This window comes from Rattus norvegicus (assembly GCF_036323735.1).
Source record: "Rattus norvegicus strain BN/NHsdMcwi chromosome Y unlocalized genomic scaffold, GRCr8 chrY_unlocalized_25, whole genome shotgun sequence".
NCBI lineage: Eukaryota > Metazoa > Chordata > Mammalia > Rodentia > Muridae > Rattus > Rattus norvegicus.
In genome coordinates this window covers 164,511-236,599 of record NW_026947384.1, presented here as the reverse complement: position 1 = coordinate 236,599, position 72,089 = coordinate 164,511, and the positions used below count along the sequence as shown (strand labels likewise).

At 38.3% G+C, this 72,089-nt stretch overlaps 1 long non-coding RNA gene across 3 annotated transcripts; it reads right to left on the bottom strand.

Annotated features, from left to right (window-relative positions):
* Window positions 1–42,800: 42,800 nt before the first annotated feature.
* On the bottom strand, window positions 42,801–62,140 carry LOC134484659 (uncharacterized). 3 transcript variants are annotated; one of them, XR_010062249.1, is made up of 5 exons: window positions 62,026–62,140; window positions 58,853–59,079; window positions 57,379–57,450; window positions 44,066–44,115; window positions 42,801–43,699 (listed from the first exon to the last, which is right to left on the bottom strand). It is a non-coding gene; the product is annotated as an uncharacterized LOC134484659 (long non-coding RNA). The 3 variants fall into 3 exon arrangements; XR_010062250.1 differs by lacking the exon at window positions 44,066–44,115; XR_010062251.1 differs by lacking the exons at window positions 42,801–43,699; window positions 44,066–44,115 and adding an exon at window positions 56,025–56,753.
* Between the last annotated feature and the right edge of the window lie 9,949 nt (window positions 62,141–72,089).

Here is a 72,089-nt window from a genome sequence, read left to right as displayed (position 1 = left end):
ACACTTTAAATGCTATTTAAATGTATATTCATTTCTTTTCAACTGAATACATGTGGTCCTATGATATTTCAGGTGGGAGAAATTAAAAACCTGATTCTTTGTAATTGTTTAGTATAGAGCTTTTTAAATTATGCAAAATGAGCTGATTTAATATTGGTATATAAATACATCTAGTATTTACTGTCACTTCCAACCCCGACCAGCAGGAAAGGAGAGACACCACACATTCTTCTCAAAGCAGTTTTTTCAGGAACCCTTTTGTCTGCAAGCATGAACAATGCCTCCATCCAGCCCCCGAGCCCACTCCCTTATATCCTCCCTCAACCACCTCAACCGTCCAGTCTGCGTGACCTCCATTCCTAGGTCCACGTCACATGGTCTGATATATCGTCATGGTGCGCCTGCGCAGCTCTCACGATGGGGAATGGCTTAATTTCAGGTGCTGTTAATGAGACGCGGCAGCAGTCCCGGGCTCCATTTTGGGATTGCCGCTATACCCGCTCCCCACAGTAAATCCGAATGCTTTAAAAAAATTCTAGATTTTGGACTGTAAATATAAATAATCTGTGTTTTCTCCATGTTTCCGATTTTCTCTTTCATTTTATTAATTCAAACCTTTCATTACCTAACATGGCCAGAGGTTATGACGATCCTGTTAATACTTTCCAAGAGTGACCCCTTCCTTTCATTCATTATATTGTCTACATTTGTCTACATTTTATTGATTTCAGCCATGACGAGTTGGATATACATGTTATACCCCTTCCCCAAGGCTAAAAAGCCATCCTGAAACAAGATGCAAAGAGACTATAGGTCCCCAAAATTGTGGATGGGATCAGACATAAAGCGTCTTCTTGATACAAGAGGTGCTGCCCTCATGTCACATAGCAGCTGTGGTTTCCTGCAAAGCTTCAAGCCAGTCAACAGTCACGAATGCAGTGAAAAGGCCTAAAAACTGCTGTACATAAAAAATTATTTGTAAGGGTTTATATAGAGTTATTAAACAGTACTTTAATGTAGAAGATATACAAATTTAGGATTCAAAGAAATAGAGTGAGTGGGTAAAATAAATTGAAAGATTATCATCAAAATTCATTGGCGGAAATTCTCAAAGAATAAAATATATGAACTCTATTCCTCAATGTTATGTACATAGAAAATATTTTATTATATAGGGATACTTCATGAAGCGACCTTATGATTTCGCTTGGTTAAAACAGATCTGCCAATTCTGTGAGTTGAATATGTGCATTATGTAATTTGATCTTAATAAGTTTAAAGTGGCTATTTTCAAAAATAGTAAGCATTATTTCCATGTACATGTTCAAAAACGGGCTTCTATAAATAATAATAATAGAAAAAACTAAAACACTATGTATCAAGAAAACATAATTAAATTTGGCTACATGTCTAAGCAAAATATTCAAAAGTGAAGAAACTCAAGTGACTAAGAATCGAAAGTGAAATATTTATCATCCTTATACAATACAGAAATGCAAATCAAAATTATTCTGATATTTTTTTTCCTCCCTTTCAGAAATTTTAGTTTTATAACACATGAGTCAACTTATGTTTGCTGTGTTATGGGGAGAGGGGAACAATGATATTCTTCTGGTGGGAATGCAAACTTCAACAGCAACTTTGGAAATCAGTATGATGTTTCTTCAGGAACATGGAAATGTATGCACCTAAAGATATAACGCGAGGAAAATATATCCAAATGTTGATTCATGCTAGTATAGAGACTCTTGAATATTTAGAAATATTCACGTTGTTTTTTAACAAATGAATGCATAAAGAAAATGTGGTGCTTTTACAGATTGGAAAATGTAATTTTCAGGATAATGAATGGATCATGTGAAAGTCATCATAGATGAGATAATCCGGACCTAAGAGAAAAATGGGATATATTTTCACTTTAATCTGAATATTAATTCTCCACACTGTATCAGTTTGATTAGTTTAGTGTAAAAGTCAAGGGATGTGGTCCAGACTATCCTCACTTTGTGATGTACAAATGTACTTATGGATTGCAGAGGAACACTGTCAGGAACAGGAATGTCAAATGTGAAGAGAGTGGGAAGAGTATGACAATGGAGGGAATGCAGAGATGTACAGTTAAATTGGGAGACGTTTGAGGCATTGAATGAAAACCATATGCAACAGAAATAAAAACTATTTTTTTATTTAATTATGTTTTTTGTCAAACTAAAGATTTAAAGCTATAAGGACAGAAGATAAAACATTGATTGGGTGTTTCTATGTGAAATTTCAATAATAAGAAACTCACAGTACTTATGGATTTCAACTTTCAATAAAGCTATAGTACAGATAATGAAATATACAGTCCTTAAGGAGACAGATGGGAATATCTCTGCTGTTTAAAAATATTAATTATATACATGATATATGTAAAATAATCTATTTATTTGCTTACATTTCAAATGTCATTTCCCAAACTGGTCTTTCTTTCTTGAATCCCCTAAGCTATTCTGTTCCTCATTTTTCTAATATGGTGCTCCCCCATCTACATGCGCACTTCCGCTTTAGTCCTCTAACATCCCCCTTCTCTGGGATATGAAGTCTCCACAGGACCAATTGCCTCCCTTCACACATATGGCAGATGAGGCAGTTGTCTTCACCATATACTCTGCTATTTGTGTAGCACAAGTCTTCGACTGAGCAAAGCATACTCTAGGATGTGGAAAATTTCCTGAGGCTCTGAAGGTTATATTTAGTTGATACTGTTATTCTTCAAATTGGGTTGCAATCCCCTCCAGATACTTAAGGCATTCCCCTAACTCTTCTTTTGTGGCTGTCAGGTGCTCTCAAATGCTTAGGTGTTTCTGCATCTGTCACAGTCAGGTGATGGCAGAGCCCCTCAGAGGGCAAACATATTAGGGTCTTATCTGTAAGCACATTTGAAATCAGGAATAGGGCCAGGATTTAGAGTCTGTGGAAGAAATGTTTCTTATGGTGGTGTGTTTCTGAAGGGCCTTTCCTTCAGTTTTTGCTCTGTTTTTGTATTTGTCTTTTTTTAGACCTCGGATGTATATAGGATAAAGATTTTGAATTGTGTGGGAAGCACCATTCCTTCACTGGTGGGCACGTCTAGCTACAGGAGGCAGTCTCTAATGGTTCTATCTCTTTGCTGCTTGGTATTTCAACTACCATCATCCCATTAGGTTTATCAGAACCTCTTGCATCCCTGGCACCTGGGACTTTCCTGGGGAAACCCAAGTTCACCACCAACCACTGATGTTTATTGTCATTTATTACACTTTTCCTCTGGAATCCTCTCTTGTCTCTTTTCATTGTTGCAACTCCCCCCACTTTGTCCATCATTCTCTACCTCTAAATATGTCCCTCCGTCCCTCTGCCTTCCATGATTATTTTGTTCTCCCTTCTAAGTTGTTTGCAAGGATTCGCAATCTGGCCTCCTAACATGTTACCTTTCATGTGATAAATGCTCTCAATAATGGGAGTTCTGAGCTTTATGGCTAACATCCATTTGTCACTATGTTCATCCCATGTTATGTCCTTTTTGATCTCTGTTACTTCACTAATTTCCAGCACCATCCCTTTGCCTACAAAGTTCTTGGTGTCCTCATTTTTAATACCTTAGTAGTGTTCCTTTGTTTAAATATAGCACACTTTCTCTATTTATTCCTCAGTGGAGTTGAGGTAAATCACGCTTGCGCCCAGCATTCGACTATTGTAAGTAAGGCTGTTGTGAACCTGTTCAACCTCATGTCCTTTTTGTATGTGGATTAAGGTTGAGTATATGTGTTGAAGTGAGTGGTAAAGCTGGGTCTTCAGGTAAAGCTATTTGCAATTTTCTCTGAACGTCCATATTGCTATCCAAAGTGGCTCTACAGGTACTAATAACACCAGCAGTGAGGGAGTGTTCCATTTGTCTACATCCTAGCTTACTCTGCTACTGCATCAGTTTTTTATCTTAGTCATTGAGATTGGTGTAATGTAGAATCTCTGGTTCATTTTGATTTGCCTTTTTCAGATAAGTATGGATGTTGAACATTTCTTGATGTTTTTCTCAGCTATTGAGGTACCTCAGTTGAGAATTCTTGGTTTAGCACTCTAACCAATTTTAAAAGTTAGGATATTTATTTGTCTGGGACATTAAGTAAGGGGATATCAATGTGGAGGGGACAATCACTATAAAAGGTGAGGGGTAGAGGTTAGCGGTGATGGACAGGAAAGTAGACAATATCATCTGTTATCTTTAATCAGTGTAAATATGCATGTATGTATGTATGTATGTATGTATGAATGTATGTATGTATGTATCTATCTATCTATCACTCTGATCTATCACATATTGCAGTACTTTGATATATTTTCTCCCTCACATAGGTCTAGTATTATCCTCTAATTATATCACATGCTGGAAAAGCTAATTAGTTATGTTTCATGCTAAAACGTATACAGTCACATAACTAAAGTAAATATTTGTGTTTTTATGAAATAGTTGAGAAATTTGATAGCATAAATATTAATTATCTTTATTGAATCTGTTTTCTGAACTGAAATTTAACCTGAATCAAAATTTATAAAGCAGCTTTTAAAATTCTTGAGTACTAATGTATACATCAGAATTGTTTCATAAAATTAGAAAATAGAGTGCACTTGTATGTTACATATATACACGTACAGACACATATATATATATATATGTACACACATATATAAACATATATATACACACACACACACACATATTTACATGTGGCCACATACACATATATACAAATATATACATATATAATATACAAATATAAATATATGTACAATATATAAACATATGTCCTTATGTACTCATACACATATAGACATACACATACATACATACATACATACATACATACATGCATACATACATACATACATGCTTTTAAAAAGCAAAATCCTTGCTTTAAAAGAATTTCCCTAGGCATGATATATATGGTTTAGCCAAATAAGAGAAAAATGATGTTATTGCTAAATGGCTCTGTCTTAGTACTCATTTCTGCTTGTTTAACATGATGATGGTTCTACCAATCCGACTTCTATGTACTTGGGGATTGAAATGATGTCCTTTACTTCTCTAACTCACTCATACACTTTCTCCAAAAATAAGTGATTCCTTATCCCTACAACTAGATGCCATGTGCCTTTAGCCAAACATAATAGTAATAATAAAATAGGAGCTTCACATCTTGCAAACATTAGTTTATAAACTTGCTTGAAATCATAGTTTTGATAATTATCATTTTGATCAAAGGCACCATCAGGCTTACACATTCAAAAACAACTTGTTTTCACCTTTTTTAACTAACTTTATTTTATTACATACAAGAGTAAGAATAAGTAACTGCTATTGAGGTGGTTTTAAGAGTTTGCAGTACCATTAAAGCTCACAGGTTTTTAAACTTCTTATTTTGGAAACATGGTCAAAGCATCTCCTCTGATCACATATTGGATTACCCATTTCACCATTAGCGGCAATAGCTATAAAGGATTGGAATAGTCTCTATCCCTCTGAGGAGAAAATGATGTACAGGATTACTCAGCAACAGTAATATATTTGTAGCAGCAAACGTTTCAAACACCTTATATATTTCCAAGGGAAATCTGGCAATACAGACTATGACAAACAAATAAAGCAGCAGGAACAATGTTTTTGCATCTTGAGTCTCTGTTGATCTTCAGTTCCCTGAGAGAACCACAACATAGAATGTCTCTCTGTCCAGGTGACTGACAGAAGCCTGGCTGTTATACTAGATTGTGCCACTGCTGCTGTTTCCTGTTTGTTATGACAAGTCTACAGACCAGAACTACTAGTGTATTCATGAAATGTTTGCTAATGGAACAAGCTGCCTATTCCAACTTGAGAACTGAAATTCTGGTTTCCAGAGAACACAGATGGGAGTTGCTCCAATGAACCTTTCTAAAGAGGGACACCACCCCCACTCCACAATGCCCCCATCCTTTCTTTTACCGCTGGTGCCTGGAGGGCTACAGGGAGGTTAAAGTTTTTAAGAGTCATCAACAAATAGTGATATTTGGAAAAAATAAAGTTTTAGTTTGTAGAGTTATCAGCTTTAGGCTCTCCTTGGGGTGTAATATCACTCAGGCATTTGACATATGCTGCATGGAAGGAGCCTGAGGATGCCAAGTTAATAGCAAAAAAGACAGGTATTTTCTGGTCCTGCATATATCAGTGTATATAAAGTATTTATCAACAGTGGTAAGAAGCAGGAGATTTGGGGTCTGGGAGGAGAGAGAAGGAAGATGGTTACTATGTGTAAAATGCATGGCATCTCAGCTCCATAAATTCAAAAAGATCTGGGTCAGAGAGGGTGTGACAGGCACACACCAGAGATGCTGAGTACTGTACAAAAATGATAGAGTGCTAAGTTTTGTGCTCTATATATATTGATATAAAACCAAACCAAAGAAAACAAAAAACAAATAAAGAACCATGTGTGTGTGTAAAGATCTGCTGGAAGAAATTTGTCTGAGGCTCTCAATATTCAACACTAAATAAATAATCTCAAATAAATGATGACCCACTCACTCATGGAGATGGCCACCAAGTAATACTGGCAATAGTATTTTGAAACAGCATTGAACCCCACGGCAAGTGTTCATTACACAACATTGGGAAAATATTTGCATGTTTTTTTTTAGTGGGAACCAAGCTCTGGTTACATGTGTTCATGCATTTGTCTGAACATTCAGCTTCCAGAGGTCCAGGATCACTGACCATTGTTTTCCCTACTGCAAGGACAGCACTGACAGCAGTGAATCATAATAAGCTTTTTTCCAGTGAATGAAGAAGGAAGTGAGGGATTAAATACCAATCAAAGAGTACACATGGAGGTATCCATGGCTTCAGCCTCATATATAGAAGAGCATGGCATTTTCTGGAATGAATAGGATGAAAGGACTTGGTCCTATGAAGTCTGGTTTCTCTAGTGTAGGGAATGCCAGAGTGTTGAGGTGTGAGTGGGCAGGCAGTAATCGTAGAAAACTCACAGAAACATGGAAAGGGTCGATGGGAGAGAGGGGAAACAGGAAAGGGTATAACATTTGAAATGTAAATACACACAGTTTCCAATAAGAAAAGAAGGAAATGAGTGAGAAAGGAGCAGGAGGCTTACCTCAAAGAAATGAGAGAGCTTCTAGATGCTGGTTTAACTTAAAAGATTCAAGAATCTTTGTTATATATGAAAGGCAAGGGTCAGCAGACTGTAGTATTTCATGTTTTTAAAGAAATGCAATTGAAATAATAGTTCCATTTTCTTATATGAACACACAGAATCATTGGAAAGAAAAATAGACAGCTGTTTTTATTACATTTATTGGTTGAAGAATCATTGGCATATTTTTCAACATAGCTTGATATACTCTCAAAAAGGTTTTTATGGGATAAGACAGCAATAGAGAGTATTGGGTCAGTGTTGGGATACAGGTATCTTCCATGTATTTTCAGACACATAGAAACATCCTTTTAAACTGAAAATATAAAGTTATTAATTGATTGAATGCAATACTATGAATATAATTCTTTATATGAAGCAGTACTATCTGTGTGTATGACTTTCACACTTAGTATAAAATTAGGAAATGAATTCATTTAAAAATTGTTAAACGTGCTGTGGTATAGTGGAGGGGTGGAATCCAGGCTCTCCACTCTCTAATCATAAAGCAAACAAGAATGTAAAGAGACAAGTGCCTCTAAGAAAAGACTCACTATAAAACTTAAAATAACCTTATACATTCAAAAGAATAATATAAATATTTAGATATTCTAATAGGATATAAGGATTATCATTTTAGAACGGGTTCATATTTCCATACAATATATTTTACTTAAAATTTAAAGCTCATACGTGTGCAGTTTTGTTGGTCCGTACTGTTTACCAGCTAGCATGCATTGATCTTCTTCATTATTTACCCCTTTAATTCTAATTGACTGGTTTTTATTGCAACCTTCTTAGTTGCCAACATTTTTGTCTGTTCTGTGATAACGACAACCATTTTTGTGCGGCTGAATCTGTCAAACATGTAGAGCCAGAATAAATCTGATGTATCATGGTGAATGGAATTGCGAAAATAGCTAAAATTTACAGGATATATTTTGATATTAAGTACAGGCATAAAGGAAACTCTGTAGTACATTTATTTTTCCTAATTTGTTTCTAAATATTTTGAGATAAAAATGTAAAAACATGTTATTTGAGAAATGAGAATATCCTATTGCTAAAGTGCCAGAAAATATAGGATACTTATTTTGAATTGCAATGGAATGCAAAATCAAATATAACAAGAATAATTTGATGGGATGGCTATTGTGTATGCAAAATTTCTATGTCACAGAATTATATCCTTACATTATTACTCCTTGGTACATTAATAAGCAAAATGACCAAACTACAGTTTATTTCTTATAGGACAGTTAAAAAAATAAAACAAAACTTTCCTTTTAAGTTCTTTTAAAACTAATTTTGCATTTAATAAATACATCCTTCAGTAAGAGTAGAATGACTCATAGTGCTAAGTGCCTGCAGAACGAAAGAGGAAAGAGCATATGTCACCTGCTTGACAACACACCTAAAACTCTAGAACAAAAAGAACCAAATACAACCAGGAGGAGTAGAAGGAAGGAAATAATAAAAGTCAGAGCTGAAATCAACCAAATAGAAACAAAAAGGACCATAGAAAGAATCAAATGAACCAAAAGTTGATTCTTTGAGAAAATCAACAACATAGATAAACCCTTAAGCAGACGAATGAGAGGACACAGAGTGTGTGTCCAAATTAACAAAATCAGAAATGAAAAGGGAGACATAACTACAGATTCAGAGGAAATTCAAAAAATCATAAGATCTTTCTATAAAAGTCTATATTCAACAAAACTTGAAAATCTGCAGGAAATGGACAATTTACTAGACAGATATCAGGTAACGAAGGTAAATCAGGAACAGATAAACTAGTTAAACAACCCCATAACTCCTAAGGAAATAAAAGCAGTCATTAAAGGTCTTCCAACCAAAAAGAGCCCAGGTCCAGACGGGTTTAGTGCAGAATTCTATTAGACCTTCATAGAAGACTCATATCACTATTATCCAAACTATTCCACAAAATTGAAACAGATGGAGCCCTACCGAATTTCTTCTATGAAGCCACAATTACTCTTATACCTAAACCACACAAGGACCCAACAAAGAAAGAGAACTTCAGACCAAATTCCCTTATGAATATCGACGCAAAAATACTCAATAAAATTCTGGCAAACCGAATCCAAGAGCACATAAAAACAATCATCCACCATGATCAAGTAGGCTTCATCCCAGGTATGCAGGGATGGTTTAATATACGGAAAACCATCGACGTGACCATTATATAAAGAAACTGAAAGAACAAAACCACATGATCATTTCATTAGGTGCTGAGAACGCATTTGACACAATTCAACACCCCTTCATGATAAAAGTCCTGGAAAGAATAGGAATTCAAGGCCCATACCTAAACATGGTAAAAGTCATATACAGCAAACCAGTTGCTAAAATTAAACTAAATGGAGAGAAACTTGAAGCAATCCCACTAAAATCAGGGACTAGACAAGACTGCCCACTCTCTACCTACTTATTCAATATAGTTCTCGAAGTTCTAGCCAGAGCAATCAGACAACAAAAGGAGGTCAAGGGGATACAGTTTGGAAAAAAGAAGTCAAAATATAACTATTTGCAGAAGATATGATAGTATATTTAAGTGATCCCAAAATTTCACCAGAGAACTACTAAAGCTGATAGACAACTTCAGCAAAGTGGCTGGGTATGAAATTTACTCAAATAAATCAGTAGCCTTCCTCTACACAAAAGAGAAAAAAGCTGAGAAAGAAATTAGGGAAACGACACCCTTCATAATAGACCCAAATAATATAAAGTACCTCGGTGTGACTTTAACCAAGCAAGTAAAAGATTTGTACAATAAGAACTTCAAGACTCTGAAGAAAGAAATTGAAGAAGACCTCAGAAGATGGAAAGATCTCCCATGCTCATGGATTGGCAGGATTAATATAGTAAAAATGGCCATTCTACCAAAAGCAATCTACAGATTCAATGCAATCCCCATCAAAATTCCAATCCAATTCTTCAAAGAGTTAGACAGAACAATTTGCAAATTCATCTGGAATAACAAAAAACCCAGGATAGCTAAAACTATTCTCAACAATAAAAGGACTTCAGGGGGAATCACGATCCCTGAACTCAAGCAGTATTACAGAGCAATAGTGATAAAAACTGCATGGTATTGGTACAGAGACAGACAGATAGACCAATGGAACAGAATTGATGACCCAGAAATGAACCTACACACCTCTGGGCACTTGATTTTTGAAAAAGGAGACAAAACCATCAAATGCAAAAAAGATAGCATTTTCAGCAAATGGTGCTGGTTCACCTGGAGGTCAACATGTAGAAGAATGCAGATCGATACATGCTTATCACCCTGTACAAAGCATAAGTCCAAGTGGATCCAGGACCTCCACTTCAAACCAGATACACTCAAACTAAAAGAAAAAAATAGGGAAGCATCTGGAACACATGGGCACTGGAAAAAAATTCCTGAACAAAACACCAGTGGCTTATGCTCTAAGATCAAGAATCGACAAATGGGATCTCATAAAACTGCAAATCTTCTGTAAGGGAAAGGACACTGTGGTTAGGACAAAACGGCAACCAACTGATTGGGAAAAGATCTTTACCATTCCTACAACAGAAAGAGGTCTTATATCCAAAATATACAAAGAACTCAAGAAGTTAGACTTCAGGGAGACAAATAACCCTATTAAAAAATGGGTTCAGAGCTAAACAAAGAATTCACAGCTGAGGAATGCCGAATGGGTGAGAAACACCTAAAGAAATGTTCAACATCTTAAGTCATAAGGGAAATGCAAATCAAAACAACCCTGATATTTCACCTCATACCAATGAGAAAGGCTAAGATCAAAAACACAGGTGACAGCAGATGCTGGCAAGGATGCGGAGAAAGAGGAAAACTTTTTCATTGTTGGTGGGATTGCAGACTGGTACAACCATTCTGAAAATCCGTCTGGGGGTTCCTCAGGAAATTGGACTGCCTGAGGATCCACCTATACCTCTCTTGGGCATATGCCTAAAAGATGCCCAACATATAAAAAAGACACGTGCTCCACTATGTTCATCACAGACTTATTTATAATAGCCAGAAGCTGGAAAGAACCCTGATACCCTTCAACAGAGGAATGGATACAGAAAATGTGGTACATCTACACAATGGAATATTACTCCGCTATGAAAAACAATTTCTTTATGAAATTCGAATCAAATGGTTAGATTTAGAAAATATCATCCTGAGTGAGGTAACCTAATCACAAAAAAACACACATGGTATGCACTCATTGATAAGTGGCTATTAGCCCAAATACTTGAATTACCCTAGATGCCTAGACAAATGAAACAGAAGACGGATGATCAAAATGTGAATGCTTCACTTCTTCTTTAAAAGTGGAACAAGAATACACTTTTCAGGGAATAGAGAGGCAAAGATTAAAACAGAGACTGAAGGAACACCCATTCAGAGCCTGCCCCACATGTGGCCCATACATATACAGACACCCAATTAGACAAGATGGATGAAGCAAAGAAGTGCAGACCGACAGGAGCCGGATGTAGATCTCTCCTGAGAGATACAGCCAGAATACATCAAATACAGGTGTGAATGCCAGCAGCAAATCACTGAACTGAGAATAGGACTCCCGTTGAAGGAATCAGAGAAAGAACTGGAAGAGCTTGAAGGGGCTCGAGACCCCATATGTACAACAATGCCAAGCAACCAGAGCTTCCAGGGACTAATCCACTACCTAAAGACTATACATGGACTGACCCTGGACTCTGACCCCATAGGTAGCAATGAATATCCTAGTAAGAGCACCAGTAGAAGGGGAAGCCCCGGGTCCTGCTCAGACTAAACCCCCAGTGAACATGATTGTTGGTGGGAGGGCAGCAATGGGGGGAGGATTGGGACCGGAACACCCTTATTTAGGGGAGGGGGGAGGGGGATAAAAAATGAGAGAAAAAAAAGAGTAGAATGACTTTTTCCTAAAGTACTTATGTTAATCTGTGATATTCAAAAATGAATTTTGCTTTCTTTTTCCAAATGCCAATACCAATGTAAAAAATCCATAGGTAGTGAGAAAGATAATTGTTGCGGTTCTTCAATAATCGTTTCCTTTGGTTATTGGAATTTTAACCATGTGTTTCAAAATTAATCTAAGTATTGTCATTTCGATCAGTAGATGTAGAAGAAACAATGATATAAACCACATCTGCAAGCTATAGAAACTTTTCCAAGCAATTCCAATTGACACTCTTACACAAATACTTTTTATAATAAATGTAGTAAACAAAATACTCCTACACAAATAGTAATATCTTTGGAGTTAAGTTCACATTAAATTCAAACTTTCTCTCTAGATATAGAGTCTTATTAATTAATCTATTATTACTTTGGAAGGAATAAAAGAGAATATGGATATATAGATATGAATTTCATTTCTTCCATGAATGTTTAAACAAGATTCTTCCCTTTTAATATTCCCAGTCTCTTGATTTGTTTCCTGATATCACAGATCCCATAAGGGTTGGATTAAAAAGTGTTCACTATGTCATGATAATAAATTTAGTCTTAGAAATTCCCTATTTGTTGCTACTTATGAATAAGGAATTTTGAATCAGATCAAGCAACTTGAGTCCACAGAGATGTTTTCCTTCTCTAATTATCATTTGCACACATTTGTTCATAATACCATGTCATAGCCAGAGTTTCTATTACTGTTGTGAAATACCAGGACCAAAAGGGAAAACAGGAAAGTTGGGGAAGAAAGTGTTTATTTTAGTTTATATTTTCTTTTTTTAAATTTTATTTAATAGAATTTTACAATCCAGATTTCATCCCTCTCCAAGCCCATACTCTTACTGTTCTACATCCCTTAGCTACTCCCCTCATGCCCATCTGAATGAAGCTGTCTCCCACTGCACCCCTAGTCTACCAGACCTCTCCACTCTCTGGGGACTCAAGTCTCTTGATGGTTAAGTGCATTTTCTCTTGTTGTGTCTAGAACCAACACTCCAGGCTTAGAGGCCTCATACTAGCTTGTGCATGATGCCGCATTGATATCTTAGTGTCTTAAAAAAACACTGGCGTCTGGTTCAGTTAACACTGCTGGTCCTCTTGCAGGGTTTCTCCCCTCCTCAACTTCCTCCACTTTCCCCTAGTTCGACCACAGGGCTTAGAAGCTTCTGTTCATTGCCTGAGTGTAATTGTCTGCATCTGACTCTTTAAGCTGGGTGTTGGGTCTTTCAGAAGGCAGTCATGTCAGGTCCATTTTGTGAACATGACAAAGCATGAATAATAGTGTCAGACCTTGGGGGCCTCTACTTAATCAGGTTCCCAGATATGGCGGCTAACTGGAATTTCTTTTACTCAGGTTCTTCCCCTGTCTTGTCCCTGAAGTTCTTATAGACAGCAGCAAATATGGCTCAGAGTTTTGATTTGTGGATGGCAACCTTATCCCTCACTTGGTGCTCTCTCTTCCTCATGGAGATAGTCTCTACAAGTTCCGTCTACCCACTCCTGGACATTTCACTATGTCCTGATAGTCTCTTACCTCTCAGTTCTCTGGAATATTCTAGAGCCAGTCCCTACCTCCAACATTTTAGCTCCTGAGGTTGCCTGTTTCCATTCATTCTACTGGCCCTCAGGGCTACAGTCCTACTCCCCACCAATACCTGACCATGTTCCCCTCTTTCACTTCCTGTCTCCTTTCTTACCCAGGTCCCTCACTTTTCACTTCTGTCGTTCATTTCTTCTCGATCTCAAGTGGAATTGAGGTTCTTCACTTTGGCACATCACCTTATTAAACTTTTAATTTTCCTTTTATAAAAATTGGATATTTTTGTTTACATTTCAAATATTATTCACTTTCCCAGCTTTCCAGTCATAAGACACCTATCCCTTCCCCCAACAGTTCTTCTATATAGGTATTCCCCCTCACTAACCACTCCCTTTCCCAGCTTTCCAGTCATAAGACACCTATCCCTTCCCCCAACAGTTCTTCTATATAGGTATTCCCCCTCACTAACCACTCCCTTTCCCAGAACCCCTTGACATCCCCCTACACTGGGGGTTCCACCTTTGCTAGGCCTAAGAGCATCTCCTCCCATTGAGGTCCAACAAGGCCATTCTCTGCTACATATGCAGTTGGAGCCATAGTTGTGTCCATGTACAGTCTTTGAATATTGGTTTAGTACCAGAAAGCTATAGGTCATTTGCATTGTGGTTCTTATGGGCTTGAAAGCCCATTCAATCCTGGTAATCCTTTCTCCAAATTTACTAACCTGAGGTTCGTTTGCATTCCACTGGTTTGCCAAAAACATCTCACTTCTGTAATCGGCATGCTCTACCTGGTTCGCTCAGGAAAGATCCATATCCGTTTCCTGGCAGCATGCACTTCTTAGCATCATCAATCTTATGTAGTTTTGTGGCAGATCTATCTATCTATCTATCTATCTATCTATCTATCTATCTATCTATCTATCTATCTATCTATTTCTATCTCTATGTCTATCTACCTATGTCTATATCTATATGTATATCTATATGTATATCTATATCTATATATGCATATGTATATGTATATGCATATCTATATATGTATATATTTAGTGGCTATTTACAGCTATGTGGTTATGTGGAATTTTAGGATGGATTCTGTGCAACTAGGTCAAAAATGTAAAATCACCAAAGGCAAATGCCAATCAGACTCGCTCCCGTTATTGTGAATCTATTGAAGTTTAAGTCTCTCTGTACATCAACCCAGTCCTCTTCCTGCCCATCCTCCTGATTCTTGTGTTTGGCCAGAAGAAAGAATCATGGTAAAACCTACAAAACCCTTAAATATGGCCTTGGGAACACCGGAAGGTAAATATTATAGAACTGATATCTAATACGACTAGAGATCCGCATTCTATACTCCATGATGTTCTTTGCTTTATTGATGTCTCATAAATTTTGGATAAATTAAGGATTTGGGAGTTTATCATTTGAATTAGGTACACAATATTTACACTTTTATATTCATTCTATAGCAGGGCACGCTTTGTTGCTAATTCATTGCAAAAACTGGAATTGCAAAACAGAATTTTTGAATACACATTCAGGAATATATATATATATATATATATATATATATATATATATATATATATAAAGTCTTCTATAAAGGAAAGTACAATACGAAAATGAAATGCAATATTCAATCAATTAAAGGTCTGTAGGGAAAATACTGACCTTTCGGAAACAGAGATAACCTAGTAAATTGAAGTGTATGTTCCTAGATCATTTCTACTCATGCCAAGTGCCTTATTTACTTTCTCTTTTAGAGCATGTAGCCTCTATTGAAGCAAAGAGAAGTCTCTAGCTTTACATAGATGGAGTACCTAAAGGTTTCCCCTGTGTCACAGGAGTCATACCTGCAAAAGGCACACTCGAAACTGGTCAATGTAAGGAAAGCTGTTTGCAGGTAGGCCATGACAGTTCTCAGAGACATCATCATTAGTCCCTCCATGAAATATCTCTTGTATCCTGGAGATCCCTAGCTTCTCCTGTGATGTCACAAGTGTTTTCGTGTCTGCAAATGCCTCTCAGGAATGACTTCAGTACCTATAGGGTTTACTAATCGACCGCTAGTTCAGAGAAAATATCAATTAGGGAGTGAGAACAAAGAGAATGAAAATTTCAGAGATGGAGAGTTCGAAGATGGCCTTCTGTCTTGGTATATTAAAAAGGAAGAAATATGTCGACCCTATAAATCTCACAGTCCTTGGTAGGATTTGATTAGGTACATGGGATCAGGAGCTCAGAGCCTGTCAGCAGCATCTGGACTTCCCTGCTTCTAGTTGTTCTTGTAAGTCATACAGTTTATATCATTAATAACTTTATTTCAAAGGCCAGGTGTTTGGAAGAACACTGTTCTTTTCCTTAGAGCTCATGGCTTTTATTTTTGGCCCAGAAGAAAAAGGTCCTAAGGAAGAAGTGAAAGGCAAGTATGGTGTCCTCACCTCAGAGTAAAATCCTCTGTTATTTGGAAAGTTATATTGCAGTTTGTGCCTGATACTGGTATTTGGGAGGAGATCTGTTTCTAGTCCATCATAACATTCTTTTCCCTAGAATTACTCTGACTCCCTTTGCCTGATAGTGACCCTTTAGATTTCTCAGTCAATATGTGTGATTAGCTGGGGGTTTGCTTATTTTTAACTTATTTAATTTTTATTTTATTTTTTAGCAATGGTTTTGCTTTTTTAATTTGATTTTTCCATATTTACATTTCAAATATTTTTGCCTTTCCCAGTTTCCTGCCCATAAGATCCCTAACCTGTCCGTTTACCTTTCTTGTATAATCCCCCTTACTGCCCTTTGACATTCCCTTATATTGGTAATAAAACCTAGTTTAGACCAAGGGCATGTCCTTCCTTTGGTGCCCAACAAGTCCATTCTCTGCTACATATGCAGCTGTAGCCATAGGTCTATCCATGTACAATCTTTGAATATTCGTATAGTACCAGGGAACTGGTTCGTTGGCATTGTTTTTCTTATCGGATTGAAAGCTCCTTCAGGTCTTGTCATTCTTTCTCAAAATCTACCAATAAGAGATCTGTTTTCAGTTCACTGGTTTGCCACTACCATTCACTTCTGTATTTGACATACTCTAGCTGTGTCTCTCAGGAAAGACTTGTATCTGTTTCTTCTAATCGTGCAATTATAAACTTCATTAATCTTATCTAGTTTTGGGGGCTGATATGTTTCTCTCTCTCTCTCTCTCTCTCTCTCTCTCTATATATATATATATATATATATATATATATATATATATATATAGTGTGTGTGTGTGTGTGTTAGCCACAGCTATGAGGATAGATAGAATTTTAACATGTATTTTGGGAAACAAGGTCAAGAATGTGGAATCCACAAATGACAGTGCCAAATAGACTCTCTCCTGTTCTTATAAACCTAATGAAGCTGAGGTTTCACTGGACCTCAAGGCATTCCTAATCCTGCACATCCTCCTGAATCTTATTTTCACCTGAAGAAAGAATCATGTTAAAAGGTCCAAACCCCTCAAATCTCTTCCTTGGAACACTGGAAGGTAGGTACTAGAGAACTGATATCTAATGGGACTAGAGAACCACATTCTATAGTTCATGCTGTCCTTTACTTTAATGATGTCTTGTAATTTTTGGATAAAATGAGAATATGGGAGTTTTGAAGGTACACAATATTTACACTTTTATATTTACTCTATAGCTGTGGCCCCTTGTTTGCCTATATCATTGCAAAAAATTGAATTGGAAAACAGCATTTTTGAGTACACATTCAGGAATATATATATAAAATGTCCCCTCTCAAGTAATGTAGAAAAAAATTAATACAATATTCATTCAATTGAAGCTCTGTAAGGAAATTACTTGCCTTTGAGAAACAGAGAAAACCTAGGAAATTGAAGTGTATGTACAGGAATGGACCTGGGAATAAAATTATTATCAAGAAGAATCTGCTCCACTCCATGTTCCTAGACCTTTTTTACCCATGCCTGGATCTTGACTAAATTTCTCCATTCATAACAGGTAACCACTAATATAAGAAAGAGAAGAACATAACTTTAGAGAGATGTAGAACGTAAAGTTTTCCAATGTGTTACAGGAGACACTCCTGTGAAGGACACCCTCGAAACTGGTCAATGTAAGGAAAGCTATTTAGCAGGTAGTACATGGCAGTTCTCAGGGACATTATCATTATGCCCTGCCTGAAAAATTCTGGAAAGCCCTAGCTTCTTCTGGGTTGTTCCTACTGTTGTACTGACAGCAACTGCCTCTCAGATATTCCCGCAGTACATCTAGGGTTTAATATTTGGCCTTTAATTCAGAGCAAACAGCCATTTGGGAGGGAGAAGAAAGATGATACAGGGATCAGAGATGGAGAGAAGGAAGCTGGTCTTCTGTATTTTTATAAAAATGAAGAAATACTTGGTCCATTGGAAAGCTTACTGAGTCCTGGTTAGGGCTTGAGTGAGTTTGCTGAAGAGATAGCCGTTATCTGAGCCGTCAACATATGGGAATAAAGAGTTGAGGGACTCCCAGAAACATCTGGACATCCCTGCTTGTTATAGTTCCCGGAAGTCAGAGAGTTTATATCATTAATTTTGTTTTTCTAAAAGCCAGGTTTTGGAAAGTGCCCAGTTGTTTTCCTGAGAGCTCATGGCTTTGACTCTTTTTCCCAGAATAGAAAGGTGCTAAGGAAGAAGGGAAAGATAAGTACTCTGTCCTCATCTCAGTTTAAATTCCTTCATGATTTGATTTCCTGTACTGCAGTTTGTATCTGAGACTGATATCTTGGAAAGAGAAGTGCTTCAAATTTGGATTTCATCATCTCAGTCTTTCCACCAGTATTATTCTGACTAAAATTCCCTGAAAGGGATTCTTTAGATTTCTTATTCAATAGGTCTGGTGAGGTGCCAATTTTCTTTTCTTTATTTCCTTTGTTTTATTTTTCACAAATTTTATAGCTTTTTTAATTGGATATTCCTATATTTATATTTCAAATGTTATTTTCTTTCCCAGTTTCTTGTCCATAAGATTCCTAACCGATCCCCTTATCCTTATTATAAAACCCCCCTTACTGTGTCTGGACATTCCCTTCAACTAGCAGAAAAAACTAGGGAGAACCAAGGGCATCTCCATCTATTGGTGCCCAACAATGCCATTTTCTGCTACATACGCAGTTGGAGCCATAGGTCTATCCATGTACAATCTGTGAGTATTCCTATAGTACCAGAAAACTGCGGTTCGTTGGCTTTGTTTTTCTTATCAGCCTAAAAGCCCCTTCAGCTCTTGTAATCGTTTCTCAAAATCTACCAACCAGAGATCTGTTTTCAGGTCACTGGTTTGCCACTGTCATTCACTTCTGTATTTGACATGCTCTAGCTGTGTCTCTCATGAAAGATCTGTATCCAGTTCCTGGCAGCACTCTCTTCTTAGCTTCAACAATCTTATCTAGGTTTGGTGCCTGATATATCTATATCTATATCTATCTATATCTATATCATATATATGTATATATATATATATATGTATATGTATGTATATGTATATATATGCATACATATGTATATATATGTATATGTATATATATGCATACATTAATATTTACTTTTGTTGGCTCCTAAAACTATGAATTTTGATGGAATATTTGCATGGATTCTGCGTAACTAGGTCTAGAATATAGGATCCTTACATGACAATGCCAAATAGACTCCATCCTATTCTTATAACCTATTGAAGTTGAGGTTTCACTGGAACTCAAGCCATTCCTCTCGCTGCCCATCACCCAGAAACTGATGTTTGGCCTAAGAAAGAATCATGTTAAAACATCCAAAACCCTCAAAGCCTTTCCCTGGGAACTCAGGACGTTAGATATTAGAGAACTGTTATCTAATAGAACTTCAGAACCATATTCTATAGTCCATGTTGTCCTTTGCTTTACTGATGTCTAGTAATTTATGGATAAAATAAGGACTTGGGAGTTGATCATTTGAAGTAGGTACACAATATTTCCACTCTTATACTCACTGTATAGCTGGTCCCCATTTGTTGCCAAATTAATTGCAAAAAATGAATTGGAAAAATGAAATTTTTGAGTACACATGCAGAAACCTATATAATGTCCCCTGTTAATGAATTTACAATTAGAAAATGTAGCACAATATTCAGTCAATTAAAATTCTGTAGGGAAAATACTGGCACCTGGGAAAAAGAGAAAACCTAGGGAATTGAACTTTATGTCAGAGAATTAGACCTGGGAATGAAATTAATCTCCAGAAGAATTTCCTTCTTTCCATATTCTTAGATCTTTTCTACCCTTGGAAAGCTCCTGACTATCTTTCTTCATTCAGATCATGTAATCACTAATGAAACAGGGAAAAGACTCTAGCTTTAGAGAGATGTAGCCTGTAGAGGTTTCTACGGTATTACAGGAGACACTCCTGGAAAGGGCACCTCCAAGTCTGGTCAATGTAAGGAAAGCTTTTTAGAGGTAGGCTATGGCAATTCTCAGTGACATCATCATTAGTCCCTCCATGAAATATCTCTTGTATCCTGGAGAGCCCTAGCTTCTACTGTGACATTACAAGTGTTGTTTGACATCAACTGCCTCTCAGATATTCCTTCCATATATCTATGGTTTACTAATTGGCCTGTAATTCAGAGTAAAGAGCCATTTGGGAGGGAGAACAAATAGGATGAAGAGATCAGAGATGGGGAGAAGGAACCTGGCCTTCTGTCTTGGTATAAAAGAAAAGAAGAAATATGTGGTTCTTCGGAAAACACCATGGGAAGATGGCTTTAGTTTTTTTGTTCTCAGGGTGAACCGAGCTCTTGGAGAAGATGCTGAACATCCTTAAGATATTTTCGCATATGGTAAAGTTTCAAGATATCCCTTTTTAGATTTTGATGGTCCTGGGGATTGTATGGCTGATAGTAAATGTTTCCCAGGAAGAGTGCTAGAGTCAGATTGATTTTTAGATGTATAGAAGACATGGAATTTTTCTAAAATACTTTGGCTAATGGCACAACGTCTAAATGATATTTTTCGTTGTGGACTTTCCCTCAGACTTTTGGAAATAAAAAAAAAAAGCTTTTGTATATTTGAAGTCTAATTTGCACAATGACAAATCACGTTGAGCCTGGAGAACACTTTCTGGAGCCCTACAGAGGGGTGAAGAAATATCCTGAAACCCTAGGGCACACGGTGAACACGCCTTTTTGGCAGAAAGAGGAGTTACTTGAGCATCTTTTGACAAGATGGAATGTCCGGCATTGCCTTGTAGGGATTGGCAACTTTCCGCAATTCCTTCGTCAGTTTGGAAAAGTCAAAGGCCCTTTGAACAGATGGAGAAGGTGAGGGACTCACCTGGGGAGTATTGGTAGCTTTTGGTGTCTCTTAGGCAGCAGAAGATGGCACAAGATTCCTTTTGGCAGGAGGGGGAAGATTGAAACTGTCTTCCTTACAGGAGAAGTTTCAAAAGACTCCATCAGAAAGATCAAATCTTAACCCTTTGTTTTTAGAAACTGGATGCCTGTGGTACACTTTGGTAGAGGGAGAAAGTGACTGTTTCTCCCCAGAGTAGACATGTGAAATAAATGTACTTGGGTAGATGGGGATAGTTGTAAAGAATGCTGTTCAGATGCAGTAGATCCTAAGACATCCTTCTCAGATGAGGAAGGTCTTAATGTACCATTTATATGTGTGGAAATCCTGACTGTGACATCGGAATGGGGGTAGGTATGAAACTACCTCTGAAGATGTGACCTCTCCTAGAGGATCATGGACATATTGAGAGGTCTGAGAACCTCACGAGCAGATAAGGATGTTTCGAGATATTGTTGTGTAATTGTGGAAGTTCCAGGAAAAATTTCTTCTGCTGGAGAATTGGAAACAGACTTTCATATAAAAGTGTCAGGTTCCCTTGAATGCTTGATAGGCAAAACAGGTTCCAAGGCCCCTTCAGAAGATGAGGTAAAATGCAGAGTCTTTGAGGTATTTGGTAGGTGTTCTGGGTCCACTTGTGGGTATAAAGAAGGCCTGGAACCTCTTTGTGCATATTAGAAAGAGTGTGTAGCTTCTTCTGTAGTTGGGGAAGGTGGCTGATCTTGAGGAGATAAGGAAGTTCCTGCAGCATCCTATGAAGTTTGTGGAGGTCATAAGCATTCTTTTGCAAAAACAGAATCCAAGGCATCCCTTTCCTTAGATGTCGAGGATGGTACAGACACTGGTGTTTGCATATCATGTTCCCCTACTCCACGTTCACATATGGTTGGATCCATAACCTTCTCTACAGACGGAATATGTCCTAGAACATCTTTTGTACATGTGTCACATCCACAAGTTATTTCTAAAGCTGAGGCTGTGGGTAGAACTTCTTTTGTAGAAGTTTCTTGTCCCACAGTCTCTTTATGAGATAGAGTACTACTCAGAGAATCCTGCTCAGTTTTGGAAAATTCTAGCATCTCTGATGTATATATGGAAAATTTTGTAGCATCTCCTTTAAGGGCAGAATGACCTAGAGTCGCCTGAGGAGGTAGGGGATGTTTTATCTTCTCTGAACATTGTATAATTATGGAGTCTACATGGATCATTGACATTGTGTTATGAAAATCTTGGCTCATTTGGGCCTGATGACAACTCAGGAGGGTCCTTTTCAGTGAAAGAAGGTATTTGAATAATTCTCTGTTGTATAGAAACATTGGAAGTACTGGGGGAGATGTTGAGGGTGGTAGATCACATTTTATATCTGCAGAAGGCACAAGAGTCCCTTGGGTGGACTCAGAATTTTCTAACACATCTTGAGTGGGTGGGGAACTCTCAAGAGTCCCTTCTGAAACTCTCAATGGTCCTTAATCTAATGGTGTACATGCAGAAAATTTTATCTCTGCTTTGGCAATTATGTGTGTTATGAGGTTCACTTGGAGATGTGACTGTATTTTGTCTCCCTTGGACTGTAAGTGATGATTTAAGCTCATATTTTAATAGTGGAGGACTTTGAAGGTCCTCGTGGTTTTATAGGGAAGTTCTGACATCCTCTTTGTCAGCAGAATCAGGTTTCAAACGAATTTAAATGAAGCAGATATCATAAGACACGTTGGTGGAAATGGGGGCAGATCTTTGACTGTCTTTGTGAGTGGACATAGCTCTCTGCCCTGCTTTGGCAGCTGGCAAAGGTTTTAAAGTCTTGTGTGGAGAGGGGGCAGGACTTAATACATTTGTGGAATATGAGAAATCACTGATATTACCTTTATGATAAGAACTTTTGCAGCCCTCTTTGTCTGATGGGGCATTTTGTACCTCCCCTTGACCAGAGGGGTCTTCACCAACGATTTGGAGGAGAATTGTCAATATTAGAGACCTGTAGGATAGGGAACGAACATTTGAAACTCCTTTGAAAACTCTGTGGGACAGAGAGCTGCACCCAGAAGAGTGGGCAATACTGGGACCTCAGTGAGGGAGAGACTGCCACATCTTCCCACCTGTGCCCACATCCCTACCACAAGAGGAAACTGCGTAGGGCCTCTGGGCACATGAATATAGGAGCAGTCAAGCTGCAGGAGCCCTGCAGTCCAAACTGCACCTGGATCTAAACTGGTCCAAACTACACCCAAATCTCATGTGGGATGGGGAAGTTTTAGACGTCAGAGTGGTTGACACCCATGAGAACTCTGGTCACGTTCCTGACTAGGAAAAAAAAAAACACCTACCTCCATCTGGTCCTCCTGTGCATAGGGACCTAGGAGCAGAAGGGACAGGATATTTCTGGTTGCAGCTTTCATGGAAAGGTGAAAGTGAGCACAACGATCGCCTTAAGGCCTGAGAAAAGAGGTGAATCCAACTTTTCTGCTGGATGTGACCTGACTGGAGGACTCAGGACATGCAAAGGCAGAACTCCTCTGGGACCAGGCACTATCAGTTTCTAGCTGGTTCCTGAACCTCGCTATTCCCGACCTAGAGCTCCCTGCACCTAGACACTGAGGGAGAGAGAGCTGATCACCCAGGAGTGTGGGCAATACTGAGTGTACAAGGCACAGAGACTGCCACTTCTACCCCCCATTGCCCACATCTCTGGTCTTAGACAAAACTGCATAGTTCCTCTGGACATAGGAATATAGGAGGAATAAAGCTACAGGAGCAACATGTTCCAGACTGTGCCTGGATCTGAACAGAACTGGTCAAAAAGCTCCCTGTACCCAAATCCTGAGGGTGGGGAAACTAGACCTTCAGAGAAGCAGACACTCCTGGGAAACCAGAGGAGACTACTCTCTGCCCAAATTCCTGACTCAAGAGGAAAACACCTTGTACCATCTGTGCACCCTCCCCCCACAGAGGTACCTAGGAGAAGTATGGGAAGTACCATCTGGTTCCTGCCCACAGGGACAGCTGAAAGTCAGTGGACAGGAGCAACTACATGCCTGAGAGCAGAAAATTCTGTTCCCGTAACTGGGAAAAGAAAACAGGAAAACAGGTCTACAGCAGCCCTGACACAGGAGTCTACAGAACAGTCAAGCCACTGTCAGAAAGAGCAAGCAAGCTAACTCCAGAGACAACCTGATGGCCAGAGGAAAGCACAGGAACACAAACAACAGAAATCAAGACTACTTGGGCTCAACAGAACCCAATTCTCCCATCAAATCAAATACTGGATATCTAAACACACCAGAAAAGCAAGATCTAGATTTAAATTCACATTTTATCATGACAATGGAGGGTGTTAAGAAGGTCATAAATAACTCCCTTAAGAAAATACAGGACAACAGAAAATACAGAAGTAAACAAGTAGAATCCCTGAAAGAGGGAACTCAAAACTACCTGAAAGAACTACTGGAAAAACAGCAAAACAGGAGAAGAAAATAAACAAAGCCATCCAGGAGTTAAAAATGGAAATATAAACAAAAAAGAAAGCACAAGGAAGACAACCCAGGAAATGGAAAACCTAGGAGAGGTACTGGGAGTCATATATGTGAGAATCACCAACAGGATAAAAGAGATAGAAGACATCATCTAAGGAGCAGAATATTCCATAGTAATCATTGAGACAACTGTCAGAGATAATGGAAAATGGAAAAGCAGTGAGCCCAAAACATAAAGGATATCCAGGACACAATGAGAAGATCAAACCTAAGCTTAACAGGTATAGAAGAGAGTGAAGACTGTCAACATCAAGGGACAGTAATATTTTCATCAAAATTATAGAATAAAACTTCCCTAATCTAAATAAAGAGATACCCATAAACAAACACAAAGCCTACAGAACTCCAAATAGATTGGACCAGAAAAGGAAATCATCCCATCACATAATAGTCAAAACACCAAAATTGAAAAACAAATACAAATATTAAGAGCAGTACGGGAAAAGGTCTAGTAACATATAAATGCAAACCTATCAGAATTAAACCAAAATTCTCACCAGATACTATGAAAGCCAGAAGATCCTGGATATATGTCATACAGACACTAAGAGAACAAAAATGCCATCCCAGACCACTGTATCCAGCAAAAATATCAATTAACATAGATGGAGACACCAAGATATTCTATGACAAAACAAAATTTACACAATATCTTTTTACAAATCCAGTCCTACAAAGGACACTAACTGGCAAACCCCAAAACAAGGAGGAAAGTAAAATCATAGATAAAGCAAGAAATTAATCTTTTCACAACAAAATAAAGAGAAGGGAAGCACACAAACATTAACTAACTTCCAATTGTGAAAATAATATAAAGTGACCATCGCTATTCCTTAATATCTCTCAACAACAGTGGACTCAATTCCCCACTAAATATACACAGATTGACACACTGGTTATGTAATGAGGACCCAGCGTTTTGCACTAGAGGAAACACACTTCAGAGACAAAGACAGACACTACCTCAGAGTAAAATGCTGGAAAAAAAACTTTTCAAGCAAATGATCTGAAGAAGCAAGCTGGAGTAGCCATTATAATATTATATAAAATTGACTTTCAACCAAAAGTCATCAAAAAGCATAAGGAAGGACACTTTATATTCATCAAAGGAAAAATCCACCATGATAAACTCGAAATCATAAATATCTATGCTCCAAAAACAATGGAACCTACCTACAGGAAAGAAACCTTACTAAAATTAAAAGAACGTATGGCACCGCAAATAATAAAAGTACGAGATTTCAACACCTCATTTTCACCATTGGACAGATCACAGAAAGAGAAATAAACAGAGACATAGACAGTATAACAGAAGGTATAAACCAAATGGACTTAAGAGATATTTAGAGAACATTCTATCCAAACAAAAGGATATAAATTCTTCTCACCACTTCATGGCACTTTCTCCAACATTGATCATATAATCAGTCAAAAAGCAGGCCTCAAAGGATACAGAAATATGGAAATAATTTCATGCACTCTACCAGACTACCATGGGCTAAGGTTGTTCTTCAATAACAATCGTGAAAGTACACCAACATATACATGGAAGTTGAATAATGCTTTACTGAATGATAACTTGGTCAAGGAAAAATTAAAGGAAGAAATTAAAGACTTCTTATAATTCAATGTAAATGAAGGTACATTATACCCAAACTCTTGGAACACAATGAAAGCTGTGCTAAGAGGAAAACCCATAGCTCTGAGTGCCTGCAGAAAGAAACAGGAGAGAGCATACATCAGCAGATTGAGAGCATACCTAAAACCTCTAGAACAAAAAGAAGCAAATTCATGCAGGAGAAGTAGAAGGCAGGAAATAATGAAACGCAGTGCTGAAATCAACTAAGTAGAAAAAGAAGTGACTAATCAAGGAATGAAAAGAACCAATACCTGATTCTCTGAGAAAATCAACAGGACACATTAACCCATAGCCAGAATAACCGGATTATACAAAGAGTATGTCCAAATTAACAAAATCAAATATTAAAAAGGGAGACATAACAGCAGAATCAGAGTAAACTAAAAAAAAATCACTGTACTACAAAAACCTAGGTTCAACAAAACTTGAAAATCTGGAGAAAAAGGACTATTTTCTAGACAAATACAAGGTACCAAACCAAAATCAGGAAAAGTAAATCATATGAACAACCCATAATTCCCAAAGGAATACAAGCAATCACCAAAACTCTCCCAACCAAAAAGGGTCCAGGATCAGATGGGTTTAGTGCAGAAATCCATCCAAAATTCATTAAAAATTTCATAACAATACTGTCCAAACTATTCCATAAAATTGAAACAGATGTAGTACTATCAAATTGCTTTCATGAAGCCACAATTACTCTTATCACTAAAACACAGAAAGACCCAACAAAGAAAGAGAACTTCAGACCAATTTCTCTTATCAATATCGAAACAAAAATATTCAATAAAATTCTTACAAACCTAAACCTACAACACATTAAACAATCATCCACTACGATTAAGTAGGATTCATCCCAGGCTTGCAGGGATGCTTTCATATACAGAAAACAAACAACATAATCCACTATATAAGAAACTCAAAGATAAAAACCACATGATCCTTTCATTAGATGCTGAGAAAGATTTTGACAAAATTCAACACCACTTCAGGATAAAAGTCCTGGAAAGTACAGGAATTTAAGTCCCATACCTAAACATATATGGTAAACCCGTAGCTAACATTAAACTAAGTGGAGAGAAACTTAAAGCAATCACACTGAAATCAGGGACTAGACAAGGCTGCTCATTCTCTCACAACTTATTCAATATAGTACTAGACATCTTAGCCAGAGCTGTCAGACACTGAAGGAGGTCAAAGGTATATAGATTGGAAAGGATGAAGTCACATAGCACTGTATGTAGATGATATGATAGTATACTTAGTGACCCCAAAAGTTCCACAAGAGAATTCCTAAACCTGATAAACAATTTCAGCAAAGTGGCTGGGTATAAAAATAACTCTGTATAAAAGCTAAACAAGCGGAGAAAGAAACTAGGGATATGACACCCTTCACAATGGCCCCAAATAATATAAAATATCTCGGGATGACTTTATCCAAGCAAGAAAAGATATGAGCATATGAGCAGAACCTCAAGTCTCTGCAGAAACTGAAGGAGATTTCAGAAGATGGAAAGTTCTCCCATGTCCATGGACTGGCAGGATTACTACAGTAAAAATGGCCATTGCACCAAAAGCAATCTACAGATTCAATCCAATCCCCATCAAAATTCCAACCCAATTCTTCATAGAGTTAGACAGAAAAATTCATAAAATCATCTGGAATAACAAAAAACACATAATAAAACTGTCCTCAACAATAAAACGACTTCCCTGGGAATCACTATCCCTGAACTCAAGCAGTATTATAGAACAGTAGTGATAAAAACTGTATGGCATTGAGAGAGAGGCAGGCAGATTAACCAGTGGAATAGAATTGAAGACCCAGAAATGAATCTATACACCCATGATCACTTAATTTTTGAGAAAGGAGTCAAAACCATCCAATGGAAAAAAGGACAGCATTTTCAGCAAATAGTGCTCGTTCAACTGGAGGTCAGCATGTAGAAGAAGGCAAATTGATACATTCTTATTGCCCTTTAGAAAGCTTATCTCCAACTGGATCAAGGACCTCCACATCAAACCAGATACACTCAAACTAACAGAAGTCAAAGTGGGGAAGCATCTCGAACACATGGGCACTGGAGAAAATTTCCTTAACAAAACACCAATGGCTCATGTTCTAAGATCAAGAATTGACATATGCAATCTCATAAATCTGCAAAGCTTCTGTATGGCAGAAGACACTGTTGTTAGGACAAAATGGCAACCAACAGATTGGAAAAATATCTTTACCAATCCTACAACAAATAGAGGGCTAATATCCAAAATATACAAAGAAATCATGAAGTTAGACTAAACGGAGACAATTAACCCTATTGAAAAATTGGGTTCAGAGCAAAACAAAGAATTCACAGCTGAAGAATTTAGAATGGCAGGGAAACACTTAAAGAAATGTTCAACATCTTTAGGTTAACGGGAAATGCAAATCAAAACAACCCTGAAATTCCACCTCACACCACTCAGAATAGCTAAGATGAAATCTCAGGTGATAAAAGGTTCTGGCATGGATCTGGAGAAAGAGGAACACTCCTCCATGGTTGGTTGGATTGAAGAGTGGTCCAACCATTCTGCAAATCAGTCTGTAGGTTCCTCAGAAATTGGACATTGAACTACCTGAGAACCCAGCTATGCCTCTCTTGGGCATATAACCAAAAGATGCACCAACATATGTCAAAGACACATGCTCCAGTATGCTCATAGCAGGCTTATTTATAATAGTCAGAAGCTGGAAAGAACCCAGATGACATCAACAGAGGAATGGATACAGAAAATGTGGGACATATACACAATGGAATATTACTCAGCTATCAAAAACAATAACTTTAAAAGAATACCCTTGGCAGGGAAGGGAGAGGCAAAGATTAAAACAGAGACTGAAGGAACACCCATTCAGAGCCTGCCCCACATGTGACCCATACATATACAGCCACCCAATTGGACTAGATGGATGAAGCAAAGAAGTGCAGACCGACAGGAGCCGGATGTAGATCGCTCCTGAGAGACACAGCCAGAATACAGCAAATACAGAGGCGAATGCCAGCAGCAAACCACTGAACTGAGAATAGGTCCCCCGTTGAAGGAATCAGAGAAAGAACTGGAAGAGCTTGAAGGGGCTCGAGACCCCAAAAGTACAACAATGCCAAGCAACCAGAGCTTCCAGGGACTAAGCCACTACCTAAAGACTATACATGGACTGACCCTGGACTCTGACCCCATAGGTAGCAATGAATATCCTAGTAAGAGCACCAGTGGAAGGGGAAGCCCTGGGTCCTGCTAAGACTGAACCCCCAGTGAACTAGTCTATGGGGGGAGGGCGGCAATGGGGGAGGGTTGGGAGGGGAACACCCATAAGGAAGGGGAGGGGGGAGGGGGATGTTTGCCCGGAAACCGGGAAAGGGAATAACACTTGAAATGTATATAAGAAATACTCAAGTTAATAAAAAAAAAAAGTGTGACAAGAGAGTATCAGGCCATTGTGACACTGTCCTCCCATTAGAAACATGGAAGTGTTGACAATCACAGGTTGTGGTATCATGTCTGAAATTTGACACCCAGCTAGGCAAAGGTTAACCTGTCAGTTAGCTTCCTGAGTACCATCCACAAGACAAGGGTAGGCTCAGATGATGGAACGTTGAAGATAGCTGCTATTCATTGTGAGCTACTTTTCAGGGTAAGTGGAAGACCATTTATCCTCTTGTGACATTGGAGATCAGAGTAATGAATGGGGACAGAGGGGACAAATCTGTGTTTTGTTTTGTTTTGTTTTCTGGACAACCATAACTACATTTTCTAGGCTAAGGATTTGCACATGGAAGTCTAGTGTCTCACATTGGTATATACCTATCTTGTCTGATCTCAGTAGCACAACTGGTTCCAGGCTTCTTTCTTAGTTACTGGGATTTACAGGCAGTCATTTATGTGTTGTCTCCTAGATTCACAAATTATTTTCTGGCTTCATATACACAAGGCATATTTTTACACTCTGTCTCTCTGTGTATGTGTCTTTCTCTGTCTTTCAGTCTCATCTCTCTTTCTCCTTCTGTCTGCCTCTCTTTCCTGTTTTTCAGCTTTCCTACAACAATCTTTACTAATGATAATATATTTCATTTCAGTTCATGCACTTTATTCTCTCATAAACTCCAGTGTGATCTAAAATTGCTGTCTATTGCAGAACCACAATTAAAAATATAACTGTTGTCCAAATCTACTAGACTAGAATTTTAACCACTGAGAAGATGTAGAATATCAACAGCTCCCAACAAGCCTAGGATCATGTATGGAAGGAAAATTTTCAGAGATAAAAGAAATGCATGCCAGGATGACCATGGCTTCTCTTTACAGGGACTACCAGCATCTGGAGAAAGGTAACATGGGGCTTTAATAAACATGCATCGTGTAACAATACCTAGTCTCTTCCCTTATGTTACACTTCCCTGTCTGTATTTTCCTAATGGATGTCGTATATAAATGTAGTAGTGACTGCCTTTCAGGAGTATAGAAGTTGTCACATGTGGCCCCCAAATGAAGAATTTGATTTTTCTTCCCTGGCTGAAGCTCCTTGCCAATGATCTACAACATATTTTCCCCTGTGACTTCTGCTTTGTTTTGTGTGTGAGTGTCTGTGTGTGTGTGTGTGTGTGTGTGTGTGTGTGTGTATCTGTCTGTCTGTCTTTCTGTCTTTGTCTCTGTCAGTCTGTTTCTTCCAGATGATACCTCTCTATACTTCAGTTTCACTTCTTAATTGCTCATTCCAAGATTGACCCATCATGCTTTCTCTGATTGTTTGCTTTTGATGACTCAAATTACACCTGTGTTAATCAGTGCACCTGTAACCACAACTTTGTACCATTGATCACATCATAACCACCCTCACGGCTAAAAAAAAGCTATTTTTGAGCCTCTGAGGGAAGTTTTTATCAGATTTAAAACTTTTCTGTATTTTTTACTCCCCTATTCAAACTGTTGTAGTTTGTGGATCTTCCCCAAGTCTTTGCTTAATTGTATTTATCTATGTTCCTGGCCTACTGGGAAGACATCATCCCAACCCTCCAATATTACTAATCAGGAGGAATAGATGAAGAAATAGGAGAAATTGTTCATTTATCTACGGGAGATGTCCCTGAGATGGATTAACTGTGTCGAATCATCGCATCACTGACAAGCATTCTGAACTATGTTCTCAGTTTATTTTCTTCTTTGTCATTTTGAGTGTGCTACCTAAGGTGGTGAGGACCATTTGTGGGCTGTGTTTGAGAATTGACTCTTCACTATTCATGCATGAAGGTAGTAAAAAATACAATAGATCAGTGATATCTCTGGGTTAGAAGGATAGTGATAGAAAGTCTTCCTTTGTGTCTCAGGCAAAGATCCTTGAAAGGGCATATATTAGAACTCACTTGCCTATCACATGTCTGTATAACTAGGTAGTCACAGCAAACATGACATTCGGAAAGCATAGCTTGAACTTGTCAACAATGGAGGGAGTGCATGTAGTGAATGAGGTTTGGGCATGAAACTCAAAAGTCGAAAATACCACTGAGATTTGAGTTTTGAGGACAATAAATACTTAATGAGTTTTGGGACAAAATTTGAATCTAAAGACTCCAAAAATTATTTATCAATCAGCTCTGAATCCCTATGGAGATTGGTGGATATTATGAATTTAGTCTTTGCCCCAGAGGTATAGGTAAATGGTGTAATTTGAAGTGATTAGGTATGCTAAAGAGGCATACAAAACTGAGGAGGCCATGGTATCATTGAATAAGTGTGCTTCTCCAAAACGTAGCATGATTTTCTGTGGAGTGACCTAGACACTATACACACAGGCACATGCACACACATAAACACACAGATACACACATACACACATACACACAAACACACACACAAACACACACAAACACACACAAACACACACACACACACACACACACACACAAAACCCACAAATAATTGACTTCCTCTGTGCTGTGTGTGGCATGCTGGAATTATCCAAGATATGAAGAGTATTCTCCACAAGTAAGTTAAACCCAAACTCAATGAAAAATTTAGAATTCCTCCTCCTTTCTTTTTTTTTTTTTTCGGAGCTGGGGACCGAACCCAGGGCCTTGCTAGGGCCTTGCTCCTGCTAGGCAAGCGCTCTACCACTGAGCTAAATCCCCAACCCCTTCCTCCTCCTTTCTTGAGAAAGCATTCTGTGCATGAGTAATGCTTACATTTTAAAGTTTAAGAGGGATGACTTGAAAACAGTAACTACTTAATCCATGTTGAAACAGCATTTCAGAGATGTGTAGTGATTTAATTTTGATTTTATGAAACTGCAATTGCTCAGGTCTCATGATTGCAGTATTGAACCACGTCATTCCTAAACATAACTGTAGGGACAGTAAGAGTTTGGAGATTTCTTCAAGTTGAAAAACCTCAGAAATCGTATTAGCAACAACTTAATTCAAAAATGGAGAAACTTGTGCTTGGGTAAGGTCCTAAGACTGAGCAGCTGGTTCAAAGCCAAGGACAAACATTGCATGTAACCAAGGACTGCTGGGTACAGAACCTGTTACTAAAATGGAGAAAGCTAAAGTCTTCAGGAAATATGGATAAGGAAGACTTGAAATGGTAGAAATATATGCTATATATTTAGTGGTACACACTGAGAGGATGAATTTTTGAAATGTTTATCTCCTTAGGAGTGTAAACATTTGAGCTAAGTAAATGCTGTAGCCTAGGTACGAAAGGGAAGTGAGTTTCCATTCAGACACTGGAATTACCTTCATGCCGAACATAAACATGGGAGGGTTTCAAAGAAATGTTGAAGCACATCAAGAGCTTCTGAGCATCCAGGAGGAGTCTGAGAGGATTAATTTTTTCTTGTTATGAGGGATTTTCTAGTTTATTGTTGGAAATCCATCAAGAGAAGTTCAAAGTCTAGAAACCAAATTCTATACAAGTCTCATATTAGCTTTGGAAGACTGTGACCTGTAAAGGCCTCAAAAAAGCATAGCTAGATTCACCTGTTAAAATGTATTACAATTGGTGACTGACTGCCTTTCCACTATGTTCCCAAGGCCAGCCGCAAGGTACGACTGTGGTGCTAAACCTTCAGCTGGAGAATTCTGCTTAGCTTAATTACTGTGTTTTGTTTTTGGTTTGAGTTGTGTTTGCTTCAGGTATTAGTACTGTTGGTTTGGTTGGAAGTTTTGTTATTCATTCTTAATAAATTTTTGTTCTTTTGGTGAATTTGCAGTTTTGATAACATCATGCACATTGGGTTATGATTGTATCATTAAACCCTTTTTGAAAAAAAAATTAATATATATTTTTCAGAATAAAATGTGTTTTTCAACTCATAAGAAACAAGTTTTTTCTTGTGTCGTGTTGCACCCTGTAATCCCAGAAACCATATGTAGAGATAGATGACTAAAATTTGCAGGGTCTTGGGATTCACAATTGTTCCCAGTAAGCCAGAGGTACACATGTGGATTGGCCTTTCGATGTGTCTAGTGTGGCCTAATCTGTATACCAATTTCATGATGGAAAAGGTATCCATACTCTATCCTTGTGGTCATATATTTAGCTACTCCTAAAACATAGTACTTTAGGAATGATCTCATAGAACAAATTAATGAGAAAATCAACAGTATTTGTCTAATGACTACCAGAAAATGAAAACATTCACCAATGTATTGGAAATTAAACTCCGGAATATCTGACGTATTCTGTCTCTGCTTCATTGAGATATAGTCTCAGTGCGAACCACATAGAAGAGATAATGAATTCCATGTTCTTAAAAATCTTTTTTATACTTAGTTTTTATGTTGTTGGCCTTGAATATGTATTTGGTGCCTATTTTGGATAGTTGTTTGGTTCAGATTATTATCATTACCATTATTATTGCTATTATTTCTTTTTTTATTAACTTGAGTATTTCTTATATACATTTCTTTCTTTTTTTTAAGATTTATTTTATTTATTATATATAAGTACACTGTAGCTGTCTTCAGATACACCAGAAGAGGGCATCGGATCTCTTTACAGATGGTTGTGAGCCACCATGTGGTTGCTGGGAATTTAACTCATGACCTCTGGAAGAACAGTCGGGTGTTCTTAACCACTGAGCCATCTCTCAAGCCCTCTTATATACATTTCGAGTGTTATTCCCTTTCCCGGTTTCCAGGTAACATCCCCTTCCTTTCTCCCCTTCTTTATGGGTGTTCCCGTCCCCACCCTCCCCCCCTTGTCGCCCTCCCCCCAACAATCTAGTTCACTGGGGGTTCAGTCTTAGCAGGACACAGGGCTTCTTCTTCCTCTGGTGCTCTTACTAGGATATTCATTGCTACCTATGAGGTCAGAGTCCAGGGTCAGTCCATGTATAGTCCTTAGGGGTAGTGGCTTAGTCCCTGGAAGCTCTGGTTGCTTGGCATTGTTGTATATATGGAGTCTCGAGCCCCTTCAAGCTCTTCCAGTTCTTTCTCTGATTCCTTCAATAGGGGACCTATTCTCAGTTCAGTGGTTTGCTGCTGACATAGGCCTATGTGTTTGCCGTATTCTGGCTGTGTCTCTCAAGAGAGATCTACATCCGGCTCCTGTCGGCCTGAAATACTTTGCTTCGTCCATCTTGTCTAATTGGATGGCTGTATATGCATTGGCCACATGTGGGGGAAGCTCTGAATGGGTGTTCCTTCTGTGTCTGTTTTAATCATTGCCTCTATTCCCTGCCAAGGGTATTCTTGTTCCCCTTTTAAAGAAGGAGTGAAACATTCACATTTTGATCATCTGTCTTGAGTTTCGTTTGTTCTAGGGATCTAGGGTAATTCAAGCATTTGGGCTAATAGCCACTTATCAATGAGTGCATACCATGTATGTCTTTCTGTGATTGGGTTAGCTCACTCAGGATGATATTTTCCAGTTCCAACCATCTGCCTACGAATTTCATAAGGTCATTGTTTTTGATAGCTGAGTAATATTCCATTGTGTAGATGTACCCCCTTTTCTGTGTCCATTCCTCTGTTGAAGGGCATCTGGATCCTTTCCAGCTTCTGGCTATTATAAATAAGGCCGCGATGAACTTAGTGGAGCACGTGTCTTTTTTATATGTTGGGGCATCTTTTGGGTATATGCCCAAGAGAGGTATAGCTGGATCCTCAGGCAGTACAGTGTCCAATTTTCTGAGGAACCTCCAGACTGATTTCCAGAATGATTGTTCATGTCTGCAATCCCACCAACAATGGAGGAGTGTTCCACTCTCTTCGGATCCTTGCCAGCATCTGCTGTCACCTGAGTTTTTGATCTTAGCCATTCTCACTGGTGTGAGGTGAAATCTCAGGGTTGTTTTGATTTGCATTTCCCTTATGACTAAAGATGTTGAACATTTCTTTAGGTGTTTCTCAGCCATTCGGCATTCCCCAGCTGTGAATTCTTTGTTTAGCTCCGAACCCCATTTTTTTAATAGGATTATTTGTCTCCCTGCGGTCTAACTTCTTGAGTTCTTTGTATATTTTGGATATATGGCCTCTATCTGTTGTAGGATTGGTAAAGATCTTTTCCCAATCTGTTGGTTGCCGTTTTGTCCTAACCACAGTGTCGTTTGCCTTACAGAAGCTTTGCAGCTTTATGAGATCCCATTTGTCGATTCTTGATCTTAGAGCATAAGCCATTGGTGTTTTGTTCAGGAAATTTTTTTCCAGTGCCCATGTGTTCGAGATTCTTCCCCACTTCTTCTTCTGTTAGTTTGAGTGTATCTGATTTGATGTGGAGTCCTTGATCCACTTGGACTTAAGCTTTGTATAGGGTGATAAGCATGGATCGATCTGCATTCTTCTACATGTTGACCTGCAGTTGAACCAGCACCATTTGCTGAAAATGCTATCTTTTTTCCATCGGATGGTTTTGGCTCATTTGTCAAAAATCAAGTGCCCATAAGTGTGTGGGTTCATTTCTGTGTCTTCAATTTTGTTCCATTCGTCTATCTGTCTGTCTCTGTACCAATAGCATGCAGTTGTTATCACTATAGCTCTGTTATACTGCTTGAGTTCAGGGATAGTGATTAAACCTAAAGTCCTTTTATTGTTGAGAATAATTTTAACTATTCTTGGATTTTTGTTATTCCAGATGAATTTTCAAATTGTTCTGTCTAACTCTTTGAAGAAATGGATTGGTATTTTGATGGGGATTGCATTGAATCTGTAGATTGCTTTTTTAAAATGGCCATTTTTACTATATTAATCCTGCCAATCCATGAGCATGGGAGATCTTTCCATCTTCTGAGGTCTTCTTCAATTTCTTTCTTCAGTGTCTTGAAGTTCTTATTGTACAGATCTTTTACTTGCTTGGTTAAAGTCACACCGAGGTATTTTATATTATTTGGGTCTATTATGAAGGGTGTCGTTTCCCTAATTTCTTTCTCAGCTTGTTTCTCTTTTGTGTAGAGGAAAGCAACTGATTTATTTGAGTTAATTTTTATACCCAGCCAATTTGCTGAAGTTGTTTATCAGCTTTAGTAGTTCTCTGGTGGAACTTTTCAGATCACTTAAATATACTATCATATCATCTGCAAATAGTGATATTTTGACTTCTTCTTTTCCCATCTGTATCCACTTGACCTCCTTTTGTTGTCTGATTGCTCTGGCTAGAACTTCAAGAACTATATGGAATAAGTAGGGAGAGAGTGGGCAGCCTTGTCTAGTCCCTGATCATAGTGGAATTGCTTCAAGTTTCTCTCCATTTAATTTAATGTTAGCAACTGGTTTGCTGTATATGGCTTTTACTATGTTTAGGTATGGGCCTTGAATTCCTATTCTTTCCAGGACTTTTATCATGAAGGGGTGTTGAATTTTGTCAAATGCTTTCTCAGCATCTAATGAAATGATCATGTGGTTCTGTTCTTTCAGTTTGTTTATATAATGGATCACGTTGATGGTTTTCCGTATATTAAACCATCCCTGCATGCCTGGGATGAAGCCTACTTGATCATGGTGGATGATTGTTTTGAAGTGCACTTGGATTCAGTTTGCCAGAATTTTATAGAGTATTTTTGCGTCAATATTCGTAAGGGAAATTGGTCTGAAGTTCTCTTTCTTTGTTGGGTCTTTGTGTGGTTTAGGTATAAGAGTAATTGTGGCTTCGTAGAAGGAATTCGGTAGGGCTCCATCTGTTTCAATTTTGTGGAATAGTTTGGATAATATTGGTATGAGGTCTTCTATGAAGGTTTGATAGAATTCTGCACTAAACCCATCTGGACCTGGGCTCTTTTTGGTTGGGAGACCTTTAATGACTGCTTCTATTTCCTTAGGAGTTATGGGGTTGTTTAACTGGTTTATCTGTTCCTGATTTAACTTCGATACCTGGTATCTGTCTAGGAAATTGTCCATTTATTGAAGATTTTCAAGTTTTGTTGAATATAGGTTTTTAAAGTAAGATCTGATGATTTTTTGAATTTCCTCTGAATCTGTAGTTATGTCTCCCTTTTCATTTCTGATTTTGTTAATTTGGACACACTCTCTGTGTCCTCTCGTTAGTCTGACTAAGGGTTTATCTATTATGTTGATTTTCTCAAAGAACCAGCTTTTGGTTCTGTTGATTCTTTCTATAGTCCTTTTTGTTTCTACTTGGTTGATTTCAGCTCTGAGTTTGATTATTTCTTGCCTTCTACTCCTCCTGGGTGTATTTGCCTCTTTTTGTTCTAGAGCTTTTAGGTGTGCTGTCAAGCTGCTGACATATGCTCTTTCCTGTTTCTTTCTGCAGGCACTCAGCCCTATGAGTTTTCCTCTTAGCACAGCTTTCATTGTGTCCCATACGTTTGGGTATGTTGTACCTTCATTTTCATTAAATTCTAAAAAGTCTTTAATTTCTTTCTTTATTTCTTCCTTCACCAGGTTATCATTGAGTAGAGCATTGTTCACTGTCCAAGTATATGTGGGCATTCATCCCTTATTGTTATTGAAGACCAATTTTAGTCCGTGGTGGTCTGATAGCAGGCATGGGATTATTTCTATTTTTCTGTTCCTGTTGAGGCCCATTTTTTGACCAACTATATGGTCAATTTTGGAGAAAGTACCATGAGGAGCTGAGAAGAAGGTATATCCTTTTGCTTTGGGGTAGAATGTTCTATAAATATCTGTTAAGTCGATTTGGCTCATGAATTCTCTTAGTCTGTCTACGTCTCTATTTAATTTATCTTTCCATGATGTGTCCATTGATGAGAGTGGGGTGGTTAAGTCTCCTACTATTATTGTGTGAGGGGCAATGTGTATTTTGAGCTTTAGTAAGGTTTTGTTTACGTATGTAGGTGCCCTTGTATCTGGGGCATACATATTTAGGATTGAGAGTTCATCTTAGTGGATTTTTCCTTTGATGAATATGAAGTGTCCTTCCTTATCTATTTTGATGACTTTTAGTTGAAAATTGATTTTATTTGATATTAGAATGGCTACTCCAGCTTGCTTCTTCTGACCATTTGCTTGGAAAGTTGTTTTCCAGCCTTTCACTCTGAGGTAGTGTCTGTCTTTTTCTCTGAAGTGTGTTTCCTGTAGGCAGCAGAATGCAGGGGCCTCGTTGCGTATCCAGTTTGTTAATCTATGTCTTTTTATTGGGGAGTTGAGGTCACTGATGTTGAGAGATATTAAGGAATAGTGATTATTGCTTCCTGTTATATTCATATTTGTATGTGAGGATATGTTTGTGTGCTTTTCTTCTCTTTGTTTTATTGCCAAGTGGATTAGTTTCTTGTTTCTTCTAAGGTATAGCTTGCCTCCTTATGTTGGGCTTTACCATTTATTATCCTTTGTAGTGCTGGATTTGTAGAAAGATATTGTGCAAATTTGGTTTTGTCATGGAATATCTTGATTTCTCCATCTATGTTAATTGAGAGTTTTGCTGGATACAGTAACCTGGGCTGGCATTTGTATACTCTTATTGTCCATATGACAACTGTCCAGGATCTTCTGGCTTTCATAGTTTCTGGCGAGAAGTCTGGTGTGATTTTGATAGGTCTGCCTTTATATGTTACTTGACCTTCTTCCCTTACTGCTTTTAATATTATTTCTTTATTTTGTGTGTTTGGTTTTTTGAGTATTATGTGACGGGACGTGTTTCTTTTCTGGTCCAATCTATTTGGAGTTCTGTAGGATTCTTGTATGCCTATGGCAATATCTTTTTTTAGGTTAGGGAAGTTTTCTTCTATGATTTTGTTGAAGATATTTACTGGTCTTTTGATCTGGGAGTCTTTACTCTCTTCTATACCTATTAACCTTAGGTTTGATCCTCTCATTGGGTCCTGGATTTCCTGTTTGTTTTGGACCAGTAGCTTTTTCCGCTTTACATTATCTTTGACAGTTGAGTCAATGATTTATATGGAATCTTCTGCTCCTGAGATTCTCTCTTCCATCTCTTGTATTCTGTTGATGAAGCGCGTATCTACAGCTCCTTGTCTCTTCTTTTGGTTTTCTATGTCCAGGGTTGTTTCTATGTCTATGTTCCATGTGTTCTTTCTTGATTGCTTCTATTTCCATTTTTAATTCCTTCAACTGTTTGATTGTGTTTTCCTGCAATTCTTTCAGGGATTTTTGTGCTACCTCTCTGTAGGCTTCTACTTGTTCTCTAAGGGAGTTCTTCACGTCTTTCTTGAAGTCCTCCATCATAATGATGAAATATGATTTTGAAACTAGATCTTGCTTTTCTGGTGTGTTTGGATATTCCATGTTTGCTTTGGTGTGAGAATTTGGCTCCGATGTTGCCATGTAGTCTTGGTTTCTGTTGCCTGGGTTCCTGTGCTTGCCTCTCGCCATCAGATTATCTCTAGTGTTACTTTTTTCTGCTAATTTCTGACAGTGGCTAGACTGTCCTATAAGCCCATGTGTCAGGAGTGCTGCAGACCTGTTTTCCTGTTCTCTTTCAGCCAGTTATGGGGACAGAGTGTTCTGCTTTCGGGTGTGTAGTTATTCCTATCTATAGTCCTTCAGCTGATCCTGTGGGTCTGTGTCTGGTGTTCACCAGGCACGTCACTTGCAGCAGAAAAGTTGGTCTTACCTGTGGTTCCGAGGCTCAAGTTTGCTCGTGGAGTGCTGCCTACGAACTCTCTGCAGCGGCAGCAACCAGGAAGATCTGCGCCCCCTTTTCTGGGAGCCTCCGTGCACCAAGGTTCCAGATGGCACTTGGTGTTTTCCTCTGGTGTCAAGATGTGTGCAGAATGCAGTCTCTTCTGGTTTCCCAGGTGTGTCTGCCTCTCTGTAGGTCTAGCTCTCCCTCCCATGGGATTTGCGTGCAGAGAACTGTTTATTCGGTCTCTCCCTTCAGGCACAGGGGTCCTGTCGCTCCTGGGCCCTAACCCACGGGAATCCAGAGTCAGTATACAGTTTCCTCTTGGGCCTTGGATGTGGCCAGGGGTGGGCAGTGTTGGTGGTCTCTTCCACTCTGCAGCCTCAGGAGGGCTCACCTGACCAGGCGGTGAGGTCTCTCTCCCATGAGGTTTGGGAGCAGAGAGCGCTATTATTTCTTTTATACATAATTTTTCATTTGATATAAGTGCTATGCACCACATACATGCAATTACCCCAGAATCCAGTCAAGGTTAGTGAATTCCACTTGGAACTGGGTTATCCTTTTGGTCCTATGTTAAGGAAATTTGAAAAAATGGATGAGCTATCTCTCCAGAACCTGCCCATGACTTTTGTCCTTCCTTTTGTACTGCATTAGTTGAACTTGAACAAACTCATTCAAAGAAAGAAGGTTTGTGAGAACTACAGAAATACATAAATGGCCCCTCCACTCCCATCCTCTCCCCTCCCCTTTCTCCCCCCCACCACTCCTCTCCCTTCCTCTCCTCTCTCCTCCTTTCCATTTCCCTTCCTTCTAGAAAAAAAAAGAAATACATATAAGGAATAGGAATGCTTATTGTCTAAACTGCCAGTCATCCATGAGGGCATTAGTAGATGCACAATCAAACCTTAGCATCGCTTATTGCAAGGTTTGGAGCAGATGTGTCAATCTCATCTTGTGTTATGATGTAGATTAGACTCATCAGATTAAATTAAGAATTGAAAAAAATCTCCTGGGGTTGAAAGTGGTAAGGAAATCATGCTTATGTATCATAAATGCAGTGCTAAGAGCAGGATTCAATCTAGTCTGGGGGGATGCATCCTTCAGCACAGTCAACAGATCTTTGGAGAATGATTCAGTTCAAAACTGGGTAGGGAGAAGGATTGTTGATATTGTTTTAGAAGACATCCCAACATTTAAAAAGTGTTTCTTTCAGATCAGTGAATGATTTTTGTAAAACAACTCATGGAATGAACTTTTGAGACCAACCATCAGCCTGAGAATTAATGTGTGAAAGAAGAAATTCTGTGTCTTTCCAGACTGTTGCTTTCAAAGCAACAGCCAAAAGTGTCCATCCTATGAATGATACATAGATATATACACATTATAGCAGTATGGATACTGAGTTTCTTCAGGTTCATGAATGAGGTATTCAGCAGTTGACCTGGCTCAGAAATTAAGGAAATTTGTGCCAACTCTTGAGACCTGAGTTCCTTCCCCATGAGCCCCATGATTGAAGAAAAGAACAAACTTCAGACAACTTGTCTCAGATTTTTTGTAGTTGTGGTTTCCTGTTTTTGATCCACAGAAGGAAGGAAATCTAGTTTTCCAATTCTTGTTTATCCTATAATAATTTTTTCCAATGCACTCATGCAAATATATTACTGTGGATTTCATTGATAGGTTACTTTTGCTATTTGAATTCTGTTGCCAAGAACTCTAGGAAATAAGAAGCACTGTATCAAAGCATCATATGAAAATCATGCTAAGGGAATGTGGCCATTGGTAATTTGTAACTGAGCTGAAACACTTACTAGACACAAACTGCTGTAAAAGGTCTTCTCTAGATTCCAGGTGTAGAAGCCGCTGTTCCCTAACAGAGAGTAGAGGATGAATCTCTTTGTACAGAGAAAAGGGATTTATCACAATGATCACAGTCTGTGGTCCACATAATTTAACAATGGATGGATATTTGTAAAGTCCAAGAATCCAGTAGTTGATAAGTCCACAAGCCTGGATGTCTCATCTGTTCATTATTATATGATTAAATCCTCAGTAAGCAGGTTCTATGGTATGTGAGGGTTTGGTAGGAATGTGAGTGTAAGCTAGAAAAAGTAAAAGTTTCTTTCTTCCATGTTTTCTATGGTCTTCAATTATAATGCATTGTTCAGAATACATTGAGATTACCATTTTTCAATAGAACGTTCCTTTCAGGGAAACTGCAGCCTCACAACATGGCTCAGGAGTATGGGAACTGCAAGACCCAGTCTGGGAAGATGTTCCTATTCATCGAGCCCACCTACCAGTATTGCAAAAATACCCAAGAAATTCTCAATCAACTCCCTTTGAAACATGGTCTTCTGGGATTTGTAGACATCACAGCCACTAACAATACCAACTCAATTCAAGATTACTTATAACAGCTCACTGGAGTGAAAATAGTTCCTAGGTCTTTAAGCTAATCAAAGATTTCATAGGCATACTCAGTGAACTAGTCTCCCTCCATCAGAATGGGGCGCTGATGACGTGGCTGAAGCAGATTGGAGCTCTGCTGTTATGAAAAGGATGGCAGTAAATCCCATGCTGACAGCTGTCATCCAGGCATGTGAAGGCCAGTGCACCTGAGAGTTTATGTGCATCATGGAGGAGGACAGTACTTTTTGTGACTTGGATTTTTAAAAAAATTGACTTTTATTCTATTCCTCAGTGCTGTTTGCATGGAACCATGGGGTAGGAAAACTTAACATCACACAGGATTGATTCTCCATACTTTATGTGCTCACATGTCTCTACCTCTAAGCCCATGTTCAACAATCCAGTGCATCTATATCTCCAGTGAATCAATTACCGTTTTTCTACCATGCTTTTCTGCTGAAGTCATTTTGCAGAAGTCCACTTCCTAGTGAATATTAAAACAATGGATATTCTGAAGTTGTGTATGATCCACACACAGGCCTTTCCCACTTCAGCATTTCCAACTTTCAAATGGTGTTCTCAACCTTTCCCTCCACAAGCACAAAAGTCCGCAGTGGTATGAGGATGCTGTTTGAAAAATCAGATGAAGAGTTTTACCATAGTTGTTCCTCACTGTAGCAATATTAATGTAGATGGAAGAGCATATGATAAATTCAGCTCTGTTCACAAACTGGTTAATTGCCAAGAAAATCCCAAACAGTTGTGAGTTGATTCTAGTCAGAGTCCCAGAAAAGTCAAATATGAAATGCAAAATTTCAGAGCTCTTCAAAGACTGTCTATGAAAGAATTTGCTTGCAAAACACTGTCCTAAAATATTTATTCCATTCAGACTTTTATATTTTGCTTTGATGTTTATTAATAATGCAACTGCAGGTCTCTTCTCTGGTCTCCAGTGCGAAGGATTCATTCCTAAAAAAGATGTATCTGCAGATGACTAAAAATATAAAAATAAGAATAGATCTTGATTAAAGTTCTGAGTTAAAGATGCAACATCCTATCACAAAGATCATATTAGAATTAGATTTGACATATATGTGTATATATTTTTATTTTTAGTGTCTTCTTGTATCTGTTCGCACGGATTTTATTGAGAATATGTGTGTATCGGTGTAAATTAGTATGTAATACTCAGTCTTCCTCTCTTTCTGTCAGTTGTCAGTAATGGAGTAGAAACACTTTTTTTATTTTTATCAAAGTTAATAAAGATTTATTATAGGTACAGGGACAGAAGATAAAATATGGATTGGGTTTATCTATGTAATTTTTCAATAATAAGTATATCCCAAAATATGGATTTTACCTTTGAGCAAACCTTTTGTATAGTCCTTAAGGAATGAGATGTGAATGTCTCTGTTGGAAACATGAACATATTATATTATAAACATTATATGTATACAATAATCTATTCCTTTGTTTACATTTCAAATGTCATTTCCCCAATTGGCCTTTCTTTCTTGAATCACACAAGCCATTCTGATCTTCTTAGTTTCTAAGGTGGTGCTCCCCCATCTACATGCCCACTTCCACTTTAGTCCTCTACCATCCCCCTTCTCTGGGATATGGCATCTCCACAGAAACAATTGACTCCCTTCCCAGAAATGGAAGATGAGGCAGTAGTCTTCTCCATATGCTCTACAATCTATGTAGCAGAAGCCATCTACTGGCACAAATATACACTTGTTTGTGCTAAATTTCCTGAGACTCTGAAGGGTAAACTTTATTGATAGTGTTGTTCTTCATATTGGGTTCCAATCCCCTTCAGATCCTTCAGGCAATCCACTAGCCATGCTTTTCTGGCTCTCAGTTTCTGTCAAATGGTTATGTGTATGTGAATCTGTCACCATCTGGTAATGGCAGAGCCCCTCAGATGACAGACATATTAGGGTCTCATCTGCAAGCACATCTTGATATCAGGAGTCATCGGAGGATTTGGAGTCTGTGGATGAAATTGTTCTTCTAGTCTGGTGGTCTCTGGATTGCCTTTCCTTCAGTCTCTGCTCCTTTTTTTCTTTGCATTTTTTTTCATTTTGGACATTTATAAGTTAAAGATTTTGAAATGTGTGGGCATCACCTTCTCTTCACAGGTGGGCATGTCTAGCTACAGGAGGTAGTCTCTTGTGGTTCTATCTCTTTGCTGCTTACTATCTCAACTACCATAGTCCCAGTAAATTTATAGAACCCTCTTGCATCCCTGGCATCTGTGACTTTCCTGGAAATGCCCAAGTTCAACACCCACCACTGATGCTTATTGTTATTTATTCCAATGTTCCTGTAGATTTCTCTTTTGTCTTTATATTGTTTCTACACTCCCAATTTTGTCCACTCTTCTCTACTTCTAGCAAGGTCCCTCCACTCCTCTCTCTTTTATTATCATTTTGCTCTCAATTCTAAGTCGGTTGCAAGAATCTGCAGTATGGCCTTCTAACATTTTAACTTCCATGTGATAAATGATTTGTGTATTGGGTATACTGATCTTTTCGGCTAACATCCACTTCTCACTAAGAACATCCCATGTTATGTCCTTTTCGATCTCTGTTTCTTCACTAATTTCCAGGTCCATCCCTTTGCCTACAAAGTTCTTGGTTTCCTCATTTTTAATACCGAGTAGTATTTCTTTGTTTAAATATAGCACACTTTCTCTATTTATTCCTAAGTTGAGTTGATGTATATCATGACTGTTTGCAGCATTTGACTTATATAAGTAAGGCTGCCCTGAACATGTTCAACCACTTGTCACTGTTATATGTGGATCATATTTGAGTATTTGCGTTGAAGTGATTGGTAAAGCCGGGTCTTCAGGCAATGCTATTTGCAATATTCTCTGAACCTCCACATTGATATCCAAAGTGGCTATACATATACCAATCCCACCAGCAGTGGAGGAGTGTTCCATTTTCTCTACATCATAGCCTACTCTGCTACTGCATTAGTTTTTTGTCTTAGTCACACTGATTGGTGTAATGTAGACTCTCAAGTTCATTTCAGTTTGTATTTTTCTGATAACTAAGGATTTCGAAGATTTCTTGATATGTTTCTCAGCTACTGAGATACCTCAGTTCAGAATTCTTGTGTTAGCTTGCTAACCCAGTTTAAAAGTTGGATACTTTGTTGTGTGGGAGTTTAACTTTCTGAATTATTTCTATATTTATTATTATGGCACTTTACCAGATATGGGGTTGGTTAAAATCTTTTCCAAATGTGTAGATTTCTGTTTTATCCTATTGGCAGTGAACTTTGCGTTAACAAAAATTTTAAGATTGTTTAAATTTCATTATTGACTGGTGATCTAGGAGCCTGAACCTTTGGTATTTTGCTCTGTAAACTTTCTCCTGGCAAATGTGTTTTAGGCACTTTCTGACATTTTCCCTTCTGTTGGTTTCTGCATATATGGTTTTATATAGATTTCCTTGATACACTTGGACGCGAACTTTTAAGAAAGAGATAGAAATGGATTAATTGGCACTCAGCTATATCCAGACCAACAGTTAGGTAGCATCCTTTCTTAAAATGCTTTCTGTTATGTACAACATACTTAGTCATCAGGTAAATGCACATCAAAACAACCCTGAGATTCCACCTCACATCAGTCAGAATGGCTAAGATCAAAAACTCAGGTGATAGCAGATGCTGGAGAGGATGTGGAGAAAGAGGAACATTCCTCCATTGTTGTTGGGATTGCAAACTAGTATAACCTCTTTGAAAATCTGTCCTGAGTTTCCTCAGAAATTAGACATTGCACTGCCTGAGGACCCAGCTATACCTCCCCTGGGCATATACCCAAAAGATGATCCAACATACAACAAACATACATGTTACACTATGTTCATATCAGCCTTATTCATAATATTCAGAAGCTGTAAAGAACCCAGATGCCCTTCACCAGAGGAATGGATACAGAAAATGGCATATATTTACACAAAGAACTACTACTCAGCTATCAAAAACAATGAGTACATGAAATTCATAGTCAAATAGATGGACCTAGAAAATAATCATCTGGTGTGATGTTTCCCAATCACAGAAAACACACAAAGTATGGATTCACTGATAGGTCGATATTAGCCCAAATGCTCAAATTACCTAACATACAAAGCACCGAACACATGAAACGCAAGGAGGGCCAAAATGCAGATGATTCACTCCTTCCTTATATTTAGAGTAACTAAAATATAAATAATAGGTGTAGGTAGGCATTGTTTTTAGGAGACTGAAGGAATGGCCATTCAGAGTCTGCTGGACATGTTCCCCCATATATATATATATATATACACACAAACTTGAAAAGATTGATGAAGCTAAGAAGTGCATGCTGGCAGGAACTGTATATAGATCCCTCCTGAGAGACACAGCTAGAGCATGTGAAACACAGAGACAAATACCAGCAGCAAATCACTGAACTAAGCATAGGACATCCTTTGGAGGAATTAAAGGAAGGACTGAAGAGGCTAAGGGACTTACAACCTCAAAGAAAATACTGCCAGCAAACTAGATCTTTCAGGTACTAAATCACAACCCAACTCCATATGTAGCAGTGAATAGCCTTGTTGGGGCACCATTGTGAAGCTCTTGGTCCTAATAAGATTGGACCCTTCATGTAGGGGAAAGTACGGTCGGGTGCTTTAAGGATAGGAATGGATGTGGAGGGTACAACCACATTATAGAAGGGGAGAAGGAGAGGTTCGGGCTGATGGCCTGGAACCACAGAAAAAAATAAAATATGAAATGTAAATAGTAAATACCAAATTTAATAAAAATGGGAAAAATTGTAATCTTAAACGTCAAAAATTTTACTCTTAAATAAATATAGCTTTTGAGATTTTAAAACATTTATTTCCTATGGAGATTAGTATTGTGTATGCACATGGAATACAAGTGCTCTGCACTATATTAGCTAGTTATATGGAGCCTCAGAAATGAACTCTGATGTTCTAGAAATATCTTTCAGTATAATTTTAAAAAGTTTTTGAATTATTTCAACATTTATCTGATACTTCTTTATTATGTCCAATTGCTGTTAAAAAGATACAGAAAAGTACTTATTCTTTTTACAAACGTTGTTACACATATTCCAGCACTGACTCAATATGAATTAGGGGGGATATTATAAGGTATTATTAACCTACTGTCTTCCTGTAAAAGTAAATTCTGTAAGCAATTATTTATTGGATCTTGATTTTTTTATTGTATGAAATATCAAAATCTACATTGACATGCCATTATCATTTACTTAAACTATTAATTTAATCGATTGTAATATGGACCACATGTAGTGCACCATAGGAGAAATGTAAGGATTGCTGTAAATCGTACTGTCTCCTCTTTGTTAAGCTTGGTATGTATCAAAATCAGAAAGGTATAGTGACTCATATTGACATGTAAAAATGATGTAATTACATATGGTGTCCTCTGCGGTGAAAATGATAAGCAAGCTTAGTATTTAAGATTTTAAATATTTAATGGAATCAAAGTTATGTTAGATTGCTTTTAATGGTAATCTTCTGAGGAGATAATTGGGCCTTAGTAACCAATGCCCACAAATATGATACACTCCTCTGCTTATTATTTTAAATTAATAATACCTGGAGTAGGCAAATGCTGTATGAAGTTTCATCCACTATACCCCTGTTTAGAGATTGGATATGTCAGAGATGAAAAGGGTTATCTTCGGTTCGTTATTGAATTTTATTTAATTAAATGAATGTTTTCAAAAAGAAACATTAAAGAATATACCCATACATGAACAGATTTTTGTCAAAGGTTATTGTTAATGTTCTCACACTGTGTAATTTCGCTATAGGGTCATGCAATATTGTTAATGTATCTGAGGCATTCATCCCATTAAATCGTCCAATAATCTTCAGCATGTTCAAATTACCAACATCCATATTGAAACCTGTACCAACTTTTAACTTTACTTCCTTTTCTGCTCTTTTACAATTTGATGCCATTTTTCTAGTATTTACCATGTATTTATAAATTAACCTGTTTCTGTAACCCACTCAGAATCACTTGTGTATATTCTTCAACAACTTTCACTCAATATGAAAGTTCAGGTCTTTTACCCTTTGTGTTTACAATTGAATGAAGCACTTCCCTGCACGAGGTCTTCTTCTACAACTCTGGGTTCTCTTCCAGAAGTGTTCTTCCTATGATTCCTGTCACATAGCCAGGTTTCTGTTTTAGGTCTGAGTAGAACTAGAACTTTGTAACAACTTTGTTTTTCTGGTCTAAAGTTTCAATGGAAAAAATTCTTGGTACATAATTTATTAGGGGAAAAATAGATCATTTTATTTTCTCAAATGAAGAGCAACTATAAAGTGGTTGATGTTGAAAATGGTACTTAAAAGAGAGAAGGGGATAGTGATCACATTGGTGACAGAGAAATAATAGTTATCTGTAAGAGAACAATGGTAGTAAAGATAAAAAAAGATGGATCATGATTAATTTTCATGAGAGCACATGAGGATTTGTTAGAGACTTAAACATTGTGATAGGATTTGAGATAGAATGCAGAGCAGGGTAAAAAGTAACGAAGATTTTAACTTGGAGACAAAGTTTGATGTTTTCCATTTAAGTAACAAAGACAAGATGATGGGATAATTTAACAGATTAATGTAAAGGAAGTTAAGTATTTAATGTATCTTAATCACCTGAGAGGATATTTCAAATAGACATTATATTTTAAATATTATGGCTGATAAATCTCCCTTTAGGTATTAAAATATGAACGTAATTCACATTTAAAATTTTGCTTCATATAGGAAGATATTTTCACATTTTAATACTAGTTATTTCATGATCGATGATTCTGAGTATGTGATATTTGTCTACTTTTCATCTGTGATCTTTCATCTTTGTAACTATGTATGTATGTATATATGTATGTATGTATCTAGTTATCTATCTATCTATCTATCTATTGCTCTGATCTATCACATATAGCAATCCATTTGTTTTATTTTCTACCTTACATAGGTCTAGAATCCTGAAATTATATCACATGCTGGAAAAACTAATGAGATATGTCACATGCTAAAACATATGTACAGTGACATTACTAAATTAAGTCTTAGTGTATTTATCAAATAGATAAGGAAATTTGATAGTATAATAATTAATCACCTACATTGAATCTATTTTCTGAACAGTGATTTTAAAATGAATCAAATTTATAGAGCAGGTTTTAAAATTCTTGAGTGCTAATGTATTTAGCAATAAAGTTTCATAAAATTAGAAAATAGAGTTCATTTTTATGTTACATATTTATATGTATATACATGTACATACACACATACACACAAATATATCTATATATATACATATATATATATATACATATTTTAACTGTGTCAACATACACATATATATGTATATACACATACACACATGTATATGACATATACATATGTCCTGATGTACACATACATATATAGACATATATACACATATACATATATCCATACATGCTTTTTCAAAGTAAAGACCTTGCTTTTAGAAGAATTTGCCTAGGCATGACATATATGGTTTAGCCAAAGAAGAGAAAAATGTTGTTATTTCTAAATGACTCTGTGTGAGTAATCATTTTTTTTTGTTTAACATGATGATTGTTTAGCGATCTGACTTCCATGTACTTGGGGATTGATATGATGTCCTTTGCTTCTCTAATTCACTCATACACTTACTCCAGAAATAAGTGATTCCTTATTATGTTTCCAGTACAAATCTAGAAAATAGACTTATAAAAATATATTTGTAGTTTCTGCTTTCCTTCAAGGGCTTCACCATCTAGTGAATATATAATCAAATATCATTGTTTATTAAATATATAATCTGCACAAACAATTTTCTTCCTATATATATCATTTTGATCCTCCAAAAATTCATTTAGTTATCAGTCCACTTCTTTTTTTAAATACTAGAAACAACAGTGTGAAAAATTCCTCTTTAAAATAAGATATAATGAAGTTAAAATTCAAGTTCCCATAATATATTGCTCCAAGTCATTTTTAAAAATGTATTATACTTGATGCCTTAAGTCACCAAGTTCAATAAATTGTAACTATTTTGTTAGTAAAATATAAAACAAAATAAAATCTAAGGGAAATATATTAATAAGATACAATTACAAATTGTTTATTCACTCACATATTCCCTTCTATATCTTTACATTTAATATAGAACTAGAGGATTGGGGATTTAGCTCAGTGGTAGAGTGCTTGCCTAGCAAGCACAAGGCCCTGGGTTTGGTTCTCACCTCTGGAATAAAAAAAATAGAACGAGAAAATAATTAAAACCCCTAACACAACTTCCTACAACCCTGGGATCAATTTTGGAAATGGAATTTTCGAGATGAAAAGTGAAAAAAAAAAGTGAAAGTATGTGACCCTGCTAGTAGATGCTTGAAAAAACATGTATACTTAGGTTGATGTTCTACAATATAAACCTGACTTATCCCTACAACTAGATGGTGTGTGCTTTTGGCCAAACAGAACAGGAAAATTAACAGATGAGCTCCATGTCTTACACACGTTTTTTGTAAATTTGCTTGAAATCATAGTTTTGATAATTATCATCTTAACCAAAGACAGCATTAGGCTTACATACTCACAAGCGCCTTGTTTTCACCTTTTGTTAACTAACTGTATTTTATTTCATACAAGAGTAAGAATAAGCAACTGCTATTGATGTGGTTTTAAGGGTTTGTAGTACCATTACAGCTCATAAGTTGTAAGTGTTTTTAAACTTTTTTATAGGAAACATGGTCAAAGCATCTACTCTGTCTTAATTTTTCTCATCTGATCACATATTGGATTACCCATTTCAACATTAGCTGCAATAGCTGTAAATGATTGGAATGATCTCTATCCCACTGAGGAGAAAATCATGTACAGAATTACTCAGCTACAGTAATATATTTGTAGCAGCAGCAAAAGTTTCAAATACCTTATATTTTTCAAGGAAAAGTTGACTATACAGACTATGGCAAACAATTAAAGCAGCAGCAGCAATGTTTCTGACTCTTGAGTCTCTGCTGATCTTCAAATCCTTGAGAGCGACACAGCATATAACTTCTCTCTTTCCAGGTTACTGACAGAAGCCTGGTTGTTTCTAGTATGTTGTGCAACTGCTGTTATTTCCTGTTTGTTATGACAACTCTACAAAACTGGACTACTAGTGTATTCATGAAATACTTTCTATTGGAACAGACTGCCTCTGCTAAACTGTGAACTGATATTCTGCTTTCCAGACAACACAGATGGGAGTTGCTCCAGTGAACCTTTCTTTCTTTTTTTTTTTTCTTTTTTCTTTTTCTTTGGAGCTGGGGACCGAACCCAGGGCCTTGTGCTCGCTAGGCAAGTGCTCTACTGCTGAGCTAAATCCCCAACCCCTCCAGTGAACCTTTCTAAGCAGGGCCACCAGCACACCCATCAAAGCCCCCCATTCTTTCTTTTGCCTTGTGTGGGTGGAGGGCTATAAAGGAGGGTAAAGCTTTTAAGAGTCATCATCAAACATAGATATGTGGAAAAAAATAAAGTATAATTTGAAGAGTTATCAGCTGTGGGCTTTCCTTGGAGTGGAATATTACTCAGGCATTTGATGTATGCTGCATGGCAGGACCCTGAGGATACCAAGTTACTACAAAATGGCTGGGATTCTCTGGTTCTGTATGTATCAGTGAATATAAAATTATCATAAGTAGTGGCAAGAAACAGTAGGTTTGAGGTCTGGTGGAGGGAGAACAAAGATGGTTCCTGTGTGCAAAATCCATGGCATCTCAGCTTCATAAATTCAAATAAAGCTGGGTTAGAGAGGGAGTGACAGACACACACCAGACATGCTGTGCACTATACCAATAATAGCAAAGAGCTAACTTTTCTGCTGTATATATTTTGATTTCAAACCAAACCAAAGAAAACAAACAAACAAAAAAAAAAACAAAGAACTATGAGTGTGAATAAAGATTCACTGGAAGAACTTTGTCGGAGGCTCTCAATATTCAACACTAAATAAATAATCTAAAATCAATGATGACCCACTCACTCATGGAGCTGGGCACAAAGTAAACTTGGCGATAATATTTTGAAACTGCATTGAATCCCATGGTAAGTGTTCATTGTGCAATATGTTGAAAATATTTGCACGCTATTTTTTTTTCAGTCGGTACAAGTTTTTAGTCATTTGTGTGAACATTCAGCTTCCTGAGGTCCAGGCTCTCTAACCATTGTATTCCTGCTGCAAGGACAGCACTGACAGCAGTGAATCATAATGAGCTCTTGTCCAGTTACAGAAGAAGGAATTGAGGGACTAAACTACAAATCAAAGAATTCACAGGTAGGGATCCATGGCTCCAGCCACATATATAGAAGAGGATGGCATTGTCTGGCATCAATAGGAGGAAATGCCTTGTCCTATAAAGTCTGGTTTTTCTAGTGTAGGGGATGCCAGAATGTTGAGGTGTGAATATGCAGGCAGGATTGGTAGCAATCTCAAAGAAGCAGGGGGAGGGTGGATGGAAGAGACGGGAACCAGAAAAGGGTATAAAATTTGAAATGTAAATACATAAAATATTCAATTAAAAAAGAAGGAAATGAGGTAGAAAGTTACAGGAGGCTTAACTCAAAAGAGTGAGAGAGCTTCTAGATGCTGGTATAAGTCAAAGATTAAAGCATTTTAGTTATGTATGAAAGGCAAGGGTCAGGAGACTATAGCATTTTATGTTTTTCAAGAAAAATCATTGAAATAATAGTTCCATTTCTTATATGAACACAGAAATTTTGCAGCCATCTTTGTTTGATGGGGCCTGTTGTACCTCCCCTTGATCAGAGGGGTCTTCTCCAACAAATTTTGGAGGAGAATTGGAAAGATTGGAGAACTGTAAGATAGGGAATGAACATTTGAAATTCCTTTGGAAACTCTGTGGGACAGAAAGCTGATCACACAGAAGACTGGGCAATACTGAGACCTCAGGGAAGGAGAGACTGCCAATTCTGCCCACCTGGGCCCATATCCCTTGCCACAGACGAAACTGCAGAGTGTGTCTGAACACATGAATATAGGAGCAGTCAAGCTGCAGGATTCCTGCAGTCCAAACTGCACCTGGATCTGAATTGGTCCAAAAAGCATTCTACACCCAAATCTCTTGTGGGGTGGGGAAGACTTATACCATCAGAGGGGCAGAAACCCCTGAAAACTCTTCTCACATTCCTGACTCAAGAAAAAAACACCTAGTTCCATCTGGGCCTCCTGTTCATAGGGACTTAGGAACAGTAGGGGCAGGACATTTCTGATTGCGGCTCTCATAGAAACCTGAAAGTCAACCGGAGGAGCGACATCAGACCTGAGACCAGAGGTGAATCAAACTTTTCTGCTCTAAGTGACCTGACTGGTGGACTCAGGACAAGCAAAGGCAGAAATCCTCTGGGACCAGGAACTTCCGGTTTCTAGCTGGCTCCTGAACCTCGTAATCCCAACCCAGAGCTCCCTGCTCCTAGATGCAGAGACAGAATGCTGATCACCCAGGAGTGTGGACAATACTGAGCCTACAAGAAACTGAGACTTCCAGGTCTGCGCACCGTTATACACATCTCTGGCCCAAGACAAAACAGCATAGTGCTTCTGGCCCAGGAATATAGCGGAGTAAAACTGCAGGACCACCATGTTCCAGACTGTGCCTGGATCCGAATTGACCTGATCAAACAGCTCCCTGCACCCAAAAGCTGATGGTGGGGGGAATAGAACACTCCTTGGAAACCAGAGGAGACAATTCTCTGCCCAGATTCCTGACTCAACAGGAAAACACCTTGTGCCATCTGTGCATCCCCCCCCTCCCACAGAGGAACATAGGAGACGTAGGTGCAGGTCCTTCTGATTCCTACCCACAGGGACAGCTGAAAGCCAGTGGACAGGAAAACTATCCACCTGAAAGAGAAAACTCTGTTCCCATAACAGGGATCTACATACATAAAAGACACCTTACTAAATCTCAAAGCACACACTGCACCGAACACAATAAGAGTAGGAGATTTCAACTCCCCACTCTCATCAATGGACAGGTCATGGAAAACAGAAACTAAACAGAGATGTAGATAGACTAAGAGATGTCATGAACCAAATGGACTTAACAGATAATTATAGAAGATTCTATCCTAAATCAAATGGATATACATTCTTCTCACCACCTCATGGCACTTTCTCCAAAATTGGCAATATAATTGGTCATAAAACAGGCCTCAACAGATACAGAAAGATAGAAATAATCCCATGCATCATATCAGTCCACCACGGGATAAAGCTGGTCTTCAATGACAATAAGGGAAGAACGCCCACATATACGTGGAAGTTAAACAATGCTCTACTCAGTGATAACCTGGTAAAGGAAAAAAAATAAAGAAATTACAGACTTCTTAGAATTTAATGAAAATGAAGGTACAGCGTACCCAAATTTATGGGACACAATGAAACCTGTTCTAAGGGGAAAACTCATAGTGCTGAGTGCCTGCAGAAAGAAACAGGAAAGAGAATATGTCAGCATCTTGACAGCACACCTAAAAAGTCTAGAACAAAAAGAAGGAAATACACCCAGGAAGAGTAAAAGGCAAGAAATGATCAAACTCAGAGCTGAAATCAACCAAGTAGAATCAACGATAATCATAGAAAGAATCAACAGAACCAAAGGTTGGTTCTTTGAAAAATCAACAAGATAGATAAACCCTTAGCCAGACTAACGAGAGGACACAGAGAGTGTGTCCAAATTAACAAAGTCAGAAATGAAAAGGGAGACATAACTACAAAATCAGAGGAAATAAAAAAAAAACAACAGATCTTACTACAAAAAACTATATTCAACAAAATTTAAAAATCTGCAGGAAATGGACAATTTCCTAGACAGATATCAGGTGCCAAAATTAAATCAGGAACAGATAAACCTTTTAAACATCCCCATAACTCCTAAAGAAATAGAGGCAGTCATTAAAGGTCTCCCAAATGAAAAAAGTCTGGGTCGAGATGTTTTTAGTGCAGAATTTCTTATTCATAATAGCCAGAAGCTGGAAAGAACCCAAATGCCCTTCAACGTAGGAATGAATGCAGAAATGTGGTACGTCTACCCAAAGGAATATTACTCAACTATCAAGAGCAATGACTTTATGAAGTTCATAAGCAAATGGATGGAATGGAAAATATCAACCTGAGTGAGGTAAACCAATGACAGAAAAACACATAAGGTATGCACTCATTGATGAGTGGCTATTAGTCCACCTTGTCGAATTACCCTAGATGCACAGAACACATGAAACTTAAGACAGATGATCAAAATGTGAATGCTTCAGTCCTTCTTTAAAAGGGGAACAAGAATGCCCTTGGGAGTTAATAGGGAGGCAAAGATTAGAACAGAGGTAGTAGGAATGCCCATTCAGAGCCTGAGCCACATGTGGCCCATACATATTCAGCCACCGAACTAGATACGTGGATGAAGTAAAGAGCTGCTTGCCGACAGGAGTCAGATGTAGATATCTCCTGAGAGACACAGCCAGAATACAGCAAATACATAGGCAAATGCCAGGAGCAAACCACTGAAGGAATCAGAGAAAGGACTGGAAGGGGCTCTGGACCCCATTTGAACAACAATGCCAACCAACCAGAGCTTCCAGGGACTAAGCCACTACCCAAAGACTATACATGGTCTGACCTGGGCTCCAACCACATAGGTAGCAATGAATATCCTAGTAAGAGCACCAGTGGAAGGGTAGCCCTTGGTCCTGCAAAGGCTGAACCCCCAGTGAACGTGATTGTTGGGGGGAGGGCTGTAATGTGGGGAGGATGAGGAAGGGAACACCCAAAGAAGGGGACAGGGTAGGGTTAGGGGGATGTTGGTCTGGAAACTGGGAAGGGGAATAACAGTCGAAATGTAAATAAGAAATACTCAAGTTAAAGAATGTAATCAGATAAACCCATACCGATTTTCACTTCTTCATAATTTCAAGAAGAACCTGAAAGAGAATATATAATATTCCAGAGGCAAAAACAGGAATTTAAATTAGCCAGCATAAATATGTTTTTAAAATTTTCTTTTTTCTGTTATTTAATAATTCTGAGTATTCCTCTATAAATGATAAGACGGTTGTGTAATGTCTACCGATCCCGAAAGCCTGAAACACTGAAAAACTGTATTTCTCCCTATGTGGGTCTTTGGTCAGCATCCATTTCATTCCCCATCTAAATTCTCTGTTTCTCAAGTAGATCAGAGGACTACGTGAGGATGTCACTCTCATGTAGAGGACCAAGGATCTTTCCGTACTTGCATTTATTTGCTCTTGTGAGCATGTAAATAAAACTTTCAGTTCCAACAACAAAACATGGCCGTCCAATGGGATCCCCGTGAAAAAAAATCTTTCTTTCTGCCATCAGTGAACTTTAGCACACTGGTAACAACACAGACAATAATATAAAGGAATAATCCTGGAATAATAATAATAATAATAATAATAATAATAATAATAATAATAATAATGCCCTCGAGGTATCACAGACTAAGGAAAGTAAATGTTGAGCCCTGTTTTTCAAGGGATATTATATCCATGAAATCAAATTACCTCACACATAATAATCACTCACCCTGTCACGGCTTCAAGAGTGAGTTGAGAACCAGAGTGGCCTTTTCTTAGGAAAAGAGAAAGATCCATCAACCTTCCAAAAAGAAAACCAATCCAGACAGTCTGTGTGAGGATGGTTAGCTTATGCATGACTAACACACACAAACACACACACACACACACACACACACACACACACACACCACGCACACACATGCGCACACACACACATGCACACCGACACACAAGCACACAGACACACAAACAAACACACACTCAGACACACACACAAACACACACAAACACATCTCTGATCTCTGTTTCTTAGAGTGTCCAGGTGCACACCAGGTGTGAAAGGATGAAGTGGGCCCAGGAAACTGTCAGTCAGCAGAATCTTGGTCTCCCTGCAAGTGAGTTAGGGGTTCCTCCAAGGAATTCAGTGTCACAGCTCTTTTCGAAGGTATTAGGTGATTTGCGGTGTGCATATATCTTACTCAGGGTGAAAAAGGGCTACACAAACCTTGGAGACCAGGACGTGGTTTTCGGGTGCATTTACATTGATGGAGACCTCCTTTGGTTGACCTTCTTTAATCTCTGTCCCAGCCTCAGTCTGTGGTTCAGGGATCTCCGTTTGACCTCCTCAGAAATCGACTCCACTGAATGTGCCCCATCCCCACCCGTGAGGTCTTGCTTGCTCGAGTTCAAAGGATTTCAGTTTCGGACTCTACTTTCTCCATCAGATTAAATCCTCAGGAAGGTCGCCCTCTAGATGCCATGAATTAACCAGTCCATCGACTTTCTGCATTAACCCGTATGTCCCCTAATTCTGGCCGGTTCTCTCTGCACTGAGCTATCTCTCCGTCATCCCCACCGACCCTCTGCTCCTGTCCTCAGTCGCCCTCAAACACTCACAGAATCTGTTCCAGATTTCCTTTCAGAGAGGTCGATGCTTTCCCCCTCACGGGCGTTCTTGTTTCCTATGTCCTCTCTGCATTTGTAGATTGTAGATGGAATGAGATTTATCGCACAGCTGATACCATGCATAGGTAAACGCCAGCCATGTTTGTGTCTCTAGGTCTCAGTTCCCTCTCGAGCTGTTTTTTTTTTTTTTTTTTTTTACAGTTTCATATATTTTCTCTTAAGCTTCATGATGTCATGCCCCATGCAATGATGTCAATTCTAGACCCCATTATGTGATGTCCCCGCCCTAATGATGTCATGCCCCACCCCATGATGTCACGCCCCACCCCAATGATGTCACACCCTGATCCTGTTAGGTCATGTTCCCGGTACCCTCCTTGCCAGAATGATTGTATCTATTTATCAGGTAACATTCTGAATGCTGACCTGGCACCACACTCCTTCAGTCTCCCACCATTTACAGTCCCTCCTTCTAACCTCTCCCCTTCTTCTCTGAGAGAGTGGAGGACCCCTCTGGGTACACCCTCTCCCCTGGCACATCAAGTCTCTGCAGGACTAGATTCATCGTCTCCTACCAGCTCTTGAAAACGCAGCCCGGGTAGGAGAACAGGATCCACAGACAGGCGACGGGTTAGTGACCCCACGTGAAGACCATTGTGCAACTCTGCCTCTCTCAGTCCTTCCCTCAGCTTTTCAGTGAGACTCACTGAGCTCCATCTGATATCAAGCCCTGTGCCTCTGCTTCTGTGTCAGTCGGCTGCTTGGTGGAGCGTTGCAGAGGACAATAACGCTACCCTCCCATCTGCAACACAAGAAAGGACCGTGAATAATGTCAGTTTTGCTGATTGCCCAGGGGAAAAGTCTCACATCCGGCCACTTATCCTTTGGCCATTCCCTCATTTCCTGTTCCATCTCTGTTCCTGTGTTTCTTATAGAGGGGGCAATTTCTGGGTCAAAATTGTGGGGGTGGGTTTGGGTACTTATCCATCCAACTTGGGTCCTCTGTGGCTACTGAAAGTGGCCATTTAAGAATCTGTATCCCCACTGTAACAAGTCTCAGCTAAAGTCACCGTCAAGGAAGCCAGGGTAGCCTCACAAATCACAGATTGCTGGCAAATCATACAGATAGTACCCACCCTGGACAGTCACTGAATCAGTATATTCACTTGGCCCTCTGCCCCTCTTGCCCGTCTCTACCAAGAAATGATCCTCAAACCCCATTTCCCTTCCCATCCCCTCAGCCACTCAATTCTTTCCTTCCATCTGCCTCCTGTCATTATTTTATTCATTATTCTGAGTGAAATTCAAGCATTTTCTTAGGTCTTTCTTCGTGCTTAGCCTCTTTGGTTCCATAGATCATAGTGTGTGAATTCTGTACTTTATGGCTAATACCCTCTTTTAAGTGAATGTGTACATGTTATTTTGGGTCTCAGTTACCTCATTCAGGACAATACTTTCTCATTCCATCTACTTGACTGTATCTTCTCAATGTCCTTATTTTTCATATGTGTGTAGTATACCATTGTGTAAATGAACCACATTATCTGTAGCCATTATTTGTTTTAGGGGTATCTGGCTTATTTCTATTTTCTGTTCACTATGAAGAAATCCACTAGGAAAATGATGGAGTACATGTCCTTGCGGTATGGCAAAGGTCTTCTCAGATATAAGGCCAGGTGTAGTATAACTGGGTCTTTAGGAAGAATATTCCCATTTTCTCAGAATCCACTGGACAGATATGCTAAACATATATGGATTTGCTCTTCCCCCAGCAAATTCTATTTGTATCCTGATATTTATCTGCTTCCTCAAAAGAGGTTTCCCCCGGACAAGGCCTCTATCATAGACTCAGGTAATCGCATATTAACCTTCTTCCCATTTTACATGATCAGTAAATGCTAGAGCCTATTACTGATAGCCAGAGGGGAAAGTTGGTACTGGAGGTTTGACTGTCGGGATATGTAGAGATGCAGAAGAGAGTAAGAGGAGAAGCGAGAAGGCTGAAGAAAAAGAGGAGGAAGTAATGATGGAAACAATCCATATGGCCTGGAGAAAGCACATCTAGCAAGGGGTTTTATGGTTTGGGAATAAGTTATAATAACGTTAGATCTACCCAATACACATTTATAGATTATAATTATAATAACCAGATTGTGTGTTTTCTTTATGGGCTCATTAGGTTTGGAAATTCCAACAAGCTTTCCTCAACAGTATTTCTGGATCAAATTTTCTGTTAATAGAGATCTCCTCTTGTATGGGCTCTAACCATTGCTCCATAGTCCAGTAGACACAGCTGTTTTTTTTCCTCAGTCATGTCTCTTGTATTTTCTATGGACATCTGTGTCTTCAGTGTTCCAGGCCCAGTGTTCCTTTTTCTCAAGGTCTTCAATGATCTCACCAAGAGGAGTTTCAGTTTTCTCAACTCGTTCCACCTAGTTGACCGCAGCTTCACAATGTCCTTATTTTTCATAGGTGCATAGTATACCATTCCAAATATTTCCTGATAACAGTGAACCATGGTGAGCAGGGTAAATTTTCCCAAGGAAACTTAAAACATTCAATCTCTAAATCTACATCTCCTAATCCCATGATGCTTGGGTTGACTGAATGGCCATGGCATGAGCAGATTGTTCTAAGGAACATCAAAGCCATTTCCTTCTCCAGTAATGGCTGCCATCCCTCTGTCAGAGATTTTTCCCCTGGTAATTTTCGGTGACTGATATGATTTAGAAATTGTGAAAACATCTGCATGCTGGAAAGCCAGAGATGTTTCAGGTTGACCTTTCTTCCACAGCCAGGTGACCTTCACCAGAGGAATGGATACAGAAATGACCTATATTCACACAATGGACTACTACTCAGCTATCAAAAACAATGAGTGCATGAAATTCATAGGGAAGTGGATAGAACTAGAAAATATCATCCTGAATGAGGTTACCCAATCACAGAAAAACACACAAAGTTTGCACTCATTGATAATTGGATATCAGCCCAAATTCTCTAATTAACTATGATACAATGCACAGACCACATGAAACTCAAGACAGAGGACCAAAATTCAGATGTTTCAGTCCTTCCTTAAAATGGTAAATAAAATATCCATAAGAGGGGTAGGGAGGCATTGTTTTTCAGAGACTGAAGGAATGGCCATTCAGAGTCTGATGGACATGTGGCGCACACACACACACACACACACACACACACACACACACACACATATATATATATATATATATATATATATATATATATATATATGCACCAAAACTATTTTGAATAAGAATTTGGGAGTTTATCATTTGAAGTCGGTACAAAATATTTACACTGTTATATTGACTTTGTAGCTGGGCCAACTGTGTTGACAAAATCATTGCAATAAATGGAATTATAAAACAGAATTTTTGAGTACACATTAAGGAATATTTATAAAGTCCCCTATCAAGGAATGTACAATAAGAATGTGAAATACAATATTCATTCAATTAAATATTTGTAGGGAGAATACTGGCCTTTGGGAAACAGAGAAAACTTAGAAAATTGAACTATATGTTCACAGGAATGAACTTGGGAATTAATTATTATCTAGAAGAATCTCCTCCAATCCATATTTCTAAATCTTTTCTACCCATGCCAAACCCTGACTACCTTTCTCCATTCAGAACATGTAACCACTAATGAAGCAAGAGATTTCTCTAGCTTTAAAGAGATGGAGTATGTAAAGGTTTCCACTGTGTCACAGGAGACATACCTGGAAAGGGCACTCCAAATCTGATCAGTGTAAGGAAAACTGTTTAGGTATTAGGCCATGGCAGGTCTCAGTGACGTCATCATTAGTCCCTCCCTGAAATATCTCTTGTAACCTGGAGGTCCCTGTCTTCTTCTGTGATGTCACAAGTGTTGTCGTGCCTGCAACTGCCTCTCAGATATTCCTGCAGTACCTCTGGGGTATACTAATTGGCCTCTAATTCAAATAAACAGGGAGGAAGAATAAAGAGGATGAAGATATCAGTGATGGGGAAAAGAATGCTGGACTTCTGTCTTGGTATAACCAAAAAGGAAGAAATATGTGATACTTGGGATAGCACAAAGAGACCTTAGTAGTGATTGAGTGGGATCTCTGAAGAGATAGCCTTGATTTGACACTACCACATATGGGAATAAGGAGCTTGGAGCCTCTCAGAAACATATGGACTTCCCTGTTGTTTGGTTCCTGTAAGTCAGAGAATTTATATCATTAATTCTTTATTCCAAAAGCCAAGTGTTCAGCAGGGCATAGTTGTTTCCTGAGAGCTCATGGCCTTTCTTCTTTTGGTCAAGAAGAAAAAGGAAATAAGGAAGAAGGGAAAGACAAGTGTTGTGTCATCCCCTCAAAGTAAACTCCTCCATTCTTTGGATTCATATAGTGCAGTTTGTGTCTGGCACCGTTATCTGGGAGAGAGAAGTGATTCTAGTTGAGATTTCATTATCTCGGGCATTCCACTAGTATTACTTTTTCTATCATTCCCTGAAAATGACCTTTAGATTTCTGAGTCAATAGCTGTTATTACATGGCAGTTATCTTCTCTTTTATTTCTTTCATTTTTTAATTTTAAGCAAATTTTATTCATTTTTTCTAATTGGATATTTTATATGTACATTTCAAATCTTATTTCCCTTCCCAATTTCTTGACCATAAGATCCCAAACTGGCACCCCGCCTCTTCTACAACCCCCATTACTGTCCGTTTTCAGTTCACTGATTTGCCACTAGAATGCACTTCTGTATTTGATATGCTCTAGCTGTGTCTCACATGGAAGATCTATATACAGTTCCTGTCAGCATGCACTTCTAAGCTTCATCAATCTTATCTATTTTGGTGACTGATGTATATGTATTTCTGCCACATGTACGGCATAATCTGAATGGGATTCCGTCAGTCTCTCCTCTAAATTCATAGATAGCATTGTTCCACCTTTTAAAAAGGAGTGAAGCATGAACATTTTGTGTGTTCTTTTCTTGAGCTTCCAGTTGTCTGTGGACTGCATCTTGGGTAACTTGAGCTTTTTTGCCAATATTCACTTTCGATGGTTTCATACCATATGTGTTTTTCTGTAATTTGTTACCTCAATCAGTGTGATATTTTCTAGTTCATTCCATTTGTCTATGTCTTTTTTGAGATCATTGGTTTTGAAACCCTAGTAGTACACCATTGTATAGATATAACATATTTTCTGTATTCATCCCTCTGATGAATGCCATTAGGGTTTCTTCTAGCTCCTGGGTATTATAAATAAGGCAGCTATGAACATATTTGAGGATATGTCTTTTTTGTATGTTGGAGCATCTTTTGGTTATATACCCAGGAGAGGTATATCTGGGTCCTCAAGTAATGAAATTTCCAATTTTCTGAAGAATCTTCAGACTGATTTCCAGAGTGGTTTAACCAGTTCGTTATGCCACCAACAAAGATGGAGCTTTCCTCTCACTTGACATTCTTATCAACATCTGTTCTCTCCAGAGTTTTTATTTTAGCCATTCTTACATGTGTGAGGTGGAATCTCAGGGTTGTTTTCATTTACATTTCCTTGATGACTAAATATGATCAACATTTATTTAGATGCTTCTCAGATATTTGATATTCCTCAGTTGAGAAATCTTTACTTAGTTCTGTACCACAATTTTAATAGGGTTATTTGTCTCTCTTAAGCGTAATTTCTTGAGTTCTTTGTATGTACTAGGTAATAGCCCTCTGTCAGATGTAGGATTGCTGTAGACCTTTTCCCAATCTGTTTCCTTCTGTTTTGTCCTAATGACAGTGTCTTTGGCAGACAGTTTTCTACTATATTGAAGAAATATCAATTAGTGAAACAGAAGAGGGACTGGTTCCTTCCTGACTTCTGTACGTGTCCTGAACAGTAATTGGAGGAACTAAACAACCATGTTCTATTCCTATAAGGCATGTCTATCTACACTCATAGGTCTAGAGAGACTTAGCAGTGATCCTGGGCATATGCACATCAACTTTATGCTGACATAGTTTGTAGTTTTCATCCTGGCTTCTGTAACTACAGCCAAAGATGTTCTGAAGACAAATTACACCCAGTACAGATGTGGATATGCTTGAGGAGACTGTCTCCTTGGTTTTCTGAAGCATAGCTAAGGTAGACATAGGAAAACAGAACTCCCTGCTCAACTGATCTCTGGGAATGCTGACATTATGGCTTCATCTCCTTATATGTTCTTGAATATCCTTTGGTGTTCTAGCATTGGACTGCAATGAAATACTATGCTGGAGAGGTGTGGGAAACACCTGAACTCTTCCATTAGAGATCAGCAAGATGAGCTGTATATGCATTCAATTGATTGTGTACGTTTCTTGTCTTTGTTTGACAATGCAGTTCTGATGTCTCCTACTTCATTTTTCATGTGTCCAAGTTGTGGGAAAGCATACCTCACAATTGCTTCCCATCCTCCATCCTAGTGTCTTAGATTTTAGTGTAACCCTTCATATTTTATATTATCGATACACTATCCTAACTTTTTTTAACATACACATCTCTATTATCCCTGCACACTGTGTGTCTGTTTTTGTCTGTGTGTGTCTGTGTGTATCTGTGTATCTTTTGTGTCTATGTGTGTGGTTTGTGTCCTTACATGGTTAGTTTGTATGCAATTTACAGAAACCATTTTCACTGAAAGAAGTCTCTGTAAAAAATCTATAAACTGTGGATGGGGCATAATCCAAATGGTCTCCCACAATGTGGCCTTCTAGAAAGATTAGCATAATCTGTAATAAAATAATACGCTTGACAAGTAAGGGCAGGCTGACAGGAACTGGATGTAGATGGCTCCTGAGAGAAACAGCCAGAATACAGCAAATACATAGGGGAATGCCAGCAGCAAACCATTGAACTGAGAACGGGACCCCCGTTGAAGGAAACAGAGACAGGACTGGAAGTACTTGAAGGGGCTTGAGAACCCATATGAACAACAATGCCAAGGAACTAGAGGTTCCAGGGACTAAGCCACTCCCTAAAGATTATACATGGACTGATCGTGGGCTCCAACCTCATAGGGAACAATGAATAGCCTAGTAGGAGCACCAGTGGAAGGGCAATCCCTTAGTCCTGCTAACATTGAATCCCCAGTGAACGTGATTTTTGGGGCAAGGGCGGTAATGGGGGGAGAATGGGGATGGGAACAACCATATACAATGGGCTTAGGGGTTAGAGAGTGGGGTTAGGGAGATGTTGGCCCAGAAACCGGGAAAGGCAATAACAATTGAAATGTAAATAAGAAATACTCAAGTTAATAAAGAAAAAAAAGAATATGCTTCAAAGCAAAACTTGGAGGAAATACCCTGACATGTCTACATTATAGCTGTGAACTGTGACATTGTTTTCGTGGCTTGTGTAGTCAGACAAGTGGCCTTTGAAGCCAAGCTGCATCCTGTGGATCTGTAAATAATCTGAGAGAGACTTTCAACTCGGACACATAAAGCATGTGAAATGCATGAAAAGACAGGTGCAGCCATTGTGACACTGCCATCCCAATGGATAAATGGAACTGTTGACAATCACAGAGTGGGATTTTCATGTCTGAACTTTGACACCCAGCTAGGAATATGTAACCTGCCAGTTCAGTTCCTGAGTACCATCCAAAGGCCAAGGGTAGGCTCAGATGAAGTACTGATGAAGATAGGTGCTGTTCCTTGTGAGCTGCATGTGAGGGTATGTGGAAGGCCACTCAGCCTCTTGTGACATGGGAGATCAGAGTAATGAGAAACAAACAAAGGGGACAATTCTGTGTTTTGTTTTGTTTTGTTTTTGGGGGGGCCACCATAACTACGTTTTCCAGGCTAAGGATTTGCTCATGGAAATGTAGTGTCTCACATTGGTAAAGGCCAAGCTGTATGAAGCCTCAATATCAAAACTGTGTCCAAGGTTCTTTCTTAGTTACTGGGATTTACAGGTAGTCCTTCATACCTCGTCTTCTAGATTCACAAATTCTTTTCTGGCTTCATGTACATAAGGCAATACTTTCATTCTCTGTGTGTGTGTCTCTCTGCGTCTCTGTCATATATTTTCCTCTATCCTAGAACAGTCTTTACTAATGATAACATATTTCTTGCCAGTTTAAGCACTTCCTTATCTTATAAACCCTAGTGTGATCTGAACTAGGTGTCCTCTGGAGAACCACAATTAGAAATAGAGTTGACATCCAACTCTACTAGACTAGTACTTAAACACCTGTGAAGATGCAGAATATTCAACAACTCCCAACAAGCTTAGGGCCCAATAAGCATGTATGGAAGGTAAATTTTCAGAGATCCAAGAAGTGCATGGCAGGCTGACCATGGGCTTGCTTCCCTTTGCTGGGACTGCCAGGATCATGACAAAAGTTTCATGGGGCTCTAATAAACATGTATAGTTTAATAATACCTAGACTCTACGCTTACTTTACCATTCCCTGTCTGTAGGTTTCTAATGGATGCTGTCCATAAATGTAGTAGTGACACCCTTTCAGGAGTATAGACGTTGTCACATGTGGCACCCAACAGAAGAATTTGACTTTTCTTCCCTGGTTGAAGCTCCTTATCATTGATCTACATATTTGTCCCCATGACTGATGCTTTGTTTTGGTGTGTGTGTGTGTGTGTGTGTGTGTGTGTGTGTGTCTGTCTGTCTGTCTGTCTTTGTCTCTTTCTGTCTCTTTCCTTCATATAATAACTCTCCATAGTATAGCATGACTTCTTAATTGCTCATTCCAGGTTGACCCACCATGCTTTCTCTGACTGTTTTTGAGGTCTCAAATTGCACCTATGTTAACCAATGCACCTGCAGCCTGACCTGTGAACTGCTGCTCACATCATAAACAGCCCCATGTCTAAAACATGTTATTTTTGAGGCTCTGAACAATGTTTTTGTCCAAATTTACACAATTATTCCTAGTTTTTTACTCCCCCACCCAAACTGTACTACTCTGTGGATCTTTCCAAAGTCTTTGGTTACTTGTATTTATCTATGTGCCAACGCTACAAAGAAGGCATAATCCCAACTCTCCAGCATCATCCTGACCTAAGTTCTCAACTTCCTTTCTTCCTTGTCATTTTCAGCCTGCAACATAAGGTGGGGAAGACAAATTCTGGGCTTTGATTGAAAATTTAGGCTTCAATATCTGTACATAATGGTGGGAAAGAATTCAATAAATCAGTCATATCTCCATTTTAGAAGGGAGAGTATTGGAAAATCTTCGCTTGTGTCTCAGGCAAAGGTACTTGAAAGGGCAACTTGGCTTGTTGATTTGGAGAAGATCTAGTTAATGGGTAGTTATGTGATGTTGAAGGGGACACTCCTCTGGATACACTATTGTATACCTGAAATTCCGTGGTATTCTCTGTGATATCACTAGTGTTATGGAAACAGAAGCTGCCCTTGTGGTATTTAGTTAGTGCATATTGGTTTACACACAGACATGTTTTTTAGGATTATCAAGTTATTTACAGGGAAAACAGAATGCATGGTGAGATGAGAGAGAGACAAAAAATTAGGACTTCTTTCTTGTTATAAAAGTGCAAAATAAATAATCTGGTGTAAAGCAGAGAGAGTAAGCCCTGAGCCACTTCTGGGGACCTTCCTCGAGAAGCTGTGCTTGGGTCAGACCTCTTAGGAGCAGGACTTATGGTCTGAAACCTCTAGATTCTAAAAGAAGGGACCAAGCGTCAAGAATATCTGATGAATGTTGGGCAGACCACCAGTAATTGACAAGCATGCTGTTGGTTTGCTATGAGTTCCTTATTTTCACTCCGAATGAGAAAGATATCCAATAGGAGCCACATAGATAAAGCTTCGCCACTCAGGGTAGAGTATTGGACTTCATCTTCACAGGATTCCTGTACATGTCATTGACATGTTGTGATAATAAGAGAGAGATACTGCCCTGGACATGTATCAAAATCTCAGACTCATTTTTCTTGAACATACATGTTTAGGGCTTTGTGGTCCTAAGCAGTATGGACTACAGAACTTACCTGCATATGTCTAGGAATCATGGTTGTAGGTAGGAGAGTAGCTAATAGGTCCATCTTGAAAAGAGCTTTCTTACTCTTTCAGTGCTTCAAAGTGTCTGTAGAGTTCCCCTTTCCTCATGCTTTGTTGGGGGACAAAGCATGGTCTCTCCTGTGACTGGGCCATTAATATGCATGTTCCCTTGTGTTTATCTACAGGGTTTGCTGGGAAGGCATCATGCCAACCTTCCACCATCAGTGAGAATGTACAGCACATTAAGAAGTTGGAGAAACTGACTATTGAGCTCGAGAAGAAAACCTGTGAGTTGGGTAACTTCCAGGAATACTGACCCATTGCATCCACAGAATTTCAACAGAAGATAGTCATTACATTCAGTCATTTGTTGACCGTCTTGACCCCTCTGTGTTAACCCCAGTATTCTCACATCAGAAGCAACTGCAACGCCAGCATCCTTATGCACAAACTCATTTTTCTGATGCACCTCTCAAAAGCAGAACTTGAAGGTAGGATAGGAGTGTAATGGGAAGCTATTTCATTTCCAGAAAAGCAGAAGCTGTGTTTGAATAACAGTGGAGATATGGCAAGCAATGTGTGAGCTCTCATCCTGGATTTTAATAGAAAAAGAATGGATTTTCTGTCCTCAGAGGAACACAGAAAGCTGGTAAGCTACAGAAGCATAGTAACTTAGACTTAGATAAGAAAACTTTTGATTTTTATTTATTTTAAAGATTTAATTTATTTTATTTTTAAGAGTATACTGTACCTGTCAGACACACCAGAAGAGGGCATCAGATGACAATATAGATGATTGTATGCCACGATGTGTACACTTGGAATTGAACTCATGACCTTTGGAAAAAACAGGCAGTATTCTTAATTGCTGAATAATCTTCCCAGCCTAAACTATTTCTCCTTCCTCTTCTTCTTCTTCTTCCTCTTCCTCTTCTTCTTCTTCTTCTTCTTCTTCTTCTTCTTCTTCTTCTTCTTCTTCTTCTTCTTCTTCTTCTTCTCCTCCTCCTCCTCTTTCTTCTTCTTCTTCTTCTTCTTATTATTATTATTATTATTATTATTACTATTATTATTATTAAGAAACCCTAAGTAGATCAAAATTAACCCTCCTCCAGTGCTCTTCCCCTTCCTGATTCAAGAACTTACAATAAGGAAAGTCACAATAATATCTGCCCCTCCACCTCAGCACTAAATAAAGAAAAATTTTACTTTTTCTTAGCTATGGAAATTTTCTTGTTGACTGGGCTCATAGCTTCAGACTTGAAGTCAGGCATACTATGGACAATGTAGATACTTTTGGAAGAAGCTGCTACGTTGGAGGAACTGGGTAACAGTGAGCAATTGTAAGATGTTGGTCCACCACCTGATGCCTTGCTGAGAAAAAAGTCTCCTCTTCTCAGCCTGAAAACTGGGCAAGCTGGGTAAACAGGCATAGCTAACAAGCCAGTCCAGTTTATACAAGGTATAAAGGGAGAGCATTTCATTGACTAAGTTGAATATAAACACTGTCCACTATTTTCTTATCACATGAAAGGTAACTTTGGTGGATTTTGTCTATCCTCGGGTCCACAAAGATCACTTCTCACTATCATTGCCATTTCTTCCCTGGTAGGACCCTTAAGAGAACTGAGAGAGTCAGAGAAAGACACAGACAACAATAATCTACATTGTAGAGATCAAGGCCATCTCATAAGAAACACTTCCTCGTGGCTGTGAATTCAGCAGAGGGAAATTGCAACCAACGCTTGATAATGCAGCTGATATCTGGTATACAGACTCATTGACTAACTGTTCTATTGGAGAAAGGAAGCATCAAAAGTTAGCATGAGACCAAAAAAAAAAATACTAAAATGAGTCAGAACTCTGATACATTTAGTAAGTGTTCCCAGTGTGGGTCACAAATAATATGAAGGATATATGTTTGAGCTAGAGTTACTCTGTTGAAGTCCTCAGATTTCATATGTACTTGAAAATCTGTCACAGCAAACTATATTGATATCATATGGTAGTCCGAGAGACCATACCCAAAAGTATATAATTCCTTCTGAAATACAGTGTTGAAAATACTGCACATCACACATTTGTATGTAAGGCTAAAATTAATGTTCTACCTAGATAAAAGCATTCTCTCAATCCTTATCTAAGTAACTTGTTTTTATTTTTCCGTTTGGAAAATGGCTGAGTATTCTTCAGTTCCAAACATGAACTGAAGTGACACTTCCTCAGACTGTACACATAGTGGACATCTGAGTAGTAATTGACATTTTTAGCCAGTTGGGTCTCCCCAACGGTCTTTTAGGCATGAATAAGCATGTATAGCCATATTTTAGCCAAGGGATTCATGTAGTAGCCTAAATATTACAGGATTCCTCTGCTGTAAATAATTTTCTTTTATACAGGTGATGGAAGGTGTATCAAAGGCTGAGTATCAAACGTTGTAGATATTACACCATCTGTAGATGATAATATACCAAGGAGAATCCCTTAGGATTACACTGATTGATCTAGATACTCCCACATGATTCTAATACAGAACAAGAAATCACTTGGCTTGGAAACTTAAAATAATATAGTGCTGCGGAGCTATGTGGAGTGTTAATAGATAATGAGAAACCACCTAAAAAGCACAGGCATATGTACAAGATGCTATTCAAAAATTATCCAGAGGCAGTTTGGCAACCTACATTCAGCACAAAATGATTGATTCTTCACTTCATAGATTCTGATCAGGTAAATTGAATATTGAGAAAGCTATATGAGAACTCACTTGGTTATCACATGACTGTACAACTAGGTAGTCTCAACAGACATGTCAATCAGGAAGCATAGCCTGAACTTGCCAACAATGGATGAAGTGCATTTAGCTGATGAGGTCTGACCATGAAACTCAAATTTCCAAAATACCAGGTAGGTTTGAATTTGCAGAACAATAAATACTTAATGAGTTTTGGGGCAAAATTCTATTCTAAAGACTCCAAAAATTATTTATCAACCAGCTCTTAATCCCTATGGAGAGATTAATTGTAGAAAAAATGAATTTAATCTGTACCCCAGAGGTATAAATAATTGGTGCAATTTGAAGTGATTTGATATGTTAAAGAAACATGCAAAACAAAGGAGTTCAGGCTATCCTTGAACAGATTTGCTTCTAAAGCATGTACCACGAGTTACTGTGGAATGACCTAGACACATACATGCACATATCCTACAATTAATTGATTTGTTCTGTGCTGTGTGTGGTATGCCAGACTAATCCAAGGTAGGAAGTATATAATGCACAAGTATTTTAAACCCAATATCAATGAAAAGAAATCAGAATTCCTCTTGTGAATGCCATCCTAGATGAGTTAATCCAGATCAAATGGAAAAATGAGTTATATATTCACTTTAATCTAAATGTTAATTCTCTAAACTGTGTATCTGTATGATCAGTTTTGTGTAAGTGTCTAGTAGGAACCAGACCGTCCTTATTTTGAGAAGTGCAAGTGTACTTATGTATTGCTGAAAGACACAGTCAGGAACAGGAATATCAAATGTGCAGAGACAGGGAAAAGAGCAACAAGGAAGGGAATGTAGTACATACAGTTAAATTGAGAGACATTTGAGGCATTGAATGGAAAACTAATGGAGTAGAAAATTTTTTTTTAAAATTTTTATCAAGTAATTAAACATTTGCTATAGTTACAAGGGCAGAAGATAAAATATTGGATGGGTTTATCTATGTGAAATTCAAATAATAAGTAAGTCACAATAATTTTGGATTTCAATTTTAGTAAACCTATGTTACAAATATTGA